General features: G+C 35.8%; 2 protein-coding genes across 4 annotated transcripts in view; both read left to right on the top strand.

The window, feature by feature from the left end:
* Window positions 1-33,936: 33,936 nt before the first annotated feature.
* On the top strand, window positions 33,937-53,174 carry ehf (ets homologous factor). Of its 3 annotated transcripts, none has more exons than XM_056452148.1 (9): window positions 33,937-34,069; window positions 41,893-42,001; window positions 44,808-45,056; window positions 46,661-46,717; window positions 46,920-46,976; window positions 47,110-47,178; window positions 52,036-52,065; window positions 52,270-52,465; window positions 52,554-53,174. In XM_056452148.1, the coding sequence occupies exons 2-9, from the start codon at window positions 41,902-41,904 to the stop codon at window positions 52,651-52,653; spliced, it is 858 nt and encodes a 285-aa protein (XP_056308123.1). In that variant the 5' UTR covers window positions 33,937-34,069; window positions 41,893-41,901; the 3' UTR covers window positions 52,654-53,174. The 3 variants fall into 3 exon arrangements, with proteins under 3 accessions (XP_056308123.1, XP_056308121.1, XP_056308122.1); XM_056452146.1 differs by having other exon boundaries at window positions 46,917-46,976; XM_056452147.1 differs by having other exon boundaries at window positions 41,890-42,001; window positions 46,917-46,976.
* Window positions 53,175-71,766: 18,592 nt separating this feature from the next.
* The window catches only part of ric8a (RIC8 guanine nucleotide exchange factor A), a 29,458-nt gene continuing 29,135 nt past the window's right edge, over window positions 71,767-72,089 (top strand). The window contains exon 1 of the mRNA XM_056452310.1: window positions 71,767-71,951. Coding sequence (XP_056308285.1) covers window positions 71,862-71,951 — 90 coding nt within the window. The 5' untranslated portion in view covers window positions 71,767-71,861. The remainder of the gene's footprint in view (window positions 71,952-72,089) is intronic.

Below are 72,089 nucleotides of genomic sequence, written 5' to 3'. Positions count from 1 at the left end.
AAGTAGATCGTCAATGATTCACTGCTAAAAACAGTCACTTTGTTCATTGCTAAATGAATCAGCCATTTTGAATGAATAGTTTTAATGATTCAATTACTCAATCTAATGAATAAGATTTGTCGCCACCTACTGGAGGTGCTATCATCATATTTATTAATCCATAACATGCCTAAACCAGACAAGAAACCAACATAAAAACCCACTCAGTTTAATTAATGTTTTTCCAAAAATATATTTTTTTATTATATCCTTTTAACAACATAGGCTCATTCTGAAAACATCCCCCTAAATACATTTCTGGAGATCGCAAATTATGTAGCCAGAAGTACGTATGGCTGCATTTCGTCTTTAAAACGAGCGCTACATGATGGTATGACGTCATTCCTTTTCATGCTTACCAGCTGACCGCTTACCTCCGTATGGACAGCTTTTTCGCTGTTACCAGTTTGTAGCTCGCCGTATACGTCATCGGACTTGAGATGCAGAGAGGACTTAACCATGACGAAGGGGTTTGAGTCTGGCTAAGAATAGTTCCAGAAAAATAAATAAACTTAATAAAAAAACAAAACATTAATAAGCCAAAAAAACAAATAAACGAGTAAATAACAGGGTGAAAATGTGGTAAACTCTGAAAATGTGGTAAAAATCAGGTGGCTGCGAGGGCTTTTCTGTTTCTGGATTGCTTTAGAAAACACTGTCAGTTGGGTTTAGGGAAGGAGGAGGGCGGGTCAGTTGATTGGTCAGTCAGTCGACAGCGGCCTCTAGTGAATTTATGCGAGAACAGCAAGCGCGAATGGCACTCGCGAGAGAAATTTGAGATCTCAAAAAGCATAAACAGAGGCTTCTAGTGGATTTGAGAAAACAAAAACTGCAAAAAAACGTACCTCCTGGGACATATTTGGCGCTCTCCAGAAATGTATATAGAGGTATGATTTTAGATTGAGCTTGGGTTGCATTTTTACAGTATGTTTTTGTATCAGTATCAACCAGGACATCCTCCGAAACCCACTTAAAGATAATGCGACTCTCTGCCTGGATTTTTTTCCTGCCCAAAAAAAACAGTCAAACAGTCAGTGTTTGATTAATGGATGTGGCGCAGTAATGTCAATAAGTCCCGGTAGAGTTTAACAATGATACAGGGCGATAAAACACACGCTGACACAACACCAAACATGCCCCGATTCCTAATTACAGATTCCCTTATATTAGACACACGGCATCAATCATAATGTTTACAATGACGCTCATCCCTTTGTGCTCGTGCAATGATCATTTATTTAGCCGTCCATCTGTGTTTGTTATAGGGGTGATAAGGAGGTGGGCCTTTGTTTTAAACGAAAGCCGAGCTGCTAATGTAATTGGAATGAATCTGAAGTGCAGGTATATTCATGCTTTATGTTGATCATGACCATAACTTGGGTTGGTTTATAATAGAGGCAGTGAAGATGTGCACAGATTTACGGTGTGGCACGTGAGGAATGCAGTCAGACAAGGCCTGCAATGTCATTTTGAAGGTCGTAAACAATGTTGCAGGCCTCCGTGCTAATTTTATTGATGGCTTGCTTGAGCAGGAGTGTGTGTTTGTGTGTGTGTGAGAGAGAGTTGTTCATGCTGTATGATTCCCGTTTGCAAGTAATTGAATAATGTGTGCTGTGTGTGTGTGTAATTGTGTTTGTGTAGTTGGACACAATGAGTGTTTATCTATGAGTATGAGCTCCTGAAGTGTGAGACTACTTGTTTTATTTAATTAAAATCATAATTATGGAAGATTTGACTGTCGGTAGCCGTTTTGATCTTATCAACAAATGAGAACAGATCAAGTTGTTGTTGTTCTTGTTACTAAGCCCAAACACTTTAGAACAGTGGTCCCCAACCTTTCTATCACCACAGACCGGTCAACGCTTGACAATTTTACCACAGACCAGAAGGGGGGGGTGAATAGGGTTGGTTTGTATGTTGCGACCATCAACCATTTTCTCAAAGGATGACAAGCTGACAAAACATTGCTGTCACTCTGATACAAGTTTTATTTATGGAGAAAATTACAAAGCACTGCAGGGTTTGGGTGTTCTGTGTTTGTCTAAGATAATTAGTCGACCGAAATGTGTATATTCCATACAAGCTAAAGCTGATCGGTCAGTTCTTGTCACATGACTCGCGGTGCGCTCGTGGCATTCATTCAACTGGGAGCATCTGGAAGGCTCGAGCGCGTCACGCTGCTTGCGCGTAAAAGCTGTGCACCTCTAATCGAAATAACGAACTTACACGAACTCTAGAAAAGACGCGATATGCGAACAGTCCCTAAAAGGCTGCTGTTCTTTGCTGTCTCCAGCAGTTGCTTTTCTTGCACAGACATGCTCTATTCACCTGATTTGTTGACAAATGGGTTGCGGATCTATTCCTTGGCAGTTCGTGGGTCCTTAACTGGGTCTTAACTCATTTTGCTGCTTATGGGTTAAATTTGGGTTCTCAAGTGACTGAGATGTAAGCAAGAGAATACGGTAATTTTTCAAAATAAAAGATTTTTCAAAATAAACAATAGTTTAGTGTCAGATAATAAATAAAACGGAAATAATTAATGATTTCTTGTGCGGCCCAGTACCGATTGATCCATGGACCGGTACCGGTTCGCGGCCCGGTGGTTGAGGACTACTGCTTTAAAAGATATTTTTAGAGATTTTTGAATTATCCTTTTGAATAATCAACTTATATTCAATAATGCTGATATTACAAGCAATATTGAGTTTTTATTCCGTGTTATTACGTATTATGTATTTCAATATTTGGTTTAATTTAGCATTTTCTATCTAACTAAAATAAAAAAATTCTAAGAGGGTCGGCTGTAGTGGTTAGTGCGTCGACACATGCACTCCGGTGCTCACGAGTTCGATTCCCGCCTCGCGGTCCTACGTCGATCCTTCCCCTCTCTGCTCCCCATGCTTTCCTGTCAATACTTTACACTTTCCTATCCATTAAAGTTGAAAACCCCCAAAAAATTATTATAAATAAAAAATGTAAATTTAGAGAGGAAGTTAATAATATTATTATTATTATTATTATTATTATTATTATTATTATTATTATTATTATTATTACTATTATTATTATTATTATTATTATTGCATTACAAAAACACTAAACTTAAATTAAAGGATATTTTGTCAAGTAAATAATCAGCAATTATTTGTTGTTGGTTGGTATCTTTTTAATTTTTTGTATTAAAATATTGAAAAACTTTGTTAATTGTTTGTTTTCTTTTATTGGCGATAATTGGCTTTTGGATATTGGCGATTATTGGCTTTATTTATTAAAACATTATTCATAGAAGATCATAGGTGTGTGTGTGTGTGTTACAGTTATATATTAATACTATTCATTTAATTTGATAAACACTTTTTCATCTTAAAAGTTGTTTGACTGGTTTCATTCAGTAAAGAGTATCCTAAATATTTGCTCATTTTATTCAAACAAAAATAAAATTTCTTTCCTTGTTTAAATCTGATTTTGATTCCTAGCACATTAATGTGGAGATTTCAGCCCCTTCTGTGTTTGTATTTCTGTTTTCATGTACATGTACACTCACATCTCTTCATTCCTCTTTGAGTGTTTGTTTACACCTGATCAGAGGCTCCATAATCTATACTCTTTCCCTGCAGCTCTCTCTCCATCTGCTCTAAAACTATTCTTTCATTTAAACCTTAATCTCACAAAAGCTCCACCAAGCGCATATTTTTCATTTGATTTACCGGGGGCAGCTGAGAGAGAGATGGCGCCACTGATATCGCCATCTCCACCATGATAACATCATCTCCGTCATCTCCATCTCCACAGCAGGCCGACTGAGTATCAGTGTTTCTGTTTGGTGTCTGTAAAAAAAGGTTGTAGGTACCGTTAAATCGTCTGTGGTAAAGCATAACACTAAAACATGTCATCAAACGCTGAATTCTGGCTCGGTGTGCGCTTTTAGATTACACAGCTGATATCAGCGCTGTTTGCATATGCAAATGTTTTTCCAATACGGAGAGATGTGCAGTGAAAATGGAGTCTTTTATTCCAGTCATGATCCTGGGTCAATTTGCAGGAACATTAGGACATCTATAATCACTCGGTTTCTTGATATAGCATGAAATGACTCTGTGAGTTCATAGCAAGTTCATATTGTTAGCAGTTCCTCAAGTTAGCACAGTTCAGTCCAGCTGTTATGCTAACACCTTAGCCAGAGCTTGTTAAGCATACAGAGACATTTCAGTTATTCATATTAGGCTACTGATGTTTTATACTAATAGACTAACATCGCCTCAAAATGAAAGCTAACTTTGTTCTGTCTATTTGTGTAATGCTAACATGTTAGCCTGATGCACCAACCCAGTATCACGGCAGTTTGTTATATTGTCACAAAATTTTATCTACCGATTCATGGTCACAGACACCAGTTTTATGTGTGTGTGCTTCTTAACAGAACAAAACTTGTTGTCAATATTAAAAGCTAATAACTATAAATTGCCTAAAATGGATTCTAGCAAAGTTATTCAGTTGTATAAAGCAATATAGCAGTAGGCCTATGGATGGCCAATTGTTTCACAAATCGCTATATTAGTTGCTAAATCATCTCAAAATTACACTAGCACAGTTCTATCCAGTTGTATAAGTTATAGCCAAATGTGCTTGTAACAGAACCATCTACTACTGCTTTTGTAGCACAAATTGATGCAAGTACTATAAATCACATCAGTATGACAGCTGGAAAAGTTCTGGACAGCATTATTATGCATCAAATGTGCTTATTATCAGCTAAATGTGCTTGCTAAACATAGCCATTTAAAAGCCATATGTCTGTTATTGTATTATGTACTAACTAGCAAAAATATTCACCTCAGAATTGAAGTCATCACAGGTCTGTCCCATTGCACAATGCTAATAAGACAACAATGCAGATGTGCTTGTTAAACAGAGCTATCTATATGAAGAATGTGCTCAAATTGCGAATACTAGATGCTAATCTAGTAGGCTATTATCACTAATATGATGCTAACTATGAAACTACCACATTTTTGTCCTGTTTTATAATGCTAATAAATTTAGCCAGAGGCTGAGCAATCTATGTAGTGTTGTTTTTGTCTTTCCAATTGTTGTAATCGATTGTTTACAATTAACTGCCAGAAATTACCTCAAAATGGAAGTCATGACATGACATGACATTCTGTCTACCAGTGTAATGTTAAGAAAGTAGCCAGAGACATAAATACTGCAGTTTTTTTAACTGAGATTGCAAATATTAGATGCTAACCACCAAATCAATTCAAAATGGAAGCTAGCACAGTTCAAACAAGTTGCCCAGTTGCTATGTGTGTCATACGCAAAGAATACTGATGCTTTGCTTAAATTACATTTGTTAGATGCTAACTACCAAAAATCACCTCAAAATGCAAATTAGAAGAGTTCTGTCAATTTCTATTGTTGTTGTTTTAGTTACTCAGGCGATGCTAACTGCTATACAGTTCTGTTATTCCTAAATAAGTCAGATGTGTTTCCAACACAAAGCCATATATTTATTGAATACGTGTTGTTTCTCAAATTGCTAATAGTATATGCTAACTACCAGTTCTGTCTAGTTGTATTAACTACTGTATGCTAACCTGTGCACTTGCTAAACTAGAGTCATATATATATGATTCTTGAACATTCTGGTCATGTGAACCCTATAAAAGTCCAAAGGTACTTTCTATTGGCCCCAAAGGGGTTCTGCTGTGCCCTTTAGTGTCTGGCTTTTGTGCTAATAACACAGCTTTCCTGAATTAAATTTCTTTCCATCTCTCTAACGAGGTAACCTTTCCAGATGCCCACTAATAATATTACATTTCCTCCTTTTGGGCCTAGAGAGAGGCCACAGGGAGAGCCAGAGCTCCAGGACTCCTTTATATGAGCTGATGTGATGAACAGGAGTGTGAAAAATGTGTCTGTTTGAGACAGATGCACGAGGACACAAATACAGGGCTGACATGTCCTATTATATAGCAGTTGCTATTTTTCTAGGTGGCCCATTGACTGGATTTAAAATGGTTTTGGAGGCTTTTAACTCCAATTTTTAACTGGTCAGGCTAGAAAACAAGCTGCCACTCTTAGATAAACCAAGCACAAGTTTGCTAGGCTGAGAGACTGTATTGGGAAACCTTCTAAGTTGGGTTTCCACTCTTTCTGCATCTGCCACTTGGTCTGTTGTTCTAGGTCTCAAGCTAACCCTGCTGAAAAATTCATCTTAAACCAGCCTTGGCTTGTTTAAGCTGTTTTTTTTCAGTAGGGAAACCATGAAAACTCAATTTTGGTATTCCAGTCTTTGGTGGTCTTCCATTGATTAGCAGGGTTAAAAGGGTTTTGGACATTTTTTTTTTTGGTGGTCAGATTGGAAAATCTGGCTTTTTGGTCAGTTTGAGAGACCACCTAGCTAATTTATCATTTGGTTTTCAGCTGCCCGAACCACCTAAACAAAATTAAATCTCATGAGAATCTCTTAGAATCTTAGTTTTATGAGAGATTTGTACATTTATAAACTGGTCAGACTATATATGAAACCAGTTTACTGCCCAAACTGAACACCAACCTGATTTCACCAAGTAGGACATGCCCCTGGATTAACATCTATGTTGATACTGGAACAACACTCCAATCAGCCAATCAGAATTAAGGGATACGTTTACAGTTTATGTTAAGTTTAGGCTTTCGGTTAGGATTATGCACTTCTATATGCTTGTTATCCAACTATTATTCCCCTCTGAATTTGGGAATAACTTACAGTTATGTTTGGGTTTAGGGGTAGGGAATAGGTATGGATTACATTTTCAAGCTAAAATTATGTTCCAGGATCAACATAGATGTTAATCCAGGATCGCATCAGACCTGGCAAATCATGACGTGCCAGGCTAAACCACCTACACACTGTTTTGGCCAAGTTGGAAGACCATCTAGCTAATTTGTTTTTATCAGACTTGAGCTGGTCTGTTTGTTTTTTTGTTGTTGTTGTTTTAAATGTATTTGGATGCTTTTCAGCTCCCCAAACCACCTAAACACCATTTAGGCCAGTTTTGAAAACAAGACCAGCCAACCATCTTTGATTTAGACGTGTTTTAGACACTTGTCAACTGGTCAGTCAAGAAAAAAAAAACAGTTGCCTATCCAATCAAGACCACTTAAACACCTTTTTGGCAGGACTGTAAGACAATCTTAAGCTAAGCAAACCAGCTTATGCTAGTTAAATTAGCTTGTAAGCAAAAAGACAACACAATTATAAAATTACCGACAACAATGTACTAATTAAAACCAAAAAATACATACGATGAAGCCGTATTATCAATAAACAGGACTAATAGCTGGACCACAAAGCTACAATATATTTAAACTTAAAGGTAATTTTTTTCACTACATAAAGAAGTTTAGTTAAGCAAGATCTCAGCATTTTAAATGAGAAGCACCACATCATGTCTGTTTTTATTTGTGCTGTTCTGCTTTTACAATTGTGTCGACACAGAATGAAATGGCTGCTGAGACATTTTTCAAGGGGCTTTCATTTTTAACACTGAGCTTTATTTTCCCGCTCTGCATTGGAAATGACTGTGGGAGAGCATAGATGTGAATGAACACATTGAGCGGCACCTAAATAATCTACGGCTTAAGTGTAAGAACCTGGGAACGAAGGCTATAGCCACAGAGGAGGCTGATAGCGCGTCAGCTCAGTCTCCATGTTATCGCGCTACACAAAAGAGCGGCTTTTATCCACACCGCTGAATAGGCTCGTATCTGCCTTTCTAGGAAAAAGATTAGCACTAGAGAGAGCAAGGCTGAGAAAATGCACCACTCATACACTCCTATTTGTTTGCGTATGTGCATGCGGTGACACTTCAGAAAATAAGAATAAACATCAGCAAGTAACTGGCTTTGAATCTTGTCCTTACCTAGATGTGCAGTTATGGTCAAAATTATTGGCACCTCTGGTAAAAATATGCTGTCGTATATAAATCTGCTTTGTTAATCCTTTTTATTTTTCATTCAAAAATACATCTAAAGCATTGAAAAATTCTTATTTCCACCATTAGGCCAATAATTGAGAAGTTCAAGTTTAACGGATATGGTATGAATCTCCAAAGATTACAAATGGAGAATTGCAGAAATTAGTTGAGTCTTGGGATCAGAAAAAAGCAAGTCACACAGAAAATAAGAGCTTTTGAACAGCAAATACACAAGATGTGTTTATTGCGCACAGGGATCAAAAGGTACCCCGTTTCCACAGTTAAATATACTGCAGGATCTTTAGTATTGCCTATTTTTGATGTCCTAGATTATAATGTTTAAAGTACAACAAATTCTATCAACCAACAAACATGAAAAATTTAAACTGTCTATGATGGAAGTCTTATAATGGGCTATGGTTGAATCTTCCATAAGGCCAATGATCCAAATTGACGTGAAAAATGGGTCACTGAACACAAAAGTAAGGTCCTCCCAGTACCCTGATCTGAACCCTATTGAAAATGTGTGGCTGAACTGAAAAGGCAAGAGAAACCAGAAGCATCTGGCAAGATTCTCTATGAAAAATGCTCTTTAATCACTTTCTGCGTTATGGTTGAATCTTCCATAAGGGCAAGGATCCAAATTGATGTGAAAAATGGGTCACTGAACACAAAAGTGAGGTCCTCCCAGTACCCTGAACCGAACCCTATTGAAAATGAGTGGCTGAACTGAAAAGGCAAAAAAAAACCTGAAGCATCTGGAAATATTATGTATGGTAAATGCTTTCTAATCACTTTCTGTGTTATGGTTGAATCTTCCATAAGGGCAATGATCCAAATCGATGTGAAAATGGGTCACTGAACACAAAAGTGTGGTCCTCTCAGTACTCTGACCTGAACCCTACTGAAAATGAGCGGCTGAACTGAAAAGGCAAGAGAAACCTGAAACATCTGGAAATGTTATGTATAGAAAATGCTCTTTAATCACTTTCTGCATTATGGTTGAATCTTCCATAAGGGCAATGATCTAAATCGACGTGAAAAATGGGTCACTAAACACAAAAGTAAGGTCCTCCCTGTACCCTGAGCCGAACCCTTTTGAAAATGAGTGGTTGAACTGAAAAAGCAAGACAAACCTGAAGCATCTGGAAATATTATGTAAGGAAAATGCTCTCTAATCACATTCTGGGCTATGGTTGAATCTTTTATAAGCGCAATGATCCAAATCGACGTGAAAAATGGGTCACTGAACACAAAAGTAAGGTCCTCCCAGTACTCTGACCTGAACCCTATCGAAAATGAGTGGCTGAACTGAAAAGGCAAGAGAAACCTGAAGCATCTGGAGAGATTCTGTAAGGAAAAATGCTCTGTAATCTCTTTCCAGGTTTCCTCTAACCTCATCAAGCATACAGGAGAAGATTTAGAGCTGTTAACTTGGCAAAAAGTGCTGCTGTTTTGCCCAAAGTATATTGTTTTATTTGACAAAAGATTTTATTTAATTGCAATTTTTTTTATTGAACAAAGCTATTTTCACAGCCTCATGCTTTGCTCGTATTTACCCAGGGTGCCAATACTTTTGACCATGACTGGAACTATAAAGATAATAATAAAAATCCTGTTCTAAAAATCATTCTGAATATAAAACAGCGGCAGACCAAAGTTGTAACCACAAAAATTGACCGTCGTTTCCCAACAATAAAACTATTTTTCAGCATTTTTACGTTGCCTTCTTTAAAAATTCTGATGGAAAATAATTAGTTTTTGTTAGCAATCGTTAAATTCATTTTTTGATTAGATTGATGTCGACATGGTGGCTCAGTGGTTAGTCCAAAGACATGCGGTATAGGTCAATTGGAAAAACTAAATTGGCCATAGTGTATGTGTGTGAATGAGTGTTTATGGATGTTTCCCAGTACTGGGTTGCAGCTGGAAGGGCATCCGCTGTGTAAAACTTATGCTGAATAAGTTGGCGGTTCATTCCGCTGTGGTGACCCCTGATGAACAAAGGGACTAAGCCAAAGAAAAATGAATGAATGATTAGATTGATTACACGAGCTGGATTCACTGGCCAGATGCACTAATAACACACTGAGAACATCTGCTGGTCACAAGTGGGTAATGCCGAACGAAAAGCATATAAACAGTTCGTTATGCATGGACGCAAATACATTTGTTAAATGAATATATTTATAGTTAACACGCTTGGTGCAAACGAACCTTTAGTCTAATTTCGAGTAGGTTTTAATGAATTACGAGTGTCTCCAAAGGTCATAATTATGGTATGATTCCAGCTCTGCTTCCCACAAAGAGTAATTTCCTCTTATGAAAGGATCGAGTTCAGAAAGCCATCATTCAATGTTCTTTGTCTGGGAATCTGTGCAGGATACGGAGTGTACAAACAGCCCTGGTGATGTGCAGTCGTGCGGGTTCGGAGACAAAGACATAGTGCCTTCCGTTCCGCTTTTCCCCACCGCACACGGACATTAATCACAGAGCGGATGTGGCATTGACAGACAGCTGGATATCCCAGCATGCACACGGGGAGAAAACTTCATCTTTCTCAGCCTCCCTCCAGCTAATTCCAGACGCTACGGTTTGTACTATAATTCTGAAACATTATGCAGGGCTCTTCTTTATTTCAGACAGCTTAATTAGCATCAATTGTTTGTTGTTGTACATAAAAATTAGGCTACTATATACGAATTGTAAATGACTGTATATGACATTTGAACTGATCATTTGTTTTGGGATGAATTTTTGGTAGAAAGTCCATCTGGAAAAGATATGTTTGGACTAGTACATTTGTTTTATTTACATTTACACTTGTTAACCATGTTCGTTTACTTCTTTGTGTAATATTTTACTCATTCATGTATTTATTATTATTACTGTTTTGAGGTGATAGATAGATAGATAGATAGATAGATAGATAGATAGATAGATAGATAGATAGATAGATAGATAGATAGATAGATAGATAGATAGATAGATAGATAGATAGATAGATAGACGGACGGACGGACGGACGGACGGACGGATAGATAGACTATAATATTGTTGATACACATGAGTAATTGTCCTGAAAATCTACTTCTGCAGACAATATTATGTCTTATATTTGCTCTCTAACAATATACTGCATGTTTGTTAAATGATTGGTTTGTTTTGCAGTGAATGTTGGTGATGTATGTTTGTTCCACAGGTGTTCAGCAGCTCACAGTTGGTTTCCTGCTGATTTGAGGACTCATTATTTGCTGTAAACAGGTGGAGATGAGCAGCACTGGGGTTCTGGGAGAGCTGGAGGATTCGTACCATGCAATCTTGGTATTGGGGCTGATTTAAATATGCTTTGTGCTGTGATGATGTTACTGCGTTGATTGATTGATTGTGCGAGTGGTTGCTTGCTTGTTTAATTGATTGGTTGGTTAAGTGGTTGATTGATTGAATGTTTGATTGATTGTGTGAATGATTGATTGGTTGATGATTGATTGATTGGTTGATGATCGATTGTTACATTGATTGATTTTAGTAGTTGATTGAGTGATCAATTGATTGATTGATTAACTGAGTGGTTGATTGAGTGATCGATTAATTGATTGGTTGATTGATTAACTAAGTGGTTGATTGATTGATTGATTCAATCATTCATTCATTGATTCATTCATTGATTGGGTGGTTGAGTGGTTGTTTGATTGATTGATTTGATTGATTGATTGATTGACTGACTGAGTGGTTGATCAATTAAATGGTTGATTGATTTATTTATTGCTTGGTTGGTTAAGTGGTTGATGTTTAATTGATTGATTGAATGATTGTATAATTGATTGGTTGATTGAGTAATTGGTTGGTTGGTTGGTTCTTTGGTTGATTTAGTGATTGATCTATTAAATTGATTGATTGAATGATTAACTGAGTGCTTGATTGATTAATGGTTGATTGGTTTGTTGGTTGAGTGGTTAATTATTTAATTGGTTGGTTGAGTGGTTGATTGGTTGGTTGGATGCTTAATTAAGTGGAGTATCGATCAAATTGTTGATTGGTTGAGTGGTTGATTGGTTAACTGAGTGATGATCATTTGATTGAGTTGTTGATTGATTAATTGAGTAATTGATTGGTTGATTGAGTGGTTAGTTGATTTATTAATTGAGTGATTGATTGATTAAATTGCTCTCTCCTCTGTTCACATCTCTCCAGTTTATCGCCCTTTTTTATTTCACGGCACCATTCCCTTAATGTTCCTGAACTGGACTCTATAAGACTGAAGCGTTCTCTCAGAGTAAATGAGAAGCACATTTTAAGGAAGCACATATGAAAGGCAAATCTGCAAAAAGTAATGTATTTAGATATTCATGAACTCCCCAATTTGATGTATTACATTAGGACAGTATTTGTGTGGTTTAAATATGCAAATGAGGCATCTGATAATGCAATTGGAAAGGGTCTAACATGCACACATATAAATACGCAGCCCTAATCTCACAAGGAAACGTAACTATTTCACATTTTGTCAGTTTAGTGGCTAATTTCTACGAATTTGTATTTCGTTCAGTCATACGAAATTTTACTATTTTTAAAAGGAGGCATGGCACCAAACCGCACCCCTAAGCCTAACCTACATTGGGGGATAAGCAAATCATACTAGTGTGAATAAGATTGTACTAATTTATAGGAATTAGCCACTAAATCAAAGTTACGAATTTCTGTGAGATTGTGTTGAAATATATAAATATTACATTACTCTATACAGTTTTATTTAAGCATTTTTTTTACAGTTTTTCACTCCAGTTATCTTCGTCTTGAAGCTCCACCCCCTTTTTCCGATAGGGCGACACGATGGTGGTTAGCACTGTTGCCTCACAGCAAAAACACCGCTGGTCCAACCTCCTATCGGGGTGGTTGGTGTTTCTGTGCGGAGTTTACATGTTCTCCCCGTGTTCGCGTGGGTTTCCCCTGGGTCCCACGGTTTCCTCCCACCGTCTAAAAACATAAACCATAGCCAATTGACTAAACCAAATTATCACCGAAAACAACCCTAGTTTATACTTCTCACGCGGCGACAAGCAGGGGAGTTCTCGAGACTCGAACTCCCCTCTTGCCCTTCTAACGGGAGGGAGCCCCGGGCTCGAGGATATTCAGGCTCAGAGCTCTCTCCCGGGACAGCATGCCAAATACGCTTTATTGATTATCAGCTAAGTGTGAACTCTTGAAATTTTTATATTGAGTACTTTTTAACATTTTCAAAAATGTTTATTCTGGCATTCATTTATATTTTAGGTAAACAATTTATACCAACAAGCCTTTTCAGGTTGCTTACATTATTTTATTTTTTCAGTTTTAATTTATTTTGTTGACATTTGGAAGTCAACGTTTTTACAGCGAGGATGTCTCGTTTTTTTAAACTCAGTAAACAGCGAGAAAAAAAATCAACCTGTTTATACGAAGAAAGAAAAATAAAACCTGCCAAGACAAATAAATAAACTACTGTGTAAAAACCTTCAGGATGTAAATAAAAATAACACTGGAAAAGTATGATGTAAGTGCGACTGAAGTGGAGACTTTTTTTTAAGCAAACAACCTTAAAAGATATATAGTCGCTGAAATCAACAGACCAAATAGATAAAGTGCAGCAAAACAACCACTTAAAAGTGTATTTTGCTTCTTCTATTCACCTAAAGCAATAGTTACCCGAAAACTAAATGCATTAAATGTGTTATTTGCTGAAAATCCAGCTCCCCGAGACATATTAATGATGGCGAGTAAATGATGATGGAATTTTAAATCCACATTTAACCTGACTTACAGGTGCATGGGTCATATTTCCATACAGAGATCACACTGTCAGTCATCTTCCATTACAAGTTTATTGTGGCGGCGCGACTCAGGAGGGGTCGATCTCTGCCGGCATGTTGTATATTTATGGGAAAGAGAGAGAGGCTGACGTTTAATGAAGCTGTGCAGAACGGACCCGACAGGCAGCGTTTTCCACCGCAGGCTCACTCTAATCTCCGTTAAAATAAAAGATAATGAAGCATTTAAACCATCTGAACCTCTTTCAGCCTGTGGCCACACAGAGAGATTTGATATGGAGAGACAAGGCGAAAAGCGAGCTGGTAAAAGAGGGGAAAGAGAGGCTGTCGTCGTTGGGTCAGAAGAGTTCATCAGCCTTAAGGCCTGGAAAGGAGGTGCTAATGCTTGAATGTCAGGTTATGTGTTGAAAAGTTTTGCAAACAGACAACAAAATAATAACTGTTTACATGGCTCTGCGAAAATGACTAAAAGCGATGTAATGTGCATGCCAGGCCATTAGATGGTGGTGTCACTTTTCTACAGAAATGTCTGTGTATATATTGTGCTGTAGTCTAACATTGTTGTACTCACTGCTAATGTAATTTAATGTAATGTGTATTTATTGTGTATGGCCATACACCCAAAGAAATCATGAGGGAAAGGGGTATCTCCACACCACCTCCAGTGTGCAGTGTCCACTTGGATAATGCGATGCCAGCTAAAGGACTACGACGCCAGTGTGCTCACCACACACCAGCTATTGGTGGAATGGAAAGACAGCGATAGAGCCAATTCAGTGGATGGGGATGATTGGGAGTCCATGATGGGTATGAGCCAATGAAGGGAATTTGACCAGGACTTACACCCCTACTCTTTGCAAAAAGTGCCATGGGTGACTAAGGTATAAACAGTCACACTTTTTGTAGTTTCCACAAAAAATTTAATAATAATGTTATAGTTGAATTTTGATACCAATTTTCAAACTTTTTCTAGTCACAATGCAAACAACTAACCAAAGCGCTTTTCTATTGCCAACAAGAACAAATCCGGCAATAGCATATTTAAAGGTGCATTATGTAGTGGTTGAACTAAGTATTGCAGTCCAAATTCAAAATATTGGGTTGGGTATATTGGGTATAGTTTCTTCCGCAGGTTGCCAGATTGATGACACAAACAGGAATGAGCATGCCTGAGGATTGAGCCTTCCATTGTAAGCTGATTAGCTCTTGATTACATATGTAATATTTGTATTGTTTGCCAATTAAAAACCACCTTTTGTGGATTTAATTTCAGAGTCTGCTACAATCTTCCAGAGGTTGTAGGAGGTCTTCAAGACTGAAATAAAATAAGCTGTTTTCTACCAACACAACCTGAGGGGATGAAATGTAATTGGGTAAACTGATAGTGGGTGGAGTTAAGCCAAAAGAGTGACAGAAATTTCAACAATAGTAGAATTACTGATACTAACGTTGTTTTTCAGACAAGCAAGAATGTAACTTCAGTGCTATCTAATAGCAAGTTTGTAACTTTTTGATTTATTTAATTCAATTCATCTTTATTTCTACAGCGCTTTTACAATGTAGATTGTGTCAAAGCAGCTTAACATAGAAGTTCTAGTAAATTGAAACTGTCAGTCCAATTTTAAGTTGAAGTTCAGTTCAGTGTGGTTTAATTTACACTGCTGAAAGTCCAAATGCTGAGGGGCAAATCCATCGATGTGCAGCTCCAAAAGTCCCAAACCAAGCAAGCCAGTGGCGAGGAACAAACTTTACCAGTTGACAAAAGTGGAAAAAAAAGAGAGAAACCACGGTCAGTTGGCCACGACCATTTCTCCTCTGGCCAAACTTCTTGTGCAGAGCTGCGGTTTAGGCACCAGAGGCTGGAGAACACAGGACATCCATCATGGAGAAGCTGCAGGTGTGAGTAGGTCACCGTCAGGTGTTCAGGCTAGCCCATGGAATCAATGTGGAGACTCGTCTTATGCTCTCTGCTCCTGCATGACCGCTACAGCATCAGCTCAGGATACGGCCTGGTCCAGGATAATGAATACCTCTAAAAGTCCTCTATGGTTGGTATCATCTCTTCTCAGGTCTTGGATCAGTGGAACACAATCTCTAGAGGCTTCGGGGTGAGTATCTCCAAGTGGAAATAGGAAACCAAGAAAACAATTTAGTGGCCAATTCTGATTCATTTGTAAGATCTGATTAGTACTTTTTAGTACAATGTGCTCCTTCCCCAATGAGTGGTTAGGGGTAGGGCAAGGGTTTGAAGGCAGGCCTTCAAATCTTATGTATTTATAAAAATTAACTTGTATGAATTTATACGAATTAGCCACTTTTCTGACAATACATAAAATAGTCATGCTTCCTCATGAGATTGTTGGTTAACATGTTTATAAAATAACTGCAAACATAATATGATATTCTTATGCTTATTATAATAGACATATTATGGTATTCTAATGCACGTCATCAACTGCTAAATTCAAATTGTCTTACTTGTACTGAAGCTTAGGGCTTCAGACAGACAGACAGATAGAAAATCACCCAGCAAGCAAAACATAAGCAAATCAATAGAATGGGGATGGCAACTACAGTTTGACACAATGCTGTGTGAATACCATATTGGTGCATTTTCTCATTATGCTCAAATGTTAGGTCTGTAGGCGGAGAGTAGGTGGCCTTTTTGTAAGCAGAAAAGTATTCTGATCAAATGCATCTTTACCATTCTCTGGAAGTGGTTGAAAATGGTCAAGCTCAAATTAATTTAGAACCCGTTGAAGCTTTTATTTAGCATCGTCCACCAGGGTGTCATAAACACTTGTTAATACCAGGTGTAAACAAGACCTAATATAGCTTCAGAAGTCTCCAGTTTTGTTCAAATGTCCATCTCTCTTTCTGTTTTTTTTTATGTTTTGATGTGCCAGTCTGATTTCTTAGTTGCATCATGGCAATTGCTTCCAGGATAAAAAAGAAAAGGGATGCAAGAAAGGCTGCAATGAATGTATGATGGAGACAGTGAAAGTGTGGGAACAAAAATAGAATAACACACAACAATGGCAACAAACAGGGTAGTAACATGTTTACTGCACCACATGCCGTGTCCCTCACCTCTGTACTGAAATTACCTTTTCTCTTGAGCTCAGATCCACGAAACTCCCACAGCCAGCAGAACCCGGACAATTAATGTGTTTCTGTTATCCGGTCAGTCCAGCTCTGTGTCTTTTCTCCTTTAGCCCCATGGAGCAGATACATCTCTGTGGGATCTGCCCTCACCAGCGCAATCAACCCAAACAAAGCCGCGTGATCAAAGTATACTGCAGCATAAACAAAGCTCGAGAGCCCTGCTCGCCTCCCTCAAGCTCTGGGTTTTTGATGATGAAAAGCCACTCAGTGTTCTGAAAATGATCTATTTGAAAACATCATGGTAATTTATTTTGGTGCTTTTGTATGAGTTTTGAGTTTCTTTCAAACTTTGGTGCACTCACAGAAACATGGCCAGATATGTAAATGTACTAGAGCTTGGAAGATTTGGAAGAACCCTTAAATTGACTTTGACATTTTCAATGACACCATAATGCATATAAAGTCCTATGCCACCACAGAAAAACTTTTTAATGCCGTACAACATTAGCCATATTCTCTCATGTCACAAGGCACCATTATAGGTTTGTATGACTCTTCTTGGAATTCATCTTTCATGGCCTCATTGGAAAAAGGTTTAAGTTCGATTGTCAATAGGAATTTATAGTAGTTCTAAGCCCCAACGTTCTTAAAAATACAGGTTTCTACATGGGGTTTTCTATAGCGATGCTAAAGAAGAATCATTTTTGAATCACTGAAGAACCCTTCTGTTAAAAATTCCTATAAGAAAAACATAATGTAAAACCTTTTTCACTTTATGGTCCCTAAAAAATTTGAACTGAAACGAGTTGAGCTGTGCCAAACAGCACAGCTCGACTTGTTTCAGTTTGAGACTTTTGAAAAAACATTTTCATTGCACGCCATTCCACCCAGCTGGATCAGCTACAAGAAGATCAGCTGGACCTCTACTACTGACCAAAATGCTGCCATTTCCAACCCATGCTCATTCTAAAAACGTACCTCTATACACATTTCTGGAGACCACCAAATATGTCCCAGGGTTTTTTTTGCAGTTTTTGTCTTTGCAAATCCACTAGAGGCCGCTTTTTGACATCTCAAATTTCTCTCGCAAGTGCCATTCGCGTCTGCTGTTCTCGCGTCTGACTGACTGACCAACCGACTGACCAACCAACTGACCCACCCTCCCCCTTCCCTAAACCCAACCAATTGTATTGATTGACCTGCCCACCCACTTCCCTAAACCCAACCCACAATTTTCAAAAGCAATTCAGAAAAAAAAGCCCTCATTTGATTTTATCACGTTTTCAGATTTTACCACATTCTCACCCTGTTATTTACTTGTTTATCTTATTTTTGTATTCTGTTTTTGTCTTACCTGCTTTCTGGAACCGCTCTTCACCTGACTTTGTCGTCATGGTCAACTCCTCTCGACCAACGTACATGGCTAGCAAACGAGACTACTGGTAACAGCAGAAAAGCCGTTCATACAGAGGTAAGGAATGGTGTCATACCGCCCCGTAGTGTTAATTTGAAAAATTAAATGCAGCCATACATAGCTCTGGCTACATAATTTGCGATCTCCAGAAATGTATATAGGGCTACGTTTTCAGAATGAGCCTGTGTTGGCCATTTCAGGTGTCTTTTTTGGCTGTGGTTTAAAAACAGACACGTCAACAAGACATGAGTGGCTTCTGCTGACTAGTGGGTTTGGTCTTGTGTCACAAATCCAATGATGCTGATAGTAACAATTCCCTTAGACCAAAAAGTTATCAATAGTGTGTATATTTGGTGGTATGGGACTTGCTTAGAACCTCACCTGAGGTGGTACTAAAAAAAGTATTAGGTGCTAGGTACAGAATGCAGTGGGAAAGCCCCCAAAAGTAAGCTGTAACAAACCAAATCACGCTGTAACATACAGTGGAAAGTGCCTTCAAGAAGTGCATTCAAGTGTCAGCGATAGTTCAGTCAGGCCACGTAGGCAAGTGCTGCCATCAGCTGAGGCAATCAGCTGAATACATGCTCCAGCCACCATCATTGTTCTATTATATATTCCGGGGGGTTAAAGCAGAACTGTTTTACTTGCTAAGAACTATGAAGCTAGAACCACACCCCCTCCCTTATTGTCAATAAATGCGTAACTTGCCAAAGTGGTCCTGTCTGAACTGCAATAACAAATAATATTTGTCCAATGTAAAGTTTTAATGGATGTTACCAATGTTTAATTGATGAACCGTCAATTCCAATTATTATTAGAAGTAAAAGATTCCACAGAACCATTAAGAATGAATCAAACTTTTTAATGGTAAGTTGTGAAGTTTCTGCAGTGCAGTGCAAAAGAAACATTTGAACTTCAGACGATTGCTATAAGAGAGCCTTTTATAACCTTTTAAACAAAAAGAAATACCTTCTAGTGCTTTCAATGGCCAGGGAGGACTTTACCTTTCGTCTGTTAACAGATCGATACCTAGAATCAATATGCTGATCTGAAGAACTTGTACTGTAGCATCAAGAACTTTTCACTTTTAATCTATAAAATAACCTTCTAGCCAACCCAAGAACCCTACACAGCCAGTGATAGTTCCTCATGTGAAGAGGTTTCTCTGCTCAAGCTAAGTGTGTACAATTTCCTTCATATTCAGTCCGAGCGTAAGAGAGAGAAAGAGAGAAGGGCCTTACTCATAACATGACTGGAGCTGCTTCTGCTAGGTGATGCGGTGTGAATGTAAAACAGCCCTGTGGAGCGAGCGAGAGGGGACTGCTGAGAAACCAGCGGTGGTAATATCTGCTGTCTCACCTCAGCGCCTCTCCTCATCTCTCCTTGATTAGCTGAAGAAATGCAGTTTACACTTCACCCCTAATGAAGAGAGAAATAGATATGTGTGAGTGTGTGCGTGGTAAGGGTCGAAGAAAGAGGCTAAAAGAAACACTGTGGCTTGTTTTGGTAAGTCGTCCTTCTTCCCTTCGGCGATCTCTGAATCGTTGACCACCAGCTGGGAGGATCACGCTTACATTTAAGTGCACTTCCGTCTGCCGCAACCTTTTTGAAATCCTAATTGAGGATGACAAGGCAAAGTGTTATTTGACACTTCCTTAAGGCATGAAATATCCCCATAAGCACTTCTTGGAACACTCATTAGAAGCGTTTGGATTAAAGTCTGTGTGCCACAATAGTGTGATAGTTGCACATTTCAAAAGTTTACTTCCCCAGTTTGGCTTATATTGTAAGTGGATTACTGTAAATACACCTCTTGTTGGGTTTTACAAACAGAGGGATGAGTCTAAACTAGATTTGCATATCCTAAAGTAATACCCAAAAGAACAGTTAAAATTTGAGGTAAACTCTGTGTAAATTCTCGCAACCTACAAACTTCTACACTATTAATGCACACGATATAGGCACAGAAATTTAGACAGCTGAAGCCACTTGTCACCACCTACTGGAGAAACTATGTAACCTTCAGAAAATTTTACAAAAACTTCCACAACATTATAGCATTTGTGTCGAAAGCAACTTACAATTGAGGAGGCATTCGGCGATTCAACAAGAAGAGGGAATACACACAAGGTGTTATTTATGCAAAGGAACTGTTAGTGCTAAAGCTAGAAAGACTGTTTTTTATAGAGAGAAGGGTGTTTCTACAGGTGGTCTGTCAAGCCCACTCACCGGTGTAAAGCACACTTTATAAATGCTTTTTTTTTACAGAATATGGAGTGATTGTTAGAAAGTGTCTTGTGCAAAATTGGTGAAAAGGGTCAGTTAAAGTCTCGGGTCACTGGATATTGTGAGGCTGTCTTGGCTGACACATCTCTGCAATATTACATGGAGGTCAGGGACAATACCTCTGCATTTGGCAACTGGGGAACTGGAGGGTGTGTTCCAACTGTAGGGGGATCACACTCCTCAGCCTCCCTGGTAAAGTCTATGCCAGGATACTGGAGAGGAGGGTTGTCTCGTCCCTGTATGAACAGACCAAGAGTTTGGTTCGGATTGCCAGCAAAAAATCAGACTTGTTTTGAACATGAACCTTCAGCATGCAATGGGGCAGATTGCTGCCAAGTAAGATGTGGCTGGGACAAGTCCGAGGCCATGGTGCTTCACCGTGAAAAGGTGGTCTGCCATCTCCAGGTTGGAGGAAAGTCCTTACCCTAGGTGGAGGAGTTCAAGTATCTTGGGGTTTTGTTCACGAGTGAGGGAAAGATGAGAAAGGGAACGTGAGATGAACTGGCACATTGGTGCAGCGGCTGCTCTCGATTTACTGGTTAATCTATGTTCCTACTCTTACCTGTGATCAGGAGCTTTGGGTCATCACCGAAAGGACAAGATCTCAGATACAAGCAGCCGAAATAAGTTTCCTTCGCAGGGTGGCAGGGCTCACCCTTATAGATAGGGTGAGGAGCTCTATCGCCCGGGAGAAGCTCGGAGTAGAGCCACTGTTCCTCCACATTGAGAGAAGTCAGCTGAGGTAGCTCGGGCATCTGTTTCGAATGCCTCCTTGACACCTACCTAGGGAGGTGTTCCAGTCATATCCCACTGGGAGGAGGCCTCGGGGGAGACCCAGGAAATGCTGGAGGGACTATATCTTCTGGCTGGCCTGGGAATGCCTCGGGATCCCTAGGAGGACCTGGAGCAAGTGTCTGTGGAGAGGGAAGTCTGGAGTTCTCTCCTGAGACAACTGCCTCTACGGCCCAGCCCTGAAAAAGCAGATGAAAATAAATGAATGAGTGTTGGTTAGAGAGTCAGAGAGAGTGTTTTCTACAGGTGGTTTGTCAAGCTCACTCACCTGTGTGAGGCACACTCAGAATTGCATAATATTTTGAGGTTTTCTTGTGGTGTGGTGGAGGGTAGGGTTGGAAGAGGGGGTCCTGGTTCACAGGGGTTCAGGTGAAATAACATTATTAATCATAATAGCAATTTTTCACTAATCAAGAAACCAATCGATCATCTGTTTGAATATAATTGCTCTGTTACGGCACAGAAATTACATTTACATTCAAATCAATCCAACAAACAATATTTTGTACACTGTAAAAAATGCTGGTTTCCACACAATTCCTTTATGTTGTCCCAACACAAATCGATTAAGTTAACTTTATTGAATTTACAAATAGGTGGCATGATGGCTCAGTGGTTAGCACTGTCGCCTCAAAGCAAAAAGGTTGCTGGTTTCCCCCACAGTCCAAAGACGTGCTATAGATGAATTGTACATTGAATAAACTAAATTGACCATAGTGAATGAGTGTGTGTGTGTGTGTGTGTGAATGAGTGTATGGTTGTTTACTGGGTTGTGGTGGGAAGGGCATCCGCTGCGTAAAACATATGCCAGAAGAGTTGGCGGTTCATTCTGCTGTGCTGACCTCTGAAATAGAGACTAAACCGAAGGAAAATGAATGAATGGATTTACTAATTGAATGGGATTGAACATAAAATAATTAATTTGTCCCCAAAAAAAACTCAAGAATTGTGTTGATTCAGCTCATTTTAAATAAGTACTTTAACAAACAGTAAAAATATTTTTTTGTGTGTACTTGTGAAGCAAAATGTATGGTGTCTTTCACTCCTGAAGTGTTTTTTCATGTTAAAACCAGAAAAGCTTACAGTCTATTTTCTGTGGTAACATCTCTTTCTTTTTTTCTACACCTCTCAGAGCTCCAAGAAGCCCAGAACCTGAAAGTGGCAAACTGCGAGTGCCCTTGTCAAAAAAAAAAAAAAAACTACATCGCCTTATAAAAGCTGAAAAACCACCTGCTGCGACAAGGAATTCTGGGTATGAGTGTGTGGCTGTTGCTGTTCGGGTTCGTGAAAGTCAATCTGTGGGGGATTTACATGTATGAACCGAAGCTAAAGCTAATCAGCGCACCACCGAGATCCCTAAATCAAGCCCAAACGCCATAACTGCAGGCTTCAAAGCAAAAACAACATCAAACAAAATGTCATGATTGCACTATAATTTTTATTTAGACAACCACCATTCGTGCCAATTTTGATCGTAATCGCTTTCGTGGGCTGCATTATCATTATCACGGTCTCATTATTCCATAAGAATAGCCTACAGATGCAGAAGGACACATGATGGGACACGATGGCTTCCATTGGAATGATTGTTTTCGTGGTTTAGATTTATGAATGCATAAATATTGGACTGTCTCACTTGAAAATGCACAATGACTCTTAGAGGCTGGAATCAAACTCTAGTGGTTTCAATTATTCGCCATGTAAAAGTCAATAGGGGGAATCTGTTGTTTGTGTTCAACAGTTGCAATCGGGAAAAAATGCAAGTGGGATAAAAATGTGTGAAATGTTTGATTTTTTAAGTAGTAAAATAAATTAAAACCACCCACAGATATTGTTTCTGTTTTTATACCAGGTTTATTCAGCCATATGAATAAATTATTTTAGCTCTGTTTTACAACTATTGTACTCCGTGGTTAGTTAAAACATGTTATTTAGTGGCATTATTGTGTGTTTGTGTGTGCATGTGAGTGTGCGTAGATGTGTGTACATAAATAGTCAAGTTCAACTGAGAGATGTGAGCGTTTATTCAATGTTAGTTATTTAGTTTTATTTCCTATGCTTTTCTATCCACCTTTCTTTCTTTCTTTTATTATTATGATTATTATTATCATATAATTGTATTATTATTATATGCATTTTATTTATTTGTATTAAATTCTCTTTACATTATTAAAGCTTTATGTAGATTTATTTTCTATCCATAATATGTATTTTAATATCAAGCTGTTCTTGTTTTATGTCTTATTTTATAGTATTATTTTATTTTATTTTACACTATTTCGCTTCTTGTCACGCTAGTTCGGTTTTTGTGTTTACCATTTTTAATTGTATTTTTATCATATATGTGTATATATATATATATATATATATATATATATATATATATATATATATATATATATATATATATATATATATATATATATATACACACACACACAAAGTACTGTCTGGTTCTTAAATCCGATAGACTGATAGCCACGCGATAATAGCCACGCAGCCTCCTCACCCTTCTGTATTGCTCCACCCACATAGAGTGACAGCAGATCAACAGACTCACTACAGACAAATATTGCAGCTGTTGGACAACAAAATGTACTTTTAAAGACTTTTTTAGGCAAGAATGTGGTTATTTCGATTGCAACTATGCCGTTTATTTATAAGGATAGTGCCTATTTTAAATATTTATAATTTCAGAGATTCAGCGTGTCAGCATCCATCAGACTGTCATATTGAGCAGAGCAAAGATGGCTGACGCTTTGCCACAAGATGGCGATAGAGACCGCATAATAAGCCCTTAGAGGAGAAAAACTCAGCAATCAAAAACTACAGCTGATCAAATCATTAAGAAACTAGTAAGTGATTTTCTAAGTCGATCTGCCTCTTTTGGATTTTGTTTTTGTTTTTTGTATTTTTGTCATTTTATTAAATACTGTCATTGTTTTGTTTGTCTTTGTTTTGGATTTTCATTATCAGTTTTTTCTTTTTTTTTGTCATACTGGTAAAGTACTAAATTTAGTTTTTTTTGTTGCATTTTTAATGATTTAATGCAACTAAAACATTTTTATTTTAATGTTCATTCATTCATTTTTCTTTTCAACTTAGTCCCTTTATTAATCTGGAATCTGGGGCCTTAGTGGAATGAACTGCCAACCTATCCAGCACATGTTTTACCCAGCGGATGCTCTTCCAGCTGCAACCTATCACTGGGAAACATCCATTCACACACATAGACTACGGACAATTTAGCTTACCCAATTCACCTGTACCACATGGTTTTGGACTTGTGGGGGAAACCGGACCACCCGGAGGAAACCCACACAAACATCGGGAGAACATGCAAACTCCACACAGAAATGCCAACTGACCCAGCCGGGGCTCGAACCAGCGACCTTCTTGCTGTGAGGCAATGTGCTACCCACTGCACCACCTTGCGCCCTATTTTAATGTTAATTTATATTAATATTTGATTTATTTTTTTGTATTTTACACATTTACTGTATAAAACAACATTTTTATTTATTTATTTATTTATAAATGTTTATCTTTAATGATGTGTGAATTATTGATCAAATCAGGTGGAGAAACTGCTGTACACTAATACTAACATAGCACAAGGCTGAAATGAAAGGGCCCACTGGGACCTCAGCTATGACTAAACATTATTTTGGGAACATGTAAGAAAGACTGTGAGAATGAAGCATTTTCCCAGTGTCATAATCCCCGTCGTGTTTCTAAAAGTGTCGCTTTGTTGGTGTAATCACACAATTTTGCATGTTTCTTTGCGTTTTTATCATTTTTCCAAGGGTTTGCCAGCAGCCCATGCTCTCCGCTGAGCTCCGTTCTGTCTGAATGAATCTTTCTGAATTAATTTGTTCAGCAAAACCCCTCCGCCGACACAAAGGAGAGCTATAATTGTTGCAAAAGCCTGTCGACAGTCTTCTTTAGGAGCTCATGACTTCCCGAAAGGAATATGATCAGCGCTTTTAAAACCATTCAAAATTATGTGTACGATTTACTTATCTTTGTTGACTGGATCTGTGCATTTACTGTATTAACTTCAGCTCACTTCGTGGACCATGGCAGAACTTATTTTATTTTAGCCAGAGCCTGCAGGCCATGGAGCGTATTTTATTTTATTTTGTTTTATCTTGATTTTGATTTGTTTTGCTTTGGCCAGAGCCTGCAGGCTATCGTGTCATTCATTTTCTTTTCAGCTTGGTCCCTTTATTACTCAGGGGTCGCCACAGTGGAATGAACCGCCAACTTATCCAGCATATGTTTTACGCAGCGGACGCTCTTCCAGCTGCAGCCCATCACTGGGAAACACCCATACTCTCACACACATTCACTACGGACAATTTAGCTTACCCAATTCACCTGTACCGCATGTCTTTGGACTTGTGGGGGAAACCGGAGCACACGGAGGAAACCCACGCCAACACAGGGAGAACATGTAAACTCCCCACAGAAATGCCAACTGACCCAGCCGAGGCTTGACCAAGCAACCTTCTTGCTGTGAGGCGACAACGCTAGCCACTGCGTCACCGTGCTGCCGCTATGGAGTGTATTTTATTTTATGACCTTAGGCCTATTTTTCATTTGGTTTCATTTTATTTTCCAATAATTATTACTTTTATTTTTATTTTTAAAGCTGAACTTTTTATTTGATTTGATTCTATAGAGTTATTTTGTTTGAAGGCTGAGAAGCGTAAAACAGATTTGTTTTGTTTTGTGTAGTTTAGCTATTATTTAGTTTTAGAGGCTATATTTTCAATTTGTTTGATTTTATTTTTAGTAATTATGCATTTTATTTTATTTATATTTTATTTTAAAAAAAAACTTTTTATTTGATTTGTTTGATCATTATATTTAACTTTGTTGTTGTTGTTGTTGTTTATTTGAAATACTTTGTTAAATGTACTTAACTTTTATTTGATTTTTATTATGAGATTTGTTATTTGTTTATGTTTATTTATGACATTTATTATAGTTTGCTTAGTTTAGTTTATCTTGCAATGTATTTATTTTAATTGCTTGCAATTATTGTTCATTTATAAGCTTTTCTCATTTATTCATTTATTTTCTTTTCAGCTTAGTCCCTTTATTAATATGGGGTTGCCACAGTGGAATGAACACACGCCAATGCAGATAGAAACTCCACACAGAAATGCCAACTGACCCAGCCGGGGCTCGAACCAGCGACCTTCTTGCTGTGAGGCGATTGTGCTACCCACTGCACTGTTCAATTATTATTGTGTCGTTCTTTTTCTGTATTTTGTGATCGTTTTTTATTTAATTTTATTTTGTTTTACATTAAAATTTACATTAAATAGATTAATTAAAAATAATTAAGTACTTTTGTTGTGATTCTTTGGTATTGGAAAAACTTTTGGTCCTAATTTTATGATATTTTTTAATTTATTATAAAAATATATAATTTTACATATATATATATATATATATATATATATATATATATATATATATATATATATATAATTTAAATGTGTTCTGGTTTACATATATTTTTATGATATTCTTTTTTAGTTTAATAAGTTGTTTATTAAAACATTTTTTTGTCTTCATTCTTCATTACCATTTTATTGTTGTTTTTTTGCTTCTGAATGTGTGTGTGTGTGTGCGTGTGTGTGTGTGTGTGTGTGTGTGTGTGTGTGTGTGTGATTGATTTACCCATCTGTGTCTGGTCTTCTCTCTCTGTGTATTTACACCCTCGGCTCACCCTGTGGCTTTCAGAGCGACTCTCACTCCAGAAGAGCTTCAGCCTCTGTTGTCCAATTTAAGCTTCTCCGCCACCGTCCAGCCAATCAGAAGCCTCCGTTCTCAGGAGCCAGAGATGCGTGTGGAGCTCGTGGTTTTGGAGGGCAGCGCTGGACGGCAGACGTCGCTCACTGGAGGTTTGTTTGGGTTGGAGCCTGCAGGCTGTGGAGCATGAAACAGATAACAGAGGCTTACTGAGCAATGCTAAATTAACACACACATGCAGAAAAAAAGAGGATAAGGATGTTGATCAGGGGTGGTTTTTTTATTTAATAAAGTCGATGCTCATGCTTTTGTCATTTTCAACGTTTAACCTTAAATCCCCTAAAATTTGACTTTTTTTGTCCTGAGGATGAATCTAAAAAGTTAAGGATGCAACATGCTGTGGATGATATTAAAAGTCTAATAATAATAAGAATAATAATAATACATATAAACAACCATGAAACTCTAGAAATATTAAATAATCTGTATTTTATTTATTTATAATCTGCATAAATAAAAATTATCTGTTAACAATTAATAATAATACTAATTATAATAACATCATTAACATCTGTTTAGACTTTTATTTCTATATTCACCATTATAGTTATACAGTATTATATTATATAGTTATACAGTATACAGTGTACATAACAGTATACATAACAATTTGCTTCATATATATATATATATATATATATATATATATATATATATATATATATATATATATATATATATATATATATATATATATATATATATATACAGTTGAAGTCAGAATTATTGGCCCCTCTGAATTATTAGCCCCCTGTTTATTTTTCTCCTCAATTTCTGTTTAACAGAGAAGATTTTTTCAACACATTTCTAAACATAATAGTTTTAATAACTCATTTCTAATAAAAATATAATAGATAATAATAATAGATAACTTCTAATTAATTTATCTTTGACAGTAAATAATATTTTACTAGATATTTTTCAAGACACTTCTATTCAGCTTAATGTGACATTTAAAGGCTTAACTAGGTTAATTAGGTTAACTAGGCAGGTTAGGGTAATTAGGCAAGTTATTGTATAATAATGGTTTGTTCTGTAGACTATTGAAAAAATATATAGCTAATAATAAATAAATAATAGCTAAAATATATAAAGGGGCTAATAATTTGGACCTTAAAATGGTTTTTAAAAATTAAACCGCTTTTATTCTAGATGAAATAAAACAAATAAGACTTTCTCTAGAAAGAAAAATATTATCAGACATACTGTGAAAATTTCCTTGTGAAAATTGCTCTGTTAAACATCATTTGGGAAATATTTAAAAAAGAAAAAAAATCAAAGAGGGCTAATAAATCTGACTTCAACTGTGTGTGTGTGTGTGTGTGTGTGTGTGTGTGTGTGTGTGTGTGTATTTATCTTAGAGAATATTATTAAATACAAATTTTAAAAAAGAGCAACAAAAAAATTTAGTTGAAATTTTGTAGGTTGCATTTTCTTTTTATTTATTTATTTATTTTTTAAAATATTTTGCTTGAATTTAATTGTATTATCTTTCAATTTCTAAATATGTTTGGTGACCTATTAATAAATATATCCGTTTAATAAATCTGTTTTGTTTAAATGTACCAAAATACATTGCCAATCTTCACAGAGAAATGGATAAATATTATGCTGAGCACTGTGCATATAAAGAATATTCATTCATTCATTCATTTTCTTTTCAACTTAGGCCCTTTTGTTAATCCGGGGTCATCACAGCGTAATGAGCCGCAAACTTATCCAGCATATGTTTTACCCAGCGGATGCCGCAACCTAACACTAAGAAACATAATATATATATATATATATATATATATATATATATATATATATATATATATATATATATATATATAACTACACACATCATTGAACAAATATTCTTTTATGCCTTATTGGAGGTGTTCTTGGGGATTATTTGTAATATTTGACAGGACATATTCGATACAACATTTATTTATTTATTTATTTATTGAATGTGCTGTCAAATATCACCAATAGCCTATCCTCAAAACAATATATTATTATTATTGAAAAAAATAGACACTCGACACTGGCTTTTGGCCTTAAAAACTACACACATCACTGAAACATATCCTCTTTTATGCCTTTTTGGCTTTTTTCTTGATTCCATTCGCCAAAAACAAGTGTTAACTTACATTGGAAAGTGTTTTTCAACCACTTACCATTCTCCCCGGCCAGTTCTCACAGAACGCAAAGTCTTTGTACTTGCAAAGTAAAAACAAGTGAAATTAAAAATATATAGGCTATCTCGAGTAAAAAAAACACCAAGTAGAGGTTTACGTGACAGCTTTCCTATTTCTCTTAGCTTTCTTCGGCGTTCTACCAGCGCCATCATGTGGTCAGAAGATGAACTACACGCTGATTGGCCCGTTTCAGAGAATGGCGGCAAGTCAAGTCAGAGAAATGCGGTCATATTACCACACCGCAACACCGGACTCTGCGGTTCAACTGCTGTAATTAGACATTTACGTGTAATTACTCGAACCATCACGTGCAGTGGTTCAACAAATAGACAAGCCTGAAGACACACACACAGACACAAGTCGCTCTCATTCGGCACAAATCATTCGCCTGATGCACCGCTCATTACTCTAATTACACAGTCATTGTTCTCTCACAAAAAGGACGTAAAATTGCAATTTAGCCCGAGAAATTGTCATTTGTAGCTGTAATTGACCCTAATAAAATCATCCGCTCTCTTTCTTTTCGCCGTCTCTTTCTGCAGCTCGTGTGAAATATTAAGGATGACAGCTTTGGATGTGCTGATGAGAGCCTAATGAAGGAAGGGAAGCGGGATTTGTCTAGTGTAACGAGAGCGCATGCGCAGTGGCTTCTCTTGTTCACCAACGCCCTCAAGCCGAGTTTTCTGGCAGAGGTTTTTCATGACTCAGCCTTAAAACTGATCTTAAATCTTAACCTGGATCTGGATTACAACTTAATTCAATCGTTGAAGAGTTGGAAAGGGTACAGTGGAATAAAAGGTATGATTCACTGAACTTCAAAAATTCAATTTTGAATTTCAAAAAATATTGGCTACTTGTTCAAACTACTTTTTTAAAATGAGTTGAATCAATACAATTCTTGAGTTTTTTTGGAGGGGGACAACTTGAAGTAAACTTATCGATTTGTGTTAATCGACATGAAAAAATTATGTGGAAGCCTGTATTGTTTACAGCAGGGGTTTTCAACCTTTTTCACTTCAGGGCCGACCTCCTTCGAAAATTATTTGAAGGCCCATGTCTGACATTTTTTCTTAAACTGATTGTCAAGAGAAAATGCTTATTTTAAACCTTTATTTATTAGCAAAACATTTCTTTTGCTTATTAGTATAAGCATATGTATTATTATCTTATTTTTCTACAGCATTTTATAAAAAAAAAAAAAAAAACATATAATGTATTTTCTTTTCTTTCTTTTTTTTCATTTGCCCACGTGGGACCCGCCTGGGATTGCTCACGTGGGACCCACCTGGGATTGCCCACCTGGTATTGCCCACGTGTGACCCTCCTGGGTTTTCCCATGTGGGACCCAACTGGAATTCTTGTCAATCAAGTAATAAAAACTACTTTTAAAAAAGCACACAAATGCTTGATCACGGCCCGATCTGAAGATAGTGGCAGGAAATATCAACTGGGTTGGGTCAAGTCTGGGCTCGAGCAGAGTATCTAAACTCTAATTCAAAACCTACAGTTCCTCACTTTTACCAATTGAGAATCAAGGATTTTTCTTCTGAGCAATATCTGAAATGTCCAGCCCAAACAAAGAGAGCTGAATCCAGTCATTTATACTATTTTTTTTAACACTTTCAAATACGTAAATGTAAAAAATTCCAACATGTTTATTAATCAATGTGGGAAGGAACCCAAAAAATATTCACATTTTTTTAAATAAAAAAATTTAATTAATTATTTACATTTTAAAATATTAATTAGCTCTAATATAAAATTTTAATAAATTTTACTTTGGCTTAGTGCCTTATTTATCAGGGGTCACCACAGTAGAATGAACCCGCCAAATCATCCAGAATATGTTTTATGCAGTGGATATTGTTCCAGCTGCAACCCAGTATTGTGAAACATCCAAACACAATTCGACCAATGTAGTTTATTCAATTCACCTATAGCGCATGTCTTTGGACTGTGAGGGAAACCCATGTGAACACGGGGAGAACATGCAAACTCTACACAGAAATGCCAACTGACCCAGCCAGGACTCGAACCAGTTCTTGCTGTGAGTCGACAGTCCTAACCACTGAGCCACCACCATGCCGCAAAAATCTAATTAAAAGTTGATAGAAAAAATAAATATATAAATTAAAGCCTTTATAACACATAATTAAAATGAAGTAAAATTATTTTATTTAAATCTACAAAACTTCACAAACAATGCAAACTCTACTACTTGCTATTGAACATCTTTAATGTGTTGTGTTCTGTGTGTGTTCTTTGGCAGAGCTGGAGTGCAGCTGTTTGCAGTGTGAAGCCGTGGATGTCTGTAATATCCAGCACATATGTTCAGGTCAGACCGAAGCAGATCTCCTCTGTGATTTACCCATTATGAGTCTTAAAGCTTCACATTCTCTTTAATCAGCAGTGCAAAGCTAACCTGAGCGCCGCAGCCTGCTGTTTCTGTGTGTCAGAGAGCATTCAGGCCTCAAATCAAGAAAACAGCATGTTGGTCTCGATCAGAGCTGAGCTGAACTGAGAACGGGAGGCGTTCGGCTTGGGTTTGATCATGTTTTGGTAGTTTTGCCATATGACGGGGTTGTTTTGTTTTGCTAACAGGTTGTCTGGGTGGAAGAAGTTAATGATGAGTCTTTTTCTAGAGGATTTTTAGCTTGGTTTTATTTTGTTTGGTTGAATAAAATACATTTTTCAGTTCAATTGATATTGTTTTTAAAGATGATACAAAATAGAGATGTTAAAAATAAATGAAAAAACATGAGAATAACATTACAGGATGACTAAATTAACAATTATTTAATGTAATCTAATAAAATTAGAAGACAATAAAAATGTATGTTACATTAGAAAAACAGAAATTACATGTCAGTCAAAAGTTTTAAAATATTACAATTTTTAATGTTTGTTTATTTATTTGTTTATTTATATATTTATTTATTTAAAAGAAGTCTCTTAGGCTCACCAAGCCGGCATTTATTTGATCTAAAGAACAACAAGAACAGATTTATTTGTACTATTTTTAATAACTGTTGTCAATTTGAATATATGTTAAAAAGCTATTTATTTCTTTGATTTTAAAGTTTTTAGGCCCATTACTACAGTCAAAAATCATTATAGTATGCTGATTATGTTACTGGATTGGTTTGTATGTTATGGCATGGTGAATAATATAAATATATGAATATACTATAGGGCGGCACGGTGGTGTGGTGGCCAGCTGAGTAAGTTGGCATTTCTGTGTGGAGTTTGCATGTTCTCAACGTGTTTACGTGGATCCCCTTAGTGTGCTCTTGTTTCCCTCACAGTCCAAAGACATGCGCTATAGATGAACTGAATAAATTAAATTGCCCGTAGTGTGTGAATGAGTGTGTGTGGATGTTTCGTAGTACTGGGTTGCAGCTGGAAGGGTATTCGCTGTGTAAAACATATGCTGGATAAGTTGGTGGTGCATTCCACTGTGACGACCCCTGATGAATAAAGGGACTATGGTGAAGGAATTAAATGAATGAATGAATGACTATACAAAATAGAGATGTTAAAAATAAAAACATGAGAAGAACATTACAGGATGACAAAGTAAATGAACATTTATTTAATCTAATAATCTAATAAATTAGAAGACAAACAAAATAAATGTTAAATTTACAAATAACACATAAGTCAAAAGTTTAAAAATATGTAAAAAAAATGTATATATATATATATACACACACACACACACACACACATACAGTTGTCAGTCAGAATTATTAGCCCCCTTGAATTATTAGCCCCCCCCTGTTTATTATATATATATATATATATATATATATATATATATATATATATATATATATATATATATATATACTTGCAGTGGAAGCGCAGTTGCCTGAGAGTGCAAGTCCAAGACTGAAAGTGCAAGTGCAAATTTGCAGCCAGACTCTATTGGGTCAGTTTTGGGACGTATTTGGCGCTCTTCAGAAATGTGTATAGGGGTATGTACAGAATGCGCCTAGATTGAATAAAGGAGGTCTTGTGCAGCAAAAAAAATGTAGTTTGAAGTCTGTTATTCACACTGTAATAAATGCAGGCTTCCACACAATTAATGTTGTCCAAACACAAATCAATCAAGTTAACTTAATTGTTTAACTAATTTAAGTGGATTGAACATAAAACAATTAAGTTGTCCCAAATAAATTGCAATAATTGTGATTTTGTTTTTCAGCTAATTTTAATAAAGTAGGTTGAATAAGCAGCTTTTTTAAGTGTAATGTAAAAAATGTCAAAAATGTTAAAAAAAAAAAAAAAAAACAACAACAACAGGACGGTTGAGTTTTCATTAAACATCAACAGATTAAACTGGCAGGATTGCTGAAGCGTGTGTATGCGTGTGTGCGTGCGTGCGTGTTTCATAGTGAAAGTAGCTCTCTAAATGCAAATACACTCACCTGGCATGAACATCAGCCAATCAGAGCAGCAGGAAACAGATGGATTAAAAATCCTCATTGGTCAGCGTGAAGTTCATAAGTTCAGCAGGCCTAAACACTGGTTAAAGACAGGTTCACACTTCTGTTTCTCCATTAAACTCAAACCTCTGTCCTGTACAGACACCAAACACTTCAGACAACTTTAACTGTCTAGTCCGACTGGATCCCATTATTAACATCTCTGGTGAGCAACTATTTCATTCTCTTTGATTTTCTGCAGGGGAAAAAGTTTGTTTAGTTATAAGTACAGGCGATGAGGGAAAATTGTTTAATGTTGCAATGGATTTACAAGAGATGTGAAGAGTATGACTTTATTTTAAAAATGAAAGTGAATTTTGTGGTGGTTTTTACTCAGGGAACTTTACCTCACATAAACCTTTTTGTTTTTTTAGATGCACGTTAAACAGGTTTGCAAATAAACTTGTCAGATATATTTTGATTAACTCAAACAACCAGTTTGCACATTGCTCTTACACTTAAGTTTTACGTTTTTTTAAAAGAAACAATTTACGTGATTTCATACAATTATTGCATTACAAATGATCTATATCGTACTATTAATATTATATAATGTTTCTATATACAGTTGAAGTCAAAATTAATAGCCCCCTTTTATTTGTATTTTTTAAATTTCCCAAATGATGTTTAACAGAGCAAAGAAATTTCCACAGTATGTCTGATAATATTTTTTCTTCTAGGGGAAGTTTTATTTGTTTTATTTCGGCTAGAATAAAAGCAGTTTTTAATTTTTTAATAACCATTTTAAGGTCAAAATTATTAGCCCCTTTAAGCTATGTATTTTTTTCGACTGTCTACAGAACAAACCATCATTATACATTAACTTGCCTAATTACCCTAACCCACCTAGTTAACCTAATAAGCCTAGTTAAGCCTTTAAATGTCACTTTAAGCTGTACAGAAGTGTCTTAAAAAATATCTAGTAAATATTATTTACTGTCATCATGGCAAAGATAAAATAAATCAGTTATTAGAGATGAGTAATTAAAACTATTATGTTTAGAAATGCGTTGAAAAAAATTCTCTCCGTTAAACAGAAATTGGGGGAAAAATAAACAGAGAAAATAAACAATAAACAAATATTAATGTTTTTCTATACTCTATTTTAAATCTATGTAGAATATAGAGAACTATAGAATATATTTATATTTATAATTATTTATAATTTAGCTTGTAACTTAAAAATCAAAACAGTGGATCTGCTATTCAGTTAAATATACAAAATGCGACATTAATATAAATATTAATTTACATTTATTTATATTTATTTCATACTCTGTAATTATATTTAAACCATAAAACCTGCATAAATTCAACAAACAAAACAATTTTTACTTATCAATTTTGTAAGCATCTTTTAACTGCTTTAAAGAAAGTATTTTGTGATCTATATAAACCGTTCAGAATAAAAAGTATTTCAAGAGTTCACGCTTAGATATTGCTTGATTAGTAGGTTTGGCATGCTGTCCCAGGAGAGAACCCTGAGCTTGGAGATAATTGAGCCCAGGGCCCAGGGGGTACAAGATCAGGTAGTTCTCGAGAGCCCTCCTGGTAAAAGAGAAGATGGGGTAGATGATTCTTCAAAAAACAAAGAAAAGGGAATAATGCTAGATGGGCTATTTATAGTAAGTTTAGAATAATCACATTGGCTTACTAATGATTACAAATGAGAGACCAGCCACGATCAATCACATCACATGCTCCTCTCGAAATTAGTTTGTGAAACTTTTCTTAATAAAGAATTTAGACATACTGTTGTTAAAACACAACAGACAAGTACAACTGATGTTAATTTAAATGTAAGTTCTAATATATATTCTATAAATTTGATCATATAAATAATATAATAATATAAATATTATTTAAATTTGATAAATTATATGTTTAGTTTTTGACTTATTTTCTATATTATAGAAATATATTTATCTATATTTATTATAGTATTATTAACTTTGAGTAAAAACTAAACTACTGTAAACTATTAATGACATTTCTTCCAAATATAATATATATATATATATATATATATATATATATATATATATATATATATATATATATATATATATATATATATATATATATATATATATATATTAAATATAATGAAAAATGTGCTGTTTTCAGAAGTAATACACAATAATAATGTTTACACAATAATAATGTATACATGTTTACATTATACACAGACAACACAATAATAATGTTTTAAATGCAGTTAAAAGAATAACTAACAATACAGTTCATATTTTTACCTGTTAAATATTTGTAAATGTTAATACAATATTTTTAACTGGGTCAAAAAGCTGTAAAAAATGTCTTTAAATGTCATTATTTAAATAAAAATCACTTTTTGATTTGCACATGCATTGGTTGGTTATCTCTATGCAATAAAATGTCATTCATTTATTTTTTTTAGTGTAGCTGGAGTGTCTGAATTCTTTGTAGAGCCGATAAACTCTGTGAGTTGTGTACTACAGAGACAAATGAAGTGTAAACGGCCCCTATGGCTCCGCAAATGAAAGAAGTGTCTTTGGCATGTAGCCCAGCTCAGCGGCTCAGTTACTGTAAAGAATGTCATAAACACCAAAATATGTGTTTATAGTTTTGTTTTTCCTCATACATTACGATAGATTTCACTATAGTAACACAGCAATCTGGGATAAAACATCAGATGAGTTTCGTAATGCTGGAACGACTCTGGCGACCTGATTTTCCTGTTAAAAACGACACAAAGAACGATTCATAAGTCATTTGATTTATGAATGATCTTTGAGTTGGAGGGGAAAAAGTTTCGCTAGACAAATTACGATTGTGCAAAATAGCCATTTATATTTCAAAACCAGTTTCCTTATGTGACAAACATTGTAGAAACATTTTAATTAACTGTACATTTTATGCATTAGTATTTATTATTGATATAAGAGTTTATTAAACAAATTGGTAACAGTTTAGTTTAAGTAACAATCCACACCATTTACTACTGGACTATTACCTGCCTATTATTAAGATATTAACTGTTGATTAGCACTAATGAACTGCGATCTTCTTTTACATCCCATGTCCTACCCAAAGCCCTCACCTAAACCCAACTACTACCTTATTAATAAGCAGCTAATTACTAGTTTATTGAGTTAAACATCTTAGTTAATGGTTAATAGCATGTATTATACAAAAAATAAAGTGTAAACAGATATTTTATCTATTATCTATTGTTAAGATATTAACTGTTTATTAGCACTTGTGAACCATAATCTTCTTTTAAAAACCAAGTTCTACCCAAAGCCCACACCTTAACCCAACTAATGCCTTATTAATAAGCAGCTAGTTACTAGTTTAATACTAGTTTATTGAGCTAAACGTCTTAGTTAGTGGTTTGTTAATAGCATGGATAATACATTAAAATAAAGCATAAACAAATATTTTATCTATTATGATCTATTGTTAAGATTTTTACCTAATATCATCTATTGTTAAGATATTAACTGCTTATAAGCACTTATGAACCATAATCTTCATTTACATCCCAAGTCCTACCCACAGCCCACACCTAAACCCAACTACTACCTTAGTAATTAATAAGCAGCTAATCACTTGTTTATTGAGCTAAACATCTTAGTTAATTGTTTGTTAATAGCACACATTATACATTAAAATAAAGCGTAAACAAATATTTTATCCATTTTCTATTGTTAAGTTATAAACTGTTTATTAGCACTTGTGAACTATGATCTTCTTTTACAAATCAAGTCCTACCCTCAGCCCACACCTAAACCCAACTAATACCTTATTGATAAGCAGCTAGTTACTAGTTTAATACTAGTTTATTGAGCTAAATGTCTTAGTTAGTGGTTTGTTAATAGCATGTATAATACATTAAAATAAAGCATAAACAAATATTTTATCTATTATGATCTATTGTTAAGATATTAACTGTTAATTAGCACTTATGAACCATGATCTTCTATTACATACTACCCAAAGCTCACACCTAAACCCAACTAATATCTTACTAATTAATAAGCAGCTTATTACTATTTTATTGAGCTAAACGTCTTAGTTAATGGTTTGTTAATAGCATAGATTATACATTATAGCGTAAACAAATATTTAATATAGTATTATCTAATGTTAGGATATTAACTGCTTATTAGCACTTATGAACCATAATCTTCATTTACGTCCAAAGTCCTACCCAAAGCCCACACCTAAACCCAACTACTACCTTAGTAATTAATAAGCAGCTAATTACTAGTTTATTGAGCTAAACGTCTTAGTTAATGGTTTGTTAATAGCACGGATTATACATCAAAATTAAATGTAAACAAATGTTATCTATTATTTTCTATTGTTAAGTGTTTAATGTTATCTATTGTTAGAATTTTATCTATTATTATCTATTGTTAAGATATTAACTGTTTATTAGCACTTATGCACCATGTCCATGATCTTCTTTTCCAAGTTTTACCCACCTTTTCCAAGTTTTACCCACACCTAAACCCAACTACTACCTTAGTAATTAATAAGAAGCTAATTACTAGTTTATTGAGCTAAACATTTTAGTTAGTGGTTTGTTAATAGCATGGAATATTTTAATATTGTTAATAAACACAAATTAATGGAATAATTTAATTTAAATAAGAGCATCAAAACATTTCAGTTAATCTGTCTAGTATTTTTTAGGAAAAATAGACAAGCTTCTATTATCCTTTGTTTGCTCGAGGTGTGAACATTATCTATTGTTAGCATAGCTCCTGTCGGTTTTACACACATTCCATAAAATGATCTGCTAGGCCATCTTAGAATCAATAAAAAAGACAAATAAAGGTCAGATTTCACGCTGGAAGTCAATCAGCAGAGCCGAGAGCACAGGTAATGCTGTTCACATACACTGTTATACACTAATGCATACGAGAAATATACAGGTTCAATCAAACTAAACAGGTTTACAAGCCTTCTGAGTAATGTCAATAAGAGTAGTATATGCAAATATCTCTGCCTTTGTTGTAGGCATTGCTACTGTCAGCCTGTCGAATCACTTTAACTTTGACTTTGTGTCAAAAAAAAAACTAAACAGGTTTTAAAGAGGGTTTCATAGTATTCATAAATGTTTGTTTTATACTGTATACTTTAAAAATGCTGGGGGGGACAACATGAAGGAATTCAGTTAACTTTAAGTGGATCTAACATAAAACAATTAAGTTGTCCTGAAAGAAATACTCAAGAACTCTGTTGATTCATCTCATTTTAAATAAATATTTTGAACAAACAGCGTTTGTTCTTCCAAATTTCTTCCAAATTTTATTTATTTAATAAATTTCTACCAAATTATATTTATTTAAAATAATTATGACAAAAAATGTGATGTGTTTTTAGACGTAATTTTAGACAGCACAATACCAATGTTTTAACTTCAGTTAACCTGCCTGTCGTGTTCACATTTTGCCCCTTACTTTAGTGTTCCTGGTCAAAATGGACCAGCCTGTTTTGTTTGCTCTTAAATTAGCACAAAAATTTTCACCGCCGGATTTTTATTCAAAATTCTTTAGCTGTGAACAAAGTAGTGTTTAACATTATTTAACATGATTTGCTCATCCTCCAATTACGGTTGGGTTTAGAAGTGGGGTTTTGTGCCATGCCTTCTTTTTAAAATCAACTTGTATGAATTAGCCACTAAGCTGACAAAACGTAAAATAGTTACTTTCCTTGATAAGGCTGGAGGATCGGAACATAAGCACAGAAAAAACTTGTGTACCTGTAAAAGACATTGTTCAGTCAGGAATGAGTGAGTGAGGATGGTGTATATGGGGATGTTTTCTGTCTGATGGATGAATATTATCTGGTTACCCATTCATTTCCTATGGCGGTCACTTTTGACCGGGAACACCACAGGTGTGAAAAGTTTGATTAAAACACTCAAAATTCAATGGAAGAGGTGATCATCACTTTTATATATTCGAGTGCATAGTGTGGAGGATATCATATTTATCTTTTAAGCTGTAAATCGGTCACATTTGACTCGAACATGACAGAAAGGTTAAAGTAATAACTAAATAAAAGAGTTAAGAAATTATTATTTTGATGGAATTGAAAATCAGTGTAATTTCAACAAATAAAATATTGCCATTTTCTGGGGAGAAGATTACCTAAATTACACATGTTTTTCAAAATTTTAAAGAAATGCAGTCAGACTTTTGTAGAATAAAACAAATATTAACATTTTACTCAAACCCATACATAATAAGTCCAGCAAGTCAACAGAAACTGAAAATTTCCACGTTTTCTCTGGCTTTTTTGGCATGTAAGGAAACCATCACACTAAACCAGCTTATCCAGCATATGTATTAGCAGATGCCCTTCCAACCGCAACCCATCCCTGGGAAACACTCATACACACACACTACAGCTGATTTTGTTTACCCAATTCACTTATATCGCATGTCAGGGGAAATCTGAGCACCGAAAACACACAAACTCCACACAGAAATGCCAACTGGCCCAGCCGGGACTCAAAACAGCGACCTTCTTGCTGTGAGCCGACAGTGCTAACCACTGATCCACCGTCTCATCCTTGTCCCAAAATATTTAAAAGCGAAAACAACAATTATATTGTTTAAACATCATTTAAAATATTTAAAAGTCACTTAAAACAAAATGATGCCAAAGCAAAAGTCTTTTCAGAAGTTCAAAACAGCTTGGCAAAGAAAACTTTCCAGTAAAGAAAATAAACTATCCTTGAGTGTGGCAGCCATGTTGTTTTTCTTAAACCAATGTGCCTTTCATAAGAGAACCAGTGACTTCAAGTGCAAAATCTAACAATCTAAGCAGAAATTGGCATTGATGATTTGATTTGAAAATGTTGAAGGAAGTAAGTGTAGCTTTATGAAAATTAGCAGCATTGAACCAATTGGAATCAAGTCTGTCGAAATCACAACCTCCATGTCTTGCCAGATCCCATAGTCAAAAATAGGCAGTTAAATTATTTGAAAGACGAAAACTGATTGTAAAGATACAATTTATATCAGTTTTTTTAACAGTGATACATTTTTATCCACCAACAACATTTTTATATACAACGAGACATAAAGCAACATAATAAACATCAAGGAAACCCTTAAATTACTAACTTGCATCACCCCAGTTTCTTATAAGACCTTCTGTAATTGTTTCCATTGAGTTAGCATGTTGCTATGCTAACAGTGAAGTCTACTCGGGTATAGCATTGCCATACAATTATTTATCTATTTATTTCATAATCAGGATTAGATTATGATTAGTTGTTTTTATTAAGCTTAATTTATGAGGTAGCATTAAGATAACTTCAACAGCTAAATTCAACACAAATGGATCTACAGCATTAGTTCAAAGCCGTTCAAAAGTGTTTTGTATAACGCTGACAGTAGATTCGATGATATAAGCTATGACTGCACCATTGATCTAACTGTTTAACTGAAGGACAGGTGGACCTTTATGTATGCAAAGCAGCTCGACACACGGACACATTCCTGTGCAAATGTGTCTGAATGTGTGGTTGAGCGTGGCACGAAGGACACCTACGCAGCCTTCACCCCCTCCCTTTACCCCTGCGAACATACAGGACCTTTGTTTTCCCTCCCTGATCGCAACTAGAAACTGGTATAACGTCTACACTTTAATTACAGGTCCACTTTTGAGCTTGTGTGTATGTTTACTATTACAAGAATGTCATCAAGTGTGGTGTTACTCTGCCGCTCAACAAGTTTCATCATGACTAATTTTTCAGAGTGTAGTAGAGTAAGGCTTGGGGCTAAAAATCAGAGGGTTGTTGAGTCAATTTCCACAAGGACAAAAAAAATCCCCATCAAGTTCATGCCCTCTTCCAGGGTAAACTTTATGACTCTTTTAGTTTATGTTAATCTCCTAAGGTAGCAATGCTTGGGAAAGTTGTAGAATCAAGTTTGGATGTGTGGCAGCAAATTAAGTTTCTTTTTTATTCCCTATATTCAGCAGCACTGGATCATGGTCCTTCAGGCCAGTGGTGTCATGAGTATCCCAGCTACTGTAAGTGTTGACAATCAGCTACCTGCTTCTTGGACGACCCACTACAACTGCACTGATGGTAATATGTTATCTCATTTGAAATCTTGACACACAGAGCCTAACAAGGGACTCTTATGAAAATATTCCATGGTCCAGTGCAAAAACAGTTTTGTTTATCACCCTTTCTGGCAGGTTAATCATTTACTCTAGCAGTCACTGCTGGAGTTACCAGGTTATCAGTTGCGGGGACCATGATATAGATAGTGAAAGTGATTCACACTTATCTAGAAATCATGTGCAATACTTTATTTACATTCCTTACAGTGTGAAACTATATTCTCTATTTAATATAAGTTTTACGATTGCTAAAACACTGGCTTAGCTGCTCATCAGCATATATTATGCCCACTTTCTTACTATAAGGTCTTCAACCTTGCTCCAAGAGACCCACAATCCAACCTTTATCAAACCCCTTAATAAACTAGTGTAACGGAGGCCAGCTAGTTAAGTGCTGAGGTAAACCTCACTCCTCTGACCTCTAAAGATGCACTAGCAACAGACACTAGAGGCTATGGTCTTTAGCCTCCTTGTTAGAGCAACCGACTGCCATGCGGAAGGTCGCCAGTTTGATCCCAACTCGGAGCGGGTTGGGTGATGGGAGTGAGGTTTAGGGGGGTGAGTGTAATGCAGGCCAGCTAGTGAAGTGCTGTGCAGGTAAACCTCACTCCTCTGACCTCTAAAGATGTTCGAGCGACAGTCACTAGAGGCCATGGTCTTTAGCCTCCTTCTTAGAGCAACTGACTGCCATGCGGAAGGTCGATCCCAGCTCGGAGCGGGTTGGGTGATGTAGGACTGACGGTGCCGTGACCTGGATGGGAGTGAGGTTTAGGGGGGTGAGTGTAATGCAGGCCAGCTAGTGAAGTGCTGTGCAGGTAAACCTCACTCCTCTGACCTCTAAAGATGTTCGAGCGACAGTCACTAGAGGCCATAGTCTTTAGCCTCCTTCTTAGAGCAACTGACTGCCATGCGGAAGGTCAATCCCAGCTCGGAGTGGGTTGGGTGATGTAGGACCGGCGGGGGTTACACTAGATATTCCAGGACTTTTGGATTTGGACTTGATAATCATAAGGAAGTGAGATGAGAAAGGTTGGAAATTACCTTTCAAGGACAGTGGGTCACTAGCAGCCAGTTTGAAGACTTTGGCTCGATCTAAACAAGCAAAACTTCGTTAGAGAATTTACTTCAACAAAGACACTACTGGTTAATAAACTGTACCCTCGAGTCAGTTTGGAGTACCATGATTGTGTTGGTCCACAAGATTGAAAAGCTCCTAAGCTTCCAGTAATTTGAGTTTGTTCTGGTACAGTTAGTATTTCTTTTCTGGTTATTCTAGATCAGAGGTGTTCATAGCTATTTATTGAGGGACATTGTCCTGAAGAGATTATTTTCAACCTCAATCTAACGGACCTTAACAGACAATTCTTTTAGCAGGACAGAGAGAGTCCCCAAGGGTTTTTTGAAAACCTGTGTTCTTGCTTAAGTCTGGCTCACATTTTTTTAAATGAATCCTTTATGATTGTAGTTTTTGAGGCTGTAAAAACATGATCCCGTGTAAAAATGTAAGACCTTAGTTGTCATAATGTCAGACTGAATGACAATGAAGAGGTGCCAAACACAGATACATGCAAGACTCATGTGGAGTTTGACATTATCAATTCATGAAACATTCGGTAATCCACATTCTGAAGTGATACCTTAAAGTAAACCTAAATACTCTGTAGTGTAATTTTAATGATACCTCACCTTGAAGATGAAACCAGAAATAAGCTGTTTTGGCATTTCCCTGACATAGTTTGTAGTTGTTTTACTGATTGTCATCAGGTTTAGTGCTCCTGTTTGACACTTGTAAGAAAATCCCATTACAGGAAAGTGTCTGAAATTTTCTGACTCTGCCACAGAATTTAATTGAAGGGAACATTTGATTGGAACTGTCATGAATTGGCTCTTGGTGAACATGCCAAACTAGTGATCAGACACTAGAGTTTCTTTCTCATAAGAATCTTTTGGGATTTCCAAATTTTTTTTCAGATGATCAAATTGTGGCCGAAATCGCACATTGTGGGCCCTAAAATACACCCGGCACAATAAGGTGCAAGACGTGTTTTCACGACGTATTGCTATTTTCAGACCATCGCAACCCTAATTTTCCTGTTTTCCGTCAAGTTGTTTAAATAGCAAATCCGTTTGCACCACGTTGTGGACTCATGGGTGTTTCGGTCTAGAAAAGAGGTGTGTTAAGGCGCATTGTTGGCGCATTGCTATTGCTATAAAGTTCAGCGCAAAGCACGTTAGTTGTGCGCTTTGCTTACACACTGCTTAAAACACGCAGAATGTACAGCAACATGCAAATATTTTTACAAATGAAAAAGAATTAAAGGATTTAAACATTTTTAAAAATATTATTTTCTACATAAATATAAAAACCACTGCCTTCATCTTGGGGGTCTTTTTTTTGTTTATTCATGACAACTTGCTTTGGTATAATGTTATTTTCATTAGTAGTAGTATTTATTAAATGCATATTTATATTTGTTTGAATAAAAACAAGCTTAGATTTGTCCACCTGTCAGGTTTTGGACCATATGGGGCATAGCATGTGTATTTGGATATAACTCAGTTGTTTGATCACACTTCGTTGTTATTATTCATTTATTCATTTGCTGGAAATTAGAATTGAATTTAGAAATAGTTTTGAAACAAATCTTTGCGCTAACAAACAAAATTAATTATGTATGCTAATGGATGTCTGTGCGTACAACATGTTTACTTATCCACTTTAACAGTGGCAACTTTTTAAACTGTTCTCCTTCAACTTGTATCCACAGTTTCTATGATGACATCAAGTCGATTTTGGACTCAGGATCCTCACCCTCAGAACTGGACCAAGTACCAGGTATGGGAATGGCTCCAACAGACACTGGACATGCACCAAATTGATGCCACCAGCATTCCCTTCCAAAACTTTGACCTTGACGGGAGGCAACTGTGCAATATGAGCTTCCAAGACTTCACCCGGGCAGCCGGATCCGTAGGTTCAATTCTTTTCCAGAGCCTGACTGACCTCAAGTGGAATGGTAAGATCCAGATGTAGCTGAGTTGAAGCTTCACCCTGTCTACCTTGCCAGCTCTGAAAAAAATTATAAATGGGATTTTGCCATGTAGAACATGTCACTGAATCAACAACATTGTTTATCCTGGATCAACATTGCTATCAACAGGATTTCAGATAGTTACGGTTGGGTTTAAGTGTTGGTTTTGGGTTGGGATTACTCAATAATTTATAGTTTCCCTTTGACTGACAATGATGGAGTATAATAGGATTTGGGGTGAGGATAGTGTTGGGGATGTTGTTGTGTTATTATAGGAATGTTCATTTTTATGAACAATAAAGTAATGATTATCCCGGTCAGAGCCATAGCCTTTGGAGTAACAGGTCTTTGGGTGACCTAGCTTGTGGTTCCAAATCCAATTCTCCTCTCTCCTGTCCAATCATTTCTTGTCTCTCTTTGAATTTCCCCTCAAATTAAAGTGAAAAATATCAAAAACCAAACTTAGTTGGAGCACTATGGAACATGAATGTTCCCAGCAGGCACCTTGATATCAAAACAACATCAAATTGACATGAAGCATGACATCAAAAAGGCTAATCGATTTCATGTCAAAACCTTAATGTCTATTTGACAGCCACACATGGATGCCATTTTTGACCACCAAAATAATGACACAAAAAGTATTATAATGTAAGAAAAGTTTTATTCATCTCAAAGCTTTAATTACAAATGACACATTTACACTTGATTTAAACCTTGATGTTAAAACAACATCAAATTGACATCCTGCATTGGTGTTAAAAACACATCCAAAATCAATTACAGGACTGTCCTATGATTAAGTTTTGATGCCAATATCAGATGTCAATTTAATGTAATTTTGACATCAAGGTAGTCAATTGACATCCAATCAATTTGACATGTTTTTTAAGCTGTTTTGACATCGCCACTGAGTTGTTTGTCTTAATATTTGCAATCCAAAAATTAAGCAGTTATGGATTATGCTTTGTTTGATAGTTTCAGTAATTAATACCAAGCGTCTTTGGCAGAGCTTGTCTGTTTTCAAAAAGGAAATAATAGCAGGAAGCCACTTTTTTTACAATATAATCGTTATTTTGAGAGAAAAAAAATGTTTTTTGGCGATGGTGAATACTCAAAAGCATGGGCTTGAAAGGGGAGCCATTGAACCTTTGTCACTGTTGCATTCATTATGATATTGTGCATGAGAATTGTTGTCTTTCTTTAAAAAAGGCATTTTCATGGTGAAATCCACACAATGTAAAACCACAAGTCTGTTTTTAAAGAATGTACATTACATGTACTTTGCTAAAACAATGGCTGCTTCTAACAAGACCCAATAGTTCATAAATAGCCAGTTTACATTTGATACTATAAGTTTGATACAGTTTCCATTACCGTGTGTTACTAAACCTTATAAAATCCAGAAAAACGAATGCAGGTGAAATGTGAGAACCGTACCAGCAAGATAAACTGGTTTTCAACAACATGATGTGGGAATGACTTGGAAATGTAATGATAGCCATTGCAAAACACACTCTGTTATTGAGAAGTATTGAAACATTCCATTTATTTATTTATTTTGTCATCTCTCATTTATTGTTTTGCAGGTCAGTATGGTCAAACAGATATGTTTACACCGGCTGACATTAAAACAGAAATAGATGGTGAGTAGTCAAACACAAAGTACTGTAAAAGCAAGAGAGATTTTGGTTTCAACTGAATCCTTTTTAGTGTAAAGTTCACATTATTTCAGTGGATTTAACAATGCCTCTGCATGTCTGACTCTCATCTGAGTTTCTTTTGAAAATTGGTAACTTTTCAGGTCACCATTTTGTAACCAAGTTCTTTTATTTCATTCTTCAGCAGACTTCCCATGTTCAATTCTCCCCTTCAAGGAAGAATCCAGCTTTTACAGCACTCCAGGTACCTTTTTGTGTGATTAATGCATTTTCTTAATAAAACAAGTTTTTTCTTAATAAAACAAGTGTGTTTGTGTGTCTGTGTGTTTAAATTATTGATGCGTGATGGTTTGACAATTTATTTCCTCTTTCCTCAGAACTGTTTGATATTAAAAGCTCATTCCAGACTAGCACCATATTGCCCTCACCAGCTCCTTTAAGCCCAGGTAAAGGATCTTCATTTGAACTATCCTAAAGCTAATCTTAATCTTAATTCTATCATTTAAAAAAGTTTGTGATAATCCAACATGTACATATTATGTAATATGAAACTAAAATACTCAAACAGCCACTAAAAACAAATCGACAAAGACAGGGTTATATAGGGGAATTACCAACCTACGGAATTACCAACCTACGTCACACGGGTTCAACCGTGCATACCGGTTGCAATAGCAAACATGTCGTGTTGTGCAGTGGGATGCCAAATTCGACTTGGTGGGATGCCAACCCTAGACGTCTTTGGCTAACAGCCATCAGAAGAGCTGAATGGATTGAGTACCTAATTAAAAATGCTTGACTCTGCAGTTCTCATTTCATATCAAGTAAGCTCACGCTATGCTAAATCATAAACTTTACTCGTTTTTGATTGCAGCAAAGATTTCAGCGAAAACCGTTAAATTTGGTGAATTAAACTGCGGACACTGAATGGTTAGTGTAAGTTTACATACCCTGTGCAGTTCACTGTCAGAATGCAGTTGTTTTGCTTGTTGATGATTACCCAGACCTTGTACAGTTCTGTCTTCTTTTCTTGTCTTTGGCTGGGCAGAACCTTGGTTTTTAGCACTACAAAGTTTTGAATCTGGTAATCAAGGAACATTATTTTTTTGCACATGACCACACAGAACAACATTGTTGGCATCCAAAGACTATCGCAAATGGACCTGTCAGACGAACACCACTCACTATAACGTTAATTTTTCCAGAATAACTGTGTTTATCACTTATGTAAATATTCAATAATCAATAATAATTAATAAATTAAATTAAAAAATAATTAATAATTAATCAATATAACTTATCTCTAATACAACAACAAACTCTTTACCGCATCGGGTGTCATTCCCTCGCTGTAAAAGTTTTTTTTCTGCAACCTCAATGTTTGCAAACCGGTAATTCATCTATACTTTACTAAATTAAGTAAGACACAGGTGTACAGCATAGGTAACCATGGCAACAAAAATGATCTAAAGAACAACCAAGAAAAAAAAAACAGAAATTAAACTTAAAACTCATAAATGACAACATAATACTGACAGAAACATGGTGTATTTACTGTATCTAATGGTAATATCATAGTACCTAAAGTTATTCCATTACCATATTACAAAAGCAAAACGTAGTTAATCATTATATGTATGCTTATACTGACACATATCAAATTGACTTAGTGTATTGCCAAGGTTATAGGTTCCATTCCCATGGACTCAATAGTTATAGTAAAAAGGCATTCGCCTCGGGTCTCTCTGTTTGTTCTTCCTTATAGCTCGTGCTGCAAAACTGGAAGGATTTGTTTGCTGTAGGCAAAAAAGGTCTGAGATCTGACTAATTAGATTGTCATGCAAAGAAATTGCAACGCTACTGATACTAATCAGAATCTACCCACATTCATTAATTTTCCTTCAGCTTAGTCCCTTTTTTATCAGGGGTCACCACAGTGGAATGAACCACCAACTATTCTGGCATATGTTTTACGCAGCAGATGCCCTTCCACCCACAACCCAGTACGGGAAAACACCCATACTTTATTTTCTTTATTGTTCACAAGTGGAAATTTATCTTTGGTTTCACCACACAACCAGATCAGCGTTCACATTACACACACCACAGAAAACACAGGCAACACAAATACATTCAATGTCATCACATTTATCACATTAAAAACTCAATTTAAAACCCTTTACATACTTAGATTCCAGTATTTAAAATTCTAATGGCAGTCGGCACAAATGACATTTGAATACACATTTTTCTTTACTTGAGGTTGCCTAAATGTCTTTTTGATGGCAAGAGCTGAAATTTTAAATTTAAGGGATGGGAACAACACTCTTACATTTACACTATGGCCAATTCCATAGTTCATCCATTTCATTTATATCACATGTTTTTGGATTGTGGGAGAAACCGGGGCACCCGGAGGAAACCCAAGCCAACATGCAAACTCCACGCAGAAATACTCAAACTTCTTGCTGTGAGGCGAAAATGCTAACCACTGAGCCACCGTAACAGTAAAGCATAAGTACTACTGCACTTTTAATTAATACTAACTGCACTAAAGAATTATCGGTAACACTTTAGTTTAGGTCACAATTCATGCTATTAATTATGGACTTATTACTTGCATTCTCAGAAATAAAGGCACACAAGCTGTCACTGGGGTGGTACCTTTCCAAAAGGAACAAATTTGTACTTAAATGGTCCATATTGGTACATCAAACGTATACATAAGTACCTAAACATTTTATGAGGAACTCTTTTGTACTTTTTAAGTACCCTTGAGATATTAATATGGACCTTTTAGGTACAAATTTGTATCTTTTGAAAAGGTACCACCCAAGTGACAGCTCGCGTACTTTTTATTTCTGAGAGTGTGCCTTTTATTTAGAGGTTAACCATTAATTAGTAGTTATAAAGTATAATCTCATTCTGCATCTCTAATCCTACCCATTACCAATCCTATTCAGAACTAAAACCCAAGTTCTACCTTACTATAACATCTAATTAGTAGTTTATTAAAGAGCCCATATTATACATGAAATAGGGTCATATTTAGATTGTAAGGGTCTCCAACAACAGTCTAATATGCATGCAAGGTCAAAAAACACTTTCATGGTCTTATAATCTGCATTTATTTTTACCTAATTATCCCAGCGACTCCCATATGAATCGTTCAGCGATTCATTTGTTCCCAAACCCCTCCTCAGCGCGAAGCTAATCTGCGCTGATTGGACCAATGACAGCCTGCTGCGATTGGTCGACACGGACAAGGCTTCAGCGCGAGGCAGAGTGAAATGCCCAGCTGCTAATCAACAATATAAAAGTAGTCACAGTGCATACACGCTTCATAGTGGATTTTGGCTGCCAGTGGTTGAATGTAAATACAGACGATGGACTAGAAAATACCGACGACTAACTATTTTATCAAGCAAAAAGTCCAAGAACTGGCGAGAAGATCTCCTAGCCCATCACTCTTTTCACACACACACACACGCACACGCACACACACACACAGGGCCGGCCCGTCCATAGCGGCGTCGGCGACACCACCCTCCCCGCGACCCGGTCCTCACGTTACTAACGGGTCCCTTTCATTTTAACTATCGCGTTGAGGGGGGCGTGATTATCGTTTGCCTAGAGCGGCAGTTCAGCTTGCTCCGGTGCTACGTACGCACACACATTACGCTTCTCCCCAGAAAACACAACACACACGCCTAGAGCCAGTTCAGCTTGCTGGGTGCAATTTAGACACCTCACCTCAAACCTGAGCTGAACTATTTTGAAACTTGTGAAATGGAGGAAAACACTGATTCATGATCCACTGATCTGACAAGATCTGACAGTCTTTACTGATCCTTCCTTTAACAAACCGATGAAGTCTTCTTTGTAAGCAGGTAGTTTCCAGAAGCACTCGATCTGCTCAAGGCTGGGCTATATTGCTGATGTTTCATCTTTGGGTAGAGACTGTCAATAATGTCCATCTGCACAGCGTGACTTCATTCGACCGGTGTCTGTGTGTCTCTGTGTGTGTGTGTTGCTTTTTTTCTGTTAGTGGGCGGGGCCGCAGGTTTCAAATCTCCCGGGTTTGCATGCACAACTACTTGTGTTTCGTAGCCGCGTCATCACGTAACACCTAATGACTCGTTATCAAGACGACTCGTTTAAAGCACTATGAGTCGACTCCTTTATAGATGAATCAACAGTTTTAAACACTGTACACTTTCAGATTTAAGCCTTAGCTGGACATTTCACTTCACTTAGAACTGTGTGACACACTATATGGAAGAGCATTTTCAAAAACCCATAATATGGGCTCTTTAAGTTAGTAATGTTAGTTAATGGTTTGTTAATATTGTGAATTGTAACCTAAAGTCTTAAAGAAATATCATATCCACATGACTCTATATACCTAAAGTTATTCATAATCCCCCATATATTGTCACTACTGTGTTAGATTTTATGATTTTGACTCCTAAACATGTCAAACTACACATTACTTGTGATCTTTAACAACATGTCCAACGTCATCGAGAAGACGGAACTGGTGACGGACTTCTGCAAACAAGAGTATAACCAAACAATGGCTACTGAAGTGTAAAGGAAAGAGTTTGATAAAGCTTTATGAATCATTCCTGCACTGCACTGAACTCCGTTTCACTCTCTGTTCTGGAGAATTTACTTGTAAAACATTAACCTGTTGTGAATTCTAAATAAAAGCACATGGTCTATGAAAACTAGCTAAACACAACTAAATGCAGCAGAAGGGCTCATATTTAGTGCCAGATGGCCTCAGTACAAACCCTTGCTTTACACTTTAATAATTCTGTCATTTTTGAAAGTTCCGCTTTCAGACAAATTGATGGTAGTAGAGTAGTTAAATCATGCCAAATTACCCAACTTTAAGGCTTTCTTTTGTTAGTTAATTGATATTTCCTAAATTATTGCTATTTGTTATCCTGTAATTTAAGATATCCTGTAGAAGGAGAGAAACAGAGTCTGGGTTGAAGAGAGATTTTTTTATTTATTTATTTTTTGTTAATTTATTTGAAATGGTAGATAATGTTAACAAAACCTAAAAAAATATCTGTCATCATGGCAACGATAAAATAAATCAGTTATTAGAAATGACTTATTAAAACTATTATGTTTAGAAAAGTGTTGAGAAAATCTTCTCTCCGTTAAACAGAAATTAGGGAAAAAAAATAAACAGGAGGGCTAATTATTCAGGGGGACTAATAATTTTGGCTTTAACAGTATATTCAAAATTGTGAGTTGTTCCTTTAATAAGAGTCAATTTTCTCTTCCAGATCCCAAGCGGTCACAAGTCAAAAGACACAGTAAGTTGACGAAATCTTCCTTTCTTCCTTCCCTATGGGTTTATTTTCTGTTAATGTGTCCTAAACTTCACCCCAGTCTTTGGAGAGCCTGCCTGCAGCGCATATAACTGAAACCTCTGGCACGAAGACGTGCTTTTTTATTCAAGTCTTGCTTTAAATTCCTCCTCTTTCTCATTTCATTCACACAATCTCATATTTCACTAGACCCCCGTGGGACGCACCTTTGGGAGTTCATCCGAGACATTCTCCTGAACCCCGAGCGTAACCCAGGCCTGATCAAATGGGAGGATCGCTCCGAGGGAGTTTTCCGCTTTCTGAAGTCAGAAGCTGTGGCTCAGCTCTGGGGAAAGAAGAAAAATAATAGCAGTATGACCTACGAGAAGCTCAGTCGAGCAATGAGGTAACATCTTCCCCGGAGTTTCACAGCTTCTTAAAGATTTCTGATCAATGCGCTGAGCTTCTGACATGTTTCTTTTTCCTCTCTGAAGGTATTATTATAAACGCGAGATCCTGGAACGGGTTGATGGACGTAGGCTTGTCTATAAGTTCGGCCGAAACGCTCGAGGCTGGAGAGAGTCGGAGAAATGAAGGACTTTTTTTTTTCTTCGTACGTATAGCTTTCAAGTGAAGCCTTTATTTATGACGCTAGTTTTGACGCCATGGGACTACGCTGTTGTTTTTATAATAATCACGTGCCTGTCTGTCATCTTGTTTTTTTGTTTGGTTGTGTTTAACACACTCTTCAACACTGTTTACAAATGTACCATTGACTTTTTTTATTTGAATTTCACTCGTGTCTAGAAATGAGAAATGTAGTTTTCTTATTGTTTGGATTGTCGTCGTTTGTCTTGAAGGGTCCTGAGCATGAAGTGCTGTTGCATGAACTCATAGAGGAGATTTAACTTGGTAAAACACTTAAAATGAAGGACTGGGTTAAAAAAAAAAGCAGCTTAAATTGCAGGTTGTGGTTTATATTGATATGGATTTCAGTATACATCCTGAACCACGAAAAGCCACATTGTACATTTTTGTATTGATGTTTGTAAATAGATGTATGTTTTACAATTTAGGTTATAAAAAAAACTCAATAATAAAAGTTTTTAAACTTTTTTTGAATGAAGCTTTTTATTTCTTGTGGTCAACTATTGTGATTTAATTTTGACATAAGCTTATGGATTTTATTTAGCAATTCTGACAAAAAAAATTTAGCATAGGGTAGTGTTTCCTCCCATACAGATAAATTTACGGTTAATGGTTAATGTGATTTCAAACTATTTTGTAACGACATATAGTTAACCGGTAGAGCTTGATCCAGATTATTGAAAATTAAAAGTCCTTCTGCATACACCCTAGAATTCTTTTTCTGCAAGCTTATTGAAAGTCTTGTAATTAAGATAGGTATTTATTGTCATTTTAGTGAACTTCTTGACAAAAAAAAAACTGTTGAGATTTCAAGTTTATTTGGTGGTCTCACAATTACAATTATTTCGAATTTCCATTTAACAATCCTTCCTGGCTTTTTTCCCCCCCCTCAGTATTTCACATTTGTACACTGTAAAAAATTACATGCTCAATTATTCCATGTTTTTAGGTCATTGTAACTTATTAAACTACGTTAATCATGTTTCAACTTAATTTTATAAGTTACGAAAGCTATTTTAAGTCAGTTTAAAATAAGTTCAATGGACTCATAGGGGTAATTTGATTCAGCTTATACATTAAAGGCAACCAGGATTTTTTTTACAGTGTAGTTTTGAATTATAGGCTGATAATCTGATAATCGCTGTTTATAGTTTCTCAAAGATTCTTTCTTCTTTTCTTTCTCAGATTTACAACTGTAGCCGAATTTTTGCCATTTGTAGTTTAGCTACAGATAGCAGTTCTGAAAATTTTCCTCGCAATGGGCTATATGCACAGCTAGTGTTTTTCAACCAACAGTAAACTTCCAGTGAAAGTTTAATTTAATATAAATAATTTAAATATTATAAGGGTCCCTTTACACTATTTATGTTGTAATTTACTGTATATTCAGTTAGTTATTGCCGTCAGGATCAGCAGGCCAGCGCAGAAACTCAATTGAAAATACTATAGGGTAAAATAAACTTTCATATTTTAAAGAGATGGCGGGGAAAAATGGAATTTAATGCAGTGCTTCTTGTCTGATCTGCGACCCACTTTATATTGTAAATCTATTAGGCAGTGAAGATCACTGCCTTAGCGTCCCACCAGTGCTGATATACAGCCATATCGCACTGCTATTATGTGTGATATTGCGTTTATACAACAGTTCGACGACATAATCGTGTATATAAAAAAAAGAAAATCAAACAAGGAGAGTCTAAAAACCCTTTTGAATTAGGAACTACTTTCTTCCACCATTCATTCACATCTGCAGCTGACGTCAAAACAGCAGAAATCAGACCTTAAACGTGGCGATTTTATAATGGAAAGACCGGAAGCGCTGAGGCTGGCTGGCTGGCTGAAATTAAAAGTCTTTGTGCATATAGCCCATTCCAGTATTTAGAAATTCTGAGTTTTTATTTAACAATTTTGCGTCGTTTCTTCTCAGAATTTCACATTTATTTATGTAGTATTGAGTTATAGGCTATCAGATAATAGTTTATCACTGTTCATAGTTTGTCTCAGAATTTCGTTTTGTTTTCATCATCTTTTTTCTTTCTTTCTTAGAATTGCTAGCCTATTTTTTGCAATTTGTAGTTTATCTAGTGCTTTGAATTTCTGCTGAATTTCTAAATTTATTCCTAGCAATTCACACTTGTTTTCCCAGACTCAAAATTCTTTCTAAAAATGACTCAAGTTCAACATCAGACTAGACATATTTCACCCGAATGAACCAGCAGCTATAAAACCCTGATAAGTTCAATGCTGGCCGTCGAGCAAGTCTTTTGTTTCCCCTGTTGTTGCTCGGATGGCAGTGATAGCTAATGATTTGTAGCAGCTGTGGCCGGAGATGTTGTCAGTGTTGAGTTATGTCAGATAAGACGAAATGCCAGCGAGTTAATTGTTCCAGCGTGCGTGCCGCGGCCGCAGAGTTGCCTCCTCCGGACAGCAGATAACCGGCTCCCGCTGCTGCGCGCGATAAGAGCCGCTGACACCCGACGCACTTTCCTGTCGGATTTTTCATAGGCAAATCCCTCTCTCACCTCCCATCCCTTCCAGAAGCTTTGCAGTTCTTTTCATAAACGTGATTTCGCAGGGATTTATTTAGATTTTCTTTTAATCCTTATCTTTATTCACGCCCACAAAATTTGCCAGTGAGTGTTATCGCTTCATATCTGCAACTGAAGAAAACGGGTTCGTATCAGGGAAACAGAACACATCAGTTGCAAATACTGAATGTCGCTGCTGGAGTGAGACATGCTTGACAATGAGTTTATTATATGTGCTGATAATCCATTAAGACAACGTACTTTCTGTACTGGTGAATCTTAAATCTTTGGCTGAGGTAATTTGTGGTGATATGTAAGGCAATGTTTTTAAATCAGACGCCCCTGGAGGTCTGATAAGGAACTGCAGGGATCCAACAGGAAAGGATTTATATCAATTGATGCCATGTTAAAGGGATATCTCCCTCCAAAATGAAGACGTAATCACCCTCTAGTGGTTCCTAAACCTTTATGTGTTTCTTTCTTCTGTTCAACACAAAATGAGTTATTTTGAAGAATGTTGGAAATCTGTAACCATTGACTTCCATAGTAGGAAAAACAAATATGGAAGTCAGTGGTTACTAGTTTCCAACATTCTTCAAAATATTTTCTTTTACATTCAACAGACGAAACTCGTAAAGGTTTTTAATAAGTGAAAGGTGAGTAAATGATGGCTGATTTTAAATTTTTGAGTGAACTATCGCATACATTTCAATGCTGTTTTAGTATTTAAAACAAATTTTTTCATTATTTTGATGAAATATTCCCTGCACGTGAACAAAAGTGCTAATCTCATCAGTGTCGCGTCACGTCAAAACAAACAAAAACGAGTTTCTTTAAAAATGACGCTTTTACGCCTTTGGCTATTGGACGCCGACGCGATGTCTTTCAGAAATTATAAATATTTTAAAATAGGCACTATCCCTATAAATAAACTGCATAGTTGCAATCTAAACAACTACATTCTTGACTAAAAAAGCATCAAAAGTACATTATGTTGTCCAGTGGTGTAGTCCTAAAAAAAATAGGTGGTGTACTATTACCCACCTAATCCAAATTTTAAAAGTAGGCAAAGAAACGACGAAAGTCAATGTATCTTTGATTCATTTGATTTATTTACACATATACATATACATATTGCTGCCATTTTTATATCAAATTTAAAGGGGACTAAGACGATCATTTAGTAGTGTACAGGTAATCGCAAAGGTGTTAGGGGGGCTGAATGGAAATATAAGAGGGCTAAAGTGACGCCCATGTTGTTTTATAATTTTACTTGAACGTTTCAGCGAGACTTCATTCAGCTGATTTCTTGTGATCTTCGAAAAACTCAAATACTCAATGTACAAAAATTAGGGAAGTCTAATCACCAAAACAAGTGAGTATACCGAGAGTATGATCCTCAGAAGTCGTAATACCCAAACAGCTTGTGGAAAAAAGTAGGCATACTGAGTATACGTGTGTATAGCAAGGACTACACCACTGATGTTGTCCAATAGCTGCAATATTTGTCAAACTGTAAAGTGTTGTTGCTGTATGTGGGCGGAGTAATATAGAAGAGTGAGGAGCCTGTACAAAAGCTGTTATTGCAGAATATCGCATGGCTATCAGCCAATCAGATTCAAGAACCAAACAGAACTGTTGTAAAAAAATAAATAAATATTTATTTATTTATTTATTTATTTATTTATTTATTAGGGGTTGAACTGACTAGTCAACTAATCGACTAGTCGACTTTAATGCTCTGCCATCATGCTTTTTGATTGACGTCCACTTGTCGCGCTGTGCAGATCATGTGTTTTTTTATCTAAACATGCCAGCTTTACACACAAAGATGGTTCATTGAATGAAACTTCCCTCAGATTATTTAATGTCATTTTTAAAATGTTATTTTTCTTATGTCAGCGTCAAAGATTGACGTGAGCTTTGAGTGAACTTTAAATCGTCAAACGGATGCCAGATAGATTGCTCCATGCAAATACCCTAGAGCAGATGATAGCCAATCACGTTTATGCAACCCTGGAAAAGTAATGTTGTTGGCTGTTGACGTTTACGAAGCGTAGACGCGGACATATTTCGTAAAATGAATCCTGAAGCCGTGAATGCGGTGAATGCGGTCTGATAACCAAGATGAGCCAGTAACCGCGAAAAATGCCTGACTTGAGCAGGATTTTGTTCAGCTTTCTATTCCGCATGATCAAAGCAGTAAAATATGCATCTGTGCAAACCTCTGACTGTGTAATATGATTTAATGTTGTAGCCTTTGTCTTTCATGTGTTATGTTGCTATGACAACTTCACATGAATCTGCGTGCTGATTATTTCTACACTAAAATATCTGTTGTTACATTGTTATTAGAACATGCAGTGTTCAATGTGTTGACTATATTTATTCAGCAGTAAAATTAGCCTGGATGCTAATGTTGCATTATTAACAAAATTAAAGTGTTGACAGCGCATTAGTTTTCCAGAGTTTTCCAAAGTAGTCATTGGTAATGTTGCATTGTTTTTGCAATGTGCTGTGAGCTGTCAAACAGCATGTGTATATACTTCTTGCAAATAAATCCCAAATTGTGGCGTGTTGCAAAACATTTGCATCTTGTGTTTAATAGATGACATCACCAGCGACAAGTTGACGTCAACTCTACATTGATAACATAAGTCAACTTCCAAAAATGAGAAGTCGTTCAACCCCTAATATAAATATATATGAAAAACATTTATAGAAATGAAATTTAATATTTTTATTTGTGACATTTTGAACAACATTTTAAATAGTGATGTCTTTGGCTCAAAAATAACTTGAGAAACATTAATAAAATGCATACAACGTACTTTAAACATAGGATTACGTGAAGTGAAGTATGAATGTTGTTTACATGAAACGAAGAATGCATAAAATGTAACTAAAAGATATGATTCTCACATGAAAAGCATGCAATCTTTCCTTCTTTCTGTAAAGCTGCTTTAAAGTAATGTCTGTCATGAAGATAAACATCAGTTGAATTGAATTCCTCAAGGTTGTGGTTTTGAGAAAAGAGAAACTGGTGGAGAGATGAATGGCAAACCGAACACATGAAAGACAGACAGGTGTTCAGCGCAGATCACAACACAACACAAATCATGTGCGCACTGTGCTAATACATTCAGGGCTTCATGTTGGATCAAAATGAAGTGATTAAAAATTCAAGTGTGTTTTAAATACAAACACAAATAGCAGGAACATTCTCAGAGCGTTTCCTCAAGGTTCTCTCTATGTTGAAAGATTTAAAGTATTCATCTAAGGTTTTTTTGTAAATGCAAATTTCAAAGTTCAAATGCAAATTGCATTCTTTAGGAATGTTCTCAAAACGTGGGCACAAAAAAATCATACTTTGTTCATGAATATTTGTTTCTGAAATTTTGTTCATGCACTGCAAAAAATGCAGGGATTCACACAATTCCTTCATGTTTGCCAATACAAATCGATTAAGACTGAACATAAAACAATTAAGTTGTCCCAAAAACATCTCGAGAATTGTGTTGTTTCAGCTCATCTTTAAAAAGTAGTTTGAACAAGCAGGAAGATCATTTTTTGAGTGTGTGTGTGTGTGTGTGTGTGTGTGTGTGTGTGTGTGTGTGTGTGTGTGTGTGTGTGTGTATTTATTGTTACTTTAAAAAGCTCCTTCAAAGTTACACCTTAATACTAAATATTTGTTTTGGTTTATTTTTGGTAATGTTGCTACACTTTTTACAGTTTATTCAAAGTTTTCTGGACTTTATTAATGTCATCAAAATATTAAGAAAAGAATATATGTATTTAAAAATGTTTTAGTGAAAGGCTCATTAAAGGATACTGATGTTGAATGGTTTTCACAAAAACATTGGCACACACAATAGTTATTTTTTAGAAACTTATGAATATTTAATTTGGACATTTGTTTTTTTGTGTTGATACTTTTTAAAATATTACCTCAAAATGATTTGTTCTTTAATGATGTTCTGAAATTGCACAGAGGCGTTGTTTATAGTGTCCATAGTACTTTTTCCTTTTTTCCAAATTTTAAACATCACTTCAATTCTTCATTTTCTTTAATGTTCTCAAAATGTTAGCACAAACACATTTTGTATTGTTCATGGAACCTTTTCTAGAACTTTTAGTTGGATGTTTGTTGAATGTTTTATAAACGTTATATCAAAGTTGTCTGATCCTTATTGTTGACATGTGAAAAGTTGAATTATGTTGGACGTTTGTCTAATTTTCTTTAATAATTCTAAAAGGTTCATGCTAAAGTTTTGTCCTGCGATGTTTGCAAAATAATAAAGTGGAATGTTTCCTTTAGGCTCAACCCAGGCTCTATCTCATTGCGTACCCTCTAAATTTCTGGAGAGCACCAAACATCCCAGGAGCTACGTTTTTGTTTTGTTTTCGCCAATCCACAGACGTGAGGCTGTGTATGCTTTTTCAGATTTCAAATTTCTGTTACGAATGCCATTTGTGCTTGCTGTTCTACCAGAGGCCGCTGTCAACTGAATGACTGATTGACCCACCCTCCTCCTTCCCTAAACCCAACCAATAGTGTTTTCAAAAGCACCGATTGACCTCAAGTCTGCCAACAAACACGGCGAACTACTGGACGAACTGGTTACAGCGGGAAAGCCATCCACACGGAGGTAAGCGGTCAGCTGGTAAGCACGGAAATGAACGGCGTCATAACGCCCCCATAACATTAATTTTAGAGACGAAATGCAGCCATATGTACTTCTGGCCATATAAATTGCGATCTTCAGAAATGTATATAGGGCTATGTTTCCAGAATCAGCCTATGCTGTGAATGTTTCATAAACATTATATCAAAGTTAGCCGGTCATTATTGTTGAAATGTGAAACGTTGAATTTAAAAGTTGATTCTAAAGTTTTGCTATTCAATGTTTACTAAATAATAAAGTGGAATCTTTCCTAACGTACCACTATCTAAATTTCTGGAGAGCGACAAACTCATCCCAGGAGCTACGTTTTTTGCAGTTTTTTTTTTTTTTTCACAAATCCACCACAGTGTACACTCTTTGAGATCTCAAATTTGTCTCACAAGTGCCATTTGCACCTCTGTTCTCGCCTAATCCACCAGAGGCTGACTGACAGACCGAGTGATCCCCCTACCCTCCTCCTTCCCTAAACCCAACTGATAGTGTTTTCAAAAGCACTGTTGGGTCAGCGCCCACCCACTTCGCTAAACCTAACCAAAAGAAAAGCCCTCACTTCATTTTTACCACGTTTTCAGACATTACCACATTCTCACCCTGTTATTTACCTGTTTATTTTAGTTTTTGGCTTCTGTTTTTGTCTTACCCGCTTTCTGGAACTCTTCTTTGCCAGACTTGAATCCCATCGCCGTGGTCAACTCCTCTCTGCATCTCAAGTCCACCGACATACATGGCGAGCTGCTGGACAAACTGGCAACAGCGGGAAAGTGTCCATACGAAGGTAAGTGGTCAGCGGTCAGCGGTCAGCAGTCAGCGGTCAGCTGGTAAGCACAAAAATGAACGACGTCATACCACCATGTATCATTCGTATAAAGATGAAATGCAGCCATACGTACTTCTGTCTATATAATTCACGATCTCCAGAAATGTATATACATTTTCAGAATGAGCCCATGTTGTAAACCAAAACTTACTTCATTTTTCAACCATTATTAAATGTATACACTTTATTTACTTAATATTATTTGCAAACTTAATTTATGATAACTTTTTATACACTAATAAATGCCTTCATCTAACTGGAAAGCTAATTTAACGTTATTATTGCAACTCACACCTCTCATTAAACATCCCCACTCACTGTAAAACCTCATAAATCTATATAATTCGAACCATTAAATCAAACCAACCTATTTTTTTAAGTTAGTACAACTGTACAATTTTATTTTGTACCACAACAATGTTTGTGATGAATTGTATACAAAAAGATATTCTGAGTGGTTGCTAAGGTGTTGCTAGGTGGTTGCTAGAGTGTTCTGAATGGTTGCTAAGGCATTGCTAGGGTGTCCTTAGTGGTGGATAAGGTGTTGACTTGTGGTTTCAAGGGTCTTCTGAGTGCTTGGTAGGCGGTTGCTAAGGGGTTTTGATTGGTTGTTAAGGCATTGCTTGGCGGTTCCTAAGGTGTTCTGAGTGTCTGTTAGGCGGTTGCTAAGTGGTTGTTAGGGTGTTCCAGGTAGTTGTTAAGGTGTTGCTAGGTAGTTGCTAGGGTATTCTCAGTGGTCGCTAGGTGGTTGCTAAGGCGTTGCTATGCAGTTGCTAGAGTGTTCTGAGTAGTTGCTAAGGCATTTCTAGGGTGTTTTGTGTGGCTGCTAAGATGTTGCTTGGTGGTTGCTAGGGTGTTCTGAGTGGTTACTTAGGCATTGCTAGGTAGTTGCTAAGGTGTTCTAGGTGGTTTCTTGGTGGTTACTAGAATTTTCTAGGATGTTGCTAAGTTGTTGCTAGGTGATTGCTAGGGTGTTCTAAGTGGTTGCTAAGGTGATGCTAGGCGGTGCTAAGGTGTTCTCAGTGGTTGTGAGGCAGTTGCTAGTGTGTTCCAGGTGGTTGCTAAGGCATTGCTCTGTGGTTACTAGGGTGTTTTGAGTGGTTGCTAAGGTGTTGTTAGGTGGCTGCTAAGGTGTTTTGAGTGGTTACTAGGCAGTTGCTAACTTAAATTAGCATGGGTATTTTATGAATTAGCATGTTGCTAGCATGTTTCTGGTATAAACTAGCATGTTGTTATCATGGTTCTTGTATGAATTAGCATGTTGCTAGCATGTTTCTAGTATAAACTAGCATGTTAGCATGAATTTAGTATGAATTAGCATGTTGCTAGTATGATTAGTAAGTATATTGTTAGCATGAATTGGTATGTTGTTAGCAGGTCCAATGTAAAGTCAATGGCAGTTTTTACAATAAAACTCTATGGGACAGTTGCTAGGGTGCTGTAAGTGGTTGCTAGGGTGTGGCTAGTAAGATGAAAGGTCATCGGTGATTGGCAGATTGGTAGTCTGAGTTAAATTAGCTCAACATTAAATCTCTATGACAGTCTGGTGGAAAGTTATGTAGTCACAAAGTTTGGTCCAATGTTAAGTCAATGGAACAAAATTTTCTGGGTCAGTTTTTGGAAAACCGTAAGTCTGGTCAGTTGGAAAAGAAATAGAAAATTAATTCAGTAGAGTTTGGAGGTTTGGCGTTAGTTCGGTAGTTGTAGTATGAATGGTCTAGGAAGAGATGCGTTCTTAAAATAGTCTAAGAAGAAGAAGAAGACGATGGAGGAATAATAAGTTTATGTAGTATAACAGTATGTTGGATTTCTCAAGCCAACATAATAACTGAACATAAATATAAGAGGCTGAGAAAAATGCTCATTGTTGAAGAAAACTCCACTTAGAGGTTTTTGCATCTAAACTCTTTATCCTATTGTAGTATAATTATTTTGTTTTATTTAATATATTTCCAATGGACATTTTATCTTACAGTGCTCTTGTCCTTAGCTTGACATAGTACTGTTTTCCATGCTTAAACTAGACATAACATCTAACACACTACCCAGATTATGGCCCAATTTGAATGTGTGTTGTGCTCACACCGTTCAATATTTAAAGCGTGCTGATCATCAGATGCAGCCTCCAGAACAGGGAAGTGATGGCAGATAACGACACCTATAAAGACAGTGGCAACAGAAAGCAGTCTATCAGCTGATCTGGGATCTGAGGAGGCTTTGTGCTTGTTCTGTGTAGTCTGGATCCATCTTATCTCTTCGCTTAACATTCACAAATCTCTTTGAGGTCTCGAATGAGGTGCATTACTTCAGCTGATGGCCGGGACCAATCACAGCTGTCAATTTTGCATGTTTAGTGACTGGCTTAAAGGGATAGTTCACACAAAAATGAAATATTTTCACAATGAAATATTTTTGGTTCAGTAAAACGGACCAGTGACAAGTCTATTGAGTTTTTATGAGTTTTCTTGACCTAATAATGTAACATAATAAGTTGTTTTAACTCAAATAAATAATTTGAAACAATAAATGATCATTAGTTATATTTAATGTGAAACTCAACATTTTAAGTTGAACTTGGCAGCTGGTGAACTTGAGTTTGTAAGTTTAACCGATGTGAAACGTTATACAGTGGGCTAGACCAAATGTAGGCTGTGCTTTTCTTTGTGTTTTTCTTATTTAAGAGTAAAAAAAAACTATTTTTTTGTTTGTTTTTTTTGCTTAATTAGTAGCTTTAATGAGGGAAAGTTCTGAAGTTTGAAGACGCATTGTAATTTACACAATATTACTAAAAATATAAGGGACTATAAAACCATAATTTTTTTAAACATTTATTTGTGACTTTGAGCTTTCAAGCTTTAACAAAACATTTTGTACAATCAAAGTTGTAATTTTTTTCCCCTTTTTTGAACCTTCCTGCTAAAATTAATTTAAAAACTATTAAATTTAAAATACAATTACAACAGAAATAGATTAAAATATAGCAAAATGCAAAATAATAATTATTACAACCGAAGTCTGCAGAACGCACAACACGTCCAACCTTGAGGCGGATGAGCTAAAGCAGCAGAAGACCACACCAGGTGCCACTCCTGTCAGCTAAAGACAGGAATGAGTTTGATGGTCTGAATGGTCTGATGAGTTTCGATTTCTGTAAAAATGGATGGTAGGGTCAGATTTTGGCATCAACAACATGAAAGCATGGATCCATCCAGCCTTGTATCAACGCTTCATGCTGGTTGTGGAGGTGTAATGTGTGAGGGATCTTTTCTTGGCACACTTTGGGCCCGTTAGTACCAACTGAGCATCGTGTCAACGCCACAGCCTACCCGAGTATTGTTGTTGACCATGTCCATCCCTTTATGACCACAGTGTACCCATCTACTGATGGCTACTTCCAGCAGGATAACACACCATGTCATAAAGCGCGAATCATCTCAGACTGGTTTCCTGAACATGACTCACCATATCTCGATCCAATAGAGTATCTTCGGGATGTGGTGGAACGGGAGATTATGGATTATCCGCATTATGGATGTGCGGCCGACAAATCTGCAGCAACTGTGTGATGCTATCATGTCAATATGAGCCAAAATCTCTGGGGAATTTTCCAGTACCTTGTTGAATCTATGCCGCGAAGGATTAAGGCAGTTCTGAAGGCAAAATGGGGTCCAACCCAATACTAGTAAGGTGTACCTAATAAAGTGGCCAGTGAGTGTAAATGTTCATAAGGTTTTTAAAAAAACAAAACAAAAGGATTTTAGATGCTGATGACTCTTAAACGCATCAAAACAGTCTGAAAAGGGTCCATTCAGTTTCAGCTGGTACATCAACGTACTGAAACAAAAGTCTTCCAGTTCACACACTGACTTAAAGTCAATGGCTACCAGAATTTTTAGAGTAAACTAAGTAATAGTTTAAGTATACTTTTTCTCGATAACTTTGCTATCAGTTCTTATTTTTAAGTGAACAGCACACTTAAAAGGTTTTTTGAGGCAACGTCAACTCCAGTGTTTCCCTTCACACTGTAAGTAGGACAACACAACGTAACATTAAATTAGTTTTGACAGAAAATACCTTTTGGCTTTTTTTTGGAGTGACTTGCTTTACTTTTCTGAAAGAAAACACCTAAAATAACAACACATATAGGTCTACCTATGTGTGACGTAGCATTTAGATATCAGTAATGGCCCTGTTTGCTAGATCATTTTATTTAATATTTACTTTATAGCTCAAATATGCTTTCCAACTAACGTATGATGAGTCTATAAAAAAGACTTCCTGCTCAGGTTTCACACTTGTTTAATTAATCTTTTAATTGCTTCTATTTTGCTGTTAAACAATAAAATAGTGCGACAGCATCGTAGACTATCAGTTTGTTGCAGACATTATACTTTAGTTTCCAGACAATGTGTCTCATTCAATCAGAATATTTGTTCTCTTTTTTTTTTGTAATTTAATTCCTCCTGTCAAATGATTACACACCGAACTGGTGAAACCTGTGCGCAGAGAAGTAGATGCCGCATACCACAGAGAGGGGTTTCCCCTGCATACTAGGGCAAATGACACTAACCCACCATGCAAATATCAACAGCATCAGGTCGACTTATTTCCTTGTTGAGAATCTTTGGGAAAAAAATCAAAATGATTATTCTACATAAGAGGAAGTAAAAATGACAGTAAATTGACAGGAGGCTTACAGACTGATAAACAAGGTTAGATGCGCAATAACAGACTTGACTTGAGAACAAACGTTTCCATTTAGTATTGTTCTAATCTATCTTAATAGACAGTGTTTTAAAGGTAATGTTAAGCGTGAGTCAGTTAATGTCTTCAGATAATCACACAACAGTTGAAATTCACAGTTATAGCTGAACTTGATACAGTGAAACTCAGTCCAGCATTTTGAGTTAGTCATCAGTGAACGGCCCAAATGCAGACAGCAAAAGTGGAATAAGTGACAAATAAAGTGAAAAAGAGAAAGAATTATTTTCACCATAATTTATGTCATATTTTAAAGGAAAACATGTGCTTTTTACCTTTAAATAATATATATATATATATATATATGATTATTCCCAGCAGGGCACAGGACGTCAACATGACGTCAGATTGATGTTGTACCCCAACGTCGAGGAACATTGCATTTTGACATCAGTGTCCAAAGTCCAACATAACCTAAAAACAATCAAATATCAGCATCTAGTGATGTTACAGCTTGACGTTTTGTGGATGTTACCACTATGATTCCTATCAGACGATTGATTTTGGTTGCCATACCTGACCAATAAGTGCCAGTATTTGACATCAATATGACATTGGTTTAAGATGTTGGCTTGAAGCCTAAAATCAACCAAATATCAACGTCATTTCACGTCATTATTGGACATCAGAATAACATTGTCCTTAGACTCTGGCTAGACATTGAATTTTGGTGACCCGACGTCATGACCTAACTCTAACCTAATATTAACGTCTTATGACATTGTGGGTTGCCTGCTGGGTTGGTTAGCACCGTCAAGAATGTTGCTGGTTCAAATCCTGGCTGGGCCAGTTGGCGTTTCTGTGTGGAGTTTGCATGTTCTCCCTATGTAAGTATTTTCTGATAAGTACATTTTCATTATTGATATCCGCACCTTTAAGTGTTTGTTTTCCACTACGCACGTGAACTGGCAAAAATCCTGCCTATGCAAAGTGTTCATGCAGACAGTTTAGTATTGTACTAAATGTAACTAATCAAACATTGTGCATATCTCATTACAATACTTTTGCATAATTCTGTTTCTATTTTAAAATTGAGTAAATTAAATGAACTTTTACTTGATTACAAAGGTACACTCTCAGAAATAAAGGTACGTGAGCTGTCACTGGGGTGGTATCTTTTCAAAAGGTACAAATTTGTACCTAAAATGTTCATATTAATACCTCAAGGGTACATTTTAGTACCTAAAAAGTACATAAGTGTTCCTCTTAAAATTTGTAGGTACTAATAATATGGACCCTTCAAGTACAAATGTGTACCTTTTGAAACGGTATCACCCCAGTGACAGCTCGTGTACCTTTATTTCTGAGACTGTGCCTGTTAAAGGGTTAAAACTGACATGATTTCTGAAAACTTCATAACAATGCAGCGGTTTTTGCAAATAAACTGATGTATAACCTGTTAGGAGTTTTTGATTACTAAATATGTGTTTCATATGTTGTGTCACTTTAGGCATACATCTTTCCTCTTCATTTACTATACAGTGCAGCTATACCTGCTGTTCAACTACTGGCATTTAAAACAGCCAGTAAAGTATTATAGGAATGGCCACTGTAGGACTTATTTTTATGTTGTTTGTTTAAAGACAAACGTTTAGCAATCCTTTCAATACTATTATTTGTACAGTATACTCTTTTACAGTTATTCTTTGAATGGAAGTGTCAATAATGTCCAAAACACCAATCAGAGGATGGATTTTTATGATCTCACCATGTAGACTTCTTACAAAGTGAGATTCGCATCATGGATGTGCAGCCGACAAATCTGCAGCAGTGATGCTATTATGTCAATATGGAGCAAAATCTCTGAGGAATATTTCCAGTACCTTGTTGAATCTATGCCACGAAGGGTTAAGGCAGTTCTGAAGGCAACAGTGGGTCAACCCAGTACTAGTAAGCCTGCAAGCATTTACAAGGTATTTACGATGACAACCAACTTTCATTTTGTAATTTGTAGGCTAATTCATATGCTGAGAGATAAAACTCCCTGAAATGATATCAAACACCTTTAAAACATTTAATTAGAGGTAACTTCCTCATTGACAATATGTATAAGCCTACTAAATTCATTAATCATGTCTAATAAGTGGAATGGGGAAATGGTTTGTTGGTTTTTTTGCTAACCAAGATTAAATATGCCGCTTGGAAACATGTCTGTGACTCCCTCAAAACAGTTTCCTTAACTTACTGCCAATGTTGCATAAATATTGCGGATAGTTCAAAGTTTATAGATTTATTTGGTTTTTAATCACATGTAAAGCAGGTTTGTAACCACTAGAGGTCAGTATAGGAACACTTTTTGTAAAACGACTCACTCAGGCTGATCAAATTTTCATTTAAAGTTCATGTAAACTCAAAAACAAATTCTTTGTGATCAAAAGTTCTGTTGGTAGGCCAATTTGCCTTTTTTTTTTTCATTTCATTTGCATACGATCCTCTATTCGCTTACCATTTCAGTTTGGTAACAGTAATCCTTTGCCACATTTACATGTAATTTTCTTCTGTGCTAAATATGCTAATATGGTTTTGAAGGTACTTTTTAAGGTCTAAATTTATCCTCAGAACAGCCTGGGCAGAATCTACCCAATTCTTTTACAAAGATAATAGATAAGATGTGATTTATTTGCCATTGTGCTTAACAAAGCACTTCCCTTTACGTAAGCGCTTTATAAAGTAAATGTAAACATGCAAATGGAATTGAAAGGAAGTGTTTCTTAAAGTAACATTATTACATTATGACTTAAACTAACATTAGTACAATGACAGTGAGAATTTTCTGCTTAAATATGTTTAACCAGCAATGAAACTGTATGTTTAATATTTCATTAACTTCAACAGAAAAAAACTGGGGAATTTGCATACAACATACAACTGTAATATTTTAGAATTATTGATAAAATATATAAACATTTATTAATATATATAAACCTACAGTGGGGAAAGTATTAAACACGTCATGTTTTTTCCTTGGAATAGTATTTATAAAGGAGCTTTTGACATGAAATTGAACCAGATTTTGGTAAAAACCCAAACAATACAAAAATAAAAAATAAAACAGAACCAAAAAATCTGAAAAATTCATTTTGTGTAATGATGAAGTGACACAAGAAGAACGTATTGAACTACTGAAATGTATTTAATACTTTATATAAAAGGCTTTTTGGTGATGGCAGCTCAAAGATGCCTCTCATATAGAGAATGCAGTCACATGCATTGCTCAAGCGTGGGTTTTTCACAGATTTCAACAGAGTGTAAAAATCTTGATAGTTCTGTGGGTCTCAACTATCAAATGCGAGCTTTATTTTGTATTCTCTATTTGATTTAAATCAGGTGATTGGTTGGGCCATTTTACAGCTTGGTTTTCTTTCTCTGAAAGTATTTGAGAGTTTCCTTGGCTGTGTTTTGGATCATTGTCTTGTTGAAATGTCCACCCTGGTTTTATCTTCATCATCCTGATAACTTAGATGTTGGACTGAAGCAGCTAATGTTCACTTACACTGAGATTTCAGCTGCTGTCTGAGCTTCCACTGCCTTTTTACATCTCCCTTTCTTCATGTGTTCAATACTTTTTTCCTGTGTCGTTTAATTTAATTACACATAACTTATTGTATAAAATAATTCGTTTTGTTTTCTTTGCTTGTATGGATTTCTTTTGTTGTTACCAACATCCGGGGAAAAAGTCAGCAACACCTTTAGAAAAATGTTCAATACTTATTTCCCCCACTGTATAACTTACTCATTTAAGTTAAAACATAAGTTAACAAAGGGAAAAAAGCACTGTAATACTGTGTTTCATAATCATATTTTGCAATACCTCATTATAAAATGTGATTTTATAATGCAGCAATTTTATTAAATTATAGACTGTGTATCATTAAAATATGGTCTTTGCTATTTGATAATCATTTTAAACCATGTTACCCTGTATATTTTCAGGCATTATTAGCATGGATTTATTTTTTTTGTTTAGGCTTATTAACTACTAAATAGGCTCTTGTTGAACCCAGAACACTTTTTGGAAAAAATATATAAAAAAAACAATTCTATGTTATTTATTTATGTATATTATGGTCCATTAACATCTATTAAAAATCATCTTTCCCTTACGAAAAGTCCCCATGGTTTTACTTACCGGTAGTTAAACCACGATAACAACAAATTCATGGTTTTCCTGCATCAAGCATAGTTTTACCATGGTATTTGCAGTAAATACAGTAAAGTATGTAGTTATACAAGTAATATCCAATGGGCCAAAAAAAACATGGTTACTATTCTTTTACTAGAATAAAACCACAGTTAATGTTTGTAAACTGGTCTACTTCCCTATGTTATGTATTACTCTGTTCTTACTGTAACTAGATTTTTAAAAAAAAAATTATTTTAAGCTTTTTTGTAAATGTTTATAAACATACTGTTTAGCCTTTATCGTTAATTATTTATTTATGATTTGTTACAGCAAAAAGAAAGCAAAAAGAAATCCAAGAAAAAGTGGATGAATAAATAGGCTTCGGAAATAAATAAATGCATTAATAAATAAATATAATAATAATAAATAAGCACATCAATAAACATAAAATATAAATAAACACATAAAATAAAATATAAATAAACATAAAATATAAATAAACAAAACATAAATAAACATAAAATATAAATAAACAAAAATATAAATAAACATCAAATATAAATAAACAAAATATAAACATCAAATATAAATAAACATGAAATATTAAAAAAACATAAAATATAAATAAACAAAATATAAATAAACATAAAATATAAATAAACATAAAAATATAAATAAACATAAAATATAAATAAACAAAATATAAATAAACATAAAATATAAATAAACATAAAAATATAAATATAAATAAACATAAAATATAAATAAACAAAATATAAATAAACATAAAATATAAATAAACATAAAAATATAAATAAACATAAAATATAAATAAACAAAATATAAATAAACATAAAATATAAATAAACAAAATATAAATAAACATAAAATATAAATTAACATAAAAATATAAATAAACATAAAATATAAATAAACAAAATATAAATAAACATAAAATATAAATAAACATAAAAATATAAATATAAATAAACATAAAATCTAAATAAACAAAATATAAATAAACATAAAATATAAATAAACATAAAAATATAAATAAACATAAAATATAAAAAACATAAAATATAAATAAACACAAAATATAAATAAACATAAAATATAAATAAACTAAATATAAATAAACATAAAATATAAATAAACACAAAATATAAACATAAAATATAAATAAACACAAAATATAAATAAACACAAAATATAAATACACAAAATATAAATAAACATAAAATATAAATAAACACAAAATATAAAGAAACACAAAATATAAATAAACATAAAATATAAATAAACACAAACAAATATAAATAAACACATAAATAAATTGTATACCAATATAGTTTACATATAAATAAAAAATACATGCATAAAATGATAATTAAATGGAAGAAATAATAAATTAATAAATTTACTATTAAATTTCAGTTTAAACAACAAATATCTGTTTTATTAAGTCTGATTACTTTTTCATAATAATGTGTTTCTACTGTTTTGGTTAAGCTATTTATTTTTATACCGATTATTCATTCATCCATTCATTTTCTTTTCAGCTTAACGTTAGTCCCTTTATTAATCTGGGGCAGCCACAGCGGAATGAACCGGCAATTTATCCAGCATATGCGTTGCGCAGCAGATGCCCTTCCAGCCGCAACCCAGCACTGAGAAACACCCACACACTTTTCCACACACACACATACACTACGCCCAATTTAGCTTATTTAACTCACCTGTACCGCATGTCTTTGGACTGTGGGGGAAACCGGAATACCAGCGGGAAAACCACGCGAACGCGGGAAGAACATGCAAACTCCACACAGATATGACAACTGACCCGGCCGGGTGACTATTTTTATATCTTTTATAATAAAAAAGACCTATATAATGACCTATGTAATTTTAAGCTTTTGGACTACATTTCTCATCATTCTCCTCATTCGTAACGCATAGTCGACCCTCCTGCATCTTAATTGGCTGGCGCGTCTCGTTCACGCAACCTATGATTGGCTCGATGAAACGCCGATCATACATCTACGCCAATCACAACCGCCAACGTTTGCTCAAAAGGCGGGACTTGTCCATCTTTAAGCCTTCACTACAAATCCCACGATTCCCTCAATAATCGCATCATCCAGGAGCTTCAGGATCGCCCAGATAAAGCTGGAGGATTGAAGCTGACTGTGTTTACGTGATTTTTTGGCTCTTCCTGACAGCAGAAGGGCGGAACAGCGATGAAAATGGACTTAAATGCCATCATAGAGAAAATGGAAACGGGCGACCAGGACGCCGCACTGACAGCTCTACAGACATATAATAAAGAGGTACTTACAGATATGAACATTAAGACAGTTTTAAAATCATCCATGTCAGTGTTTTGTTCAGAAGGAGAGTATTTCTCGTTTAGTACTATCTATGTTTTATTGTAAATATTACACAGAGTTGCTTAACACAAGAATATG

Source organism: Danio aesculapii, chromosome 25, assembly GCF_903798145.1.
Source record: "Danio aesculapii chromosome 25, fDanAes4.1, whole genome shotgun sequence".
Lineage (NCBI taxonomy): Eukaryota > Metazoa > Chordata > Actinopteri > Cypriniformes > Danionidae > Danio > Danio aesculapii.
Note: the sequence above shows the minus strand (reverse complement) of the source record. Positions and strands in the feature narration are given on the sequence as shown.

Bases quoted from the DNA above. Each gene is read 5' to 3' on its own strand.
- ehf (XM_056452146.1), top strand. From the start codon at position 41,902: ATGGTCCTTCAGGCCAGTGGTGTCATGAGTATCCCAGCTACTGTAAGT. The intron at 52,066-52,269 runs GTAAGTTGACGA...ATATTTCACTAG, and splicing joins GTCACAAGTCAAAAGACACA to ACCCCCGTGGGACGCACCTT. The intron at 52,466-52,553 runs GTAACATCTTCC...TCCTCTCTGAAG, and splicing joins AAGCTCAGTCGAGCAATGAG to GTATTATTATAAACGCGAGA.